Source organism: Equus caballus, chromosome 16 (genome assembly GCF_041296265.1).
Source record: "Equus caballus isolate H_3958 breed thoroughbred chromosome 16, TB-T2T, whole genome shotgun sequence".
In the NCBI taxonomy this organism is placed as follows: domain Eukaryota; kingdom Metazoa; phylum Chordata; class Mammalia; order Perissodactyla; family Equidae; genus Equus; species Equus caballus.
The window spans coordinates 1,097,716-1,165,541 of record NC_091699.1 but is presented as its reverse complement, the minus strand read 5'-3'; positions in this window follow the sequence as shown (position 1 = coordinate 1,165,541).

Sequence of the window (67,826 nt, the reverse complement as noted above, 5' to 3'; positions counted from 1 at the left end):
AAGAGCACTGTGCAGAGCGAGTTGTTTCTTAGCTTCCCAAAGAGCTGGAAGCAAGATGCTGTGGGGCCCAACTCGCCCTTTGGAAAGAAGCCTGCACGTTGTGCCTTTCAGCTCTAGGGCAAAGTAGCACACCCAAAGCAGAAGTCCTACTTCAGCCAGATCAGGGCTGCAAAGAAACTGCGTTTCACGGGCCTTTGGAAGAGATGTTCCCGGTAGGGTGTTAGAGCACTGTGCAGAGCGAGTTGTTTCTTAGCTTCCCAAAGAGCTGGAAGCAAGATGCTGTGGGGCCCAACTCGCCCTTTGGAAAGAAGCCTGCACGTTGTGCCTTTCAGCTCTAGGGCAAAGTAGCACACCCAGAGCAGAAGTCCTACTTCAGCCAGATCAGGCCTGCAAAGAAACTGCGTTTCACAGGCCTTTGGAAGAGATGTTCCCGGTAGGCTGTAAGAGCACTGTGCAGAGCGAGTTGTTTCTTAGCTTCCCAAAGAGCTGGAAGCAAGATGCTGTGGGGCCCAACTCGCCCTTTGGAAAGAAGCCTGCACGTTGTGCCTTTCAGCTCTAGGGCAAAGTAGCACACCCAGAGCAGAAGTCCTACTTCAGCCAGATCAGGCCTGCAAAGAAACTGCGTTTCACAGGCCTTTGGAAGAGATGTTCCCACTAGGCTGTAAGAGCACTGTGCAGAGCGAGTTGTTTCTTAGCTTTCCAAAGAGCTGGAAGCAAGATGCTGTGGGGCCCAACTCGCCCTTTGGAAAGAAGCCTGCACGTTGTGCCTTTCAGCTCTAGGGCAAAGTAGCACACCCAGAGCAGAAGTCCTACTTCAGCCAGATCAGGCCTGCAAAGAAACTGCGTTTCACAGGCCTTTGGAAGAGATGTTCCCGGTAGGCTGTAAGAGCACTGTGCAGAGCGAGTTGTTTCTTAGCTTCCCAAAGAGCTGGAAGCAAGATGCTGTGGGGCCCAACTCGCCCTTTGGAAAGAAGCCTGCACGTTGTGCCTTTCAGCTCTAGGGCAAAGTAGCACACCCAGAGCAGAAGTCCTACTTCAGCCAGATCAGGCCTGCAAAGAAACTTCGTTTCACAGGCCTTTGGAAGAGATGTTCCCGGTAGGCTGTAAGAGCACTGTGCAGAGCGATTTGTTTCTTAGCTTCCCAAAGAGCTGGAAGCAAGATGCTGTGGGGCCCAACTCGCCCTTTGGAAAGAAGCCTGCACGTTGTGCCTTTCAGCTCTAGGGCAAAGTAGCACACCCAGAGCAGAAGTCCTACTTCAGCCAGATCAGGCCTGCAAAGAAACTGCGTTTCACAGGCCTTTGGAAGAGCTGTTCCCCGTAGGCTGTAAGAGCACTGTGCAGAGCGAGTTGTTTCTTAGCTTCCCAAAGAGCTGGAAGCAAGATGCTGTGGGGCCCAACTCGCCCTTTGGAAAGAAGCCTGCACGTTGTGCCTTTCAGCTCTAGGGCAAAGTAGCACACCCAGAGCAGAAGTCCTACTTCAGCCAGATCAGGCCTGCAAAGAAACTGCGTTTCACAGGCCTTTGGAAGACATGTTCCCGGTAGGCTGTAAGAGCACTGTGCAGAGCGAGTTGTTTCTTAGCTTCCCAAAGAGCTGGAAGCAAGATGCTGTGGGGCCCAACTCGCCCTTTGCAAAGAAGCCTGCACGTTGTGCCTTTCAGCTCTAGGGCAAAGTAGCACACCCAGAGCAGAAGTCCTACTTCAGCCAGATCAGGGCTGCAAAGAAACTGCGTTTCACGGGCCTTTGGAAGAGATGTTCCCGGTAGGCTGTTAGAGCACTGTGCAGAGCGAGTTGTTTCTTAGCTTCCCAAAGAGCTGGAAGCAAGATGCTGTGGGGCCCAACTCGCCCTTTGGAAAGAAGTCTGCACGTTGTGCCTTTCAGCTCTAGGGCAAAGTAGCACACCCAGAGCAGAAGTCCTACTTCAGCCAGATCAGGGCTGCAAAGAAACTGCGTTTCACGGGCCTTTGGAAGAGATGTTCCCGGTAGGCTGTTAGAGCACTGTGCAGAGCGAGTTGTTTCTTAGCTTCCCAAAGAGCTGGAAGCAAGATGCTGTGGGGCCCAACTCGCCCTTTGGAAAGAAGCCTGCACGTTGTGCCTTTCAGCTCTAGTTCAAAGTAGCACACCCAGAGCAGAAGTCCTACTTCAGCCAGATCAGGCCTGCAAAGAAACTGCGTTTCACAGGCCTTTGGAAGAGATGTTCCCGGTAGGCTGTAAGAGCACTGTGCAGAGCGAGTTGTTTCTTAGCTTCCCAAAGAGCTGGAAGCAAGATGCTGTGGGGCCCAACTCGCCCTTTGGAAAGAAGCCTGCACGTTGTGCCTTTCAGCTCTAGGGCAAAGTAGCACACCCAGAGCAGAAGTCCTACTTCAGCCAGATCAGGCCTGCAAAGAAACTGCGTTTCACAGGCCTTTGGAAGAGCTGTTCCCCGTAGGCTGTAAGAGCACTGTGCAGAGCGAGTTGTTTCTTAGCTTCCCAAAGAGCTGGAAGCAAGATGCTGTGGGGCCCAACTCGCCCTTTGGAAAGAAGCCTGCACGTTGTGCCTTTCAGCTCTAGGGCAAAGTAGCACACCCAGAGCAGAAGTCCTACTTCAGCCAGATCAGGCCTGCAAAGAAACTGCGTTTCACAGGCCTTTGGAAGACATGTTCCCGGTAGGCTGTAAGAGCACTGTGCAGAGCGAGTTGTTTCTTAGCTTCCCAAAGAGCTGGAAGCAAGATGCTGTGGGGCCCAACTCGCCCTTTGCAAAGAAGCCTGCACGTTGTGCCTTTCAGCTCTAGGGCAAAGTAGCACACCCAGAGCAGAAGTCCTACTTCAGCCAGATCAGGCCTGCAAAGAAACTGCGTTTCACAGGCCTTTGGAAGAGCTGTTCCCCGTAGGCTGTAAGAGCACTGTGCAGAGCGAGTTGCTTCTTAGCTTCCCAAAGAGCTGGAAGCAAGATGCTGTGGGGCCCAACTCGCCCTTTGGAAAGAAGGCTGCACGTTGCGCCTTTCAGCTCTAGGGCAAAGTAGCACACCCAGAGCAGAAGTACTACTTCAGCCAGATCAGGCCTGCAAAGAAACTGCGTTTCACAGGCCTTTGGAAGACATGTTCCCGGTAGGCTGTAAGAGCACTGTGCAGAGCGAGTTGTTTCTTAGCTTCCCAAAGAGCTGGAAGCAAGATGCTGTGGGGCCCAACTCGCCCTTTGGAAAGAAGCCTGCACGTTGTGCCTTTCAGCTCTAGGGCAAAGTAGCACACCCAGAGCAGAAGTCCTACTTCAGCCAGATCAGGGCTGCAAAGAAACTGCGTTTCACGGGCCTTTGGAAGAGATGTTCCCGGTAGGGTGTTAGAGCACTGTGCAGAGCGAGTTGTTTCTTAGCTTCCCAAAGAGCTGGAAGCAAGATGCTGTGGGGCCCAACTCGCCCTTTGGAAAGAAGCCTGCACGTTGTGCCTTTCAGCTCTAGGGCAAAGTAGCACACCCAGAGCAGAAGTCCTACTTCAGCCAGATCAGGCCTGCAAAGAAACTGCGTTTCACAGGCCTTTGGAAGAGATGTTCCCGGTAGGCTGTAAGAGCACTGTGCAGAGCGAGTTGTTTCTTAGCTTCCCAAAGAGCTGGAAGCAAGATGCTGTGGGGCCCAACTCGCCCTTTGGAAAGAAGCCTGCACGTTGTGCCTTTCAGCTCTAGGGCAAAGTAGCACACCCAGAGCAGATGTCCTACTTCAGCCAGATCAGGCCTGCAAAGAAACTGCGTTTCACAGGCCTTTGGAAGAGATGTTCCCACTAGGCTGTAAGAGCACTGTGCAGAGCGAGTTGTTTCTTAGCTTTCCAAAGAGCTGGAAGCAAGATGCTGTGGGGCCCAACTCGCCCTTTGGAAAGAAGCCTGCACGTTGTGCCTTTCAGCTCTAGGGCAAAGTAGCACACCCAGAGCAGAAGTCCTACTTCAGCCAGATCAGGCCTGCAAAGAAACTTCGTTTCACAGGCCTTTGGAAGAGATGTTCCCGGTAGGCTGTAAGAGCACTGTGCAGAGCGATTTGTTTCTTAGCTTCCCAAAGAGCTGGAAGCAAGATGCTGTGGGGCCCAACTCGCCCTTTGGAAAGAAGCCTGCACGTTGTGCCTTTCAGCTCTAGGGCAAAGTAGCACACCCAGAGCAGAAGTCCTACTTCAGCCAGATCAGGCCTGCAAAGAAACTGCGTTTCACAGGCCTTTGGAAGAGCTGTTCCCCGTAGGCTGTAAGAGCACTGTGCAGAGCGAGTTGTTTCTTAGCTTCCCAAAGAGCTGGAAGCAAGATGCTGTGGGGCCCAACTCGCCCTTTGGAAAGAAGCCTGCACGTTGTGCCTTTCAGCTCTAGGGCAAAGTAGCACACCCAGAGCAGAAGTCCTACTTCAGCCAGATCAGGCCTGCAAAGAAACTGCGTTTCACAGGCCTTTGGAAGACATGTTCCCGGTAGGCTGTAAGAGCACTGTGCAGAGCGAGTTGTTTCTTAGCTTCCCAAAGAGCTGGAAGCAAGATGCTGTGGGGCCCAACTCGCCCTTTGCAAAGAAGCCTGCACGTTGTGCCTTTCAGCTCTAGGGCAAAGTAGCACACCCAGAGCAGAAGTCCTACTTCAGCCAGATCAGGCCTGCAAAGAAACTGCGTTTCACAGGCCTTTGGAAGAGCTGTTCCCGGTAGGCTGTAAGAGCACTGTGCAGAGCGAGTTGTTTCTTAGCTTCCCAAAGAGCTGGAAGCAAGATGCTGTGGGGCCCAACTCGCCCTTTGGAAAGAAGCCTGCACGTTGCGCCTTTCAGCTCTAGGGCAAAGTAGCACACCCAGAGCAGAAGTACTACTTCAGCCAGATCAGGCCTGCAAAGAAACTGCGTTTCACAGGCCTTTGGAAGACATGTTCCCGGTAGGCTGTAAGAGCACTGTGCAGAGCGAGTTGTTTCTTAGCTTCCCAAAGAGCTGGAAGCAAGATGCTGTGGGGCCCAACTCGCCCTTTGGAAAGAAGCCTGCACGTTGTGCCTTTCAGCTCTAGGGCAAAGTAGCACACCCAGAGCAGAAGTCCGACTTCAGCCAGATCAGGCCTGCAAAGAAACTGCGTTTCACAGGCCTTTGGAAGAGATGTTCCCGGTAGGCTGTAAGAGCACTGTGCAGAGCGAGTTGTTTCTTAGCTTCCCAAAGAGCTGGAAGCAAGATGCTGTGGGGCCCAACTCGCCCTTTGGAAAGAAGCCTGCACGTTGTGCCTTTCAGCTCTAGGGCAAAGTAGCACACCCAGAGCAGAAGTCCTACTTCAGCCAGATCAGGCCTGCAAAGAAACTGCGTTTCACGGGCCTTTGGAAGAGATGTTCCCGGTAGGCTGTAAGAGCACTGTGCAGAGCGAGTTGTTTCTTAGCTTCCCAAAGAGCTGGAAGCAAGATGCTGTGGGGCCCAACTCGCCCTTTGCAAAGAAGCCTGCACGTTGTGCCTTTCAGCTCTAGGGCAAAGTAGCACACCCAGAGCAGAAGTCCTACTTCAGCCAGATCAGGCCTGCAAAGAAACTGCGTTTCACGGGCCTTTGAAAGAGATGTTCCCACTAGGCTGTAAGAGCACTGTGCAGAGCGAGTTGTTTCTTAGCTTCCCAAAGAGCTGGAAGCAAGATGCTGTGGGGCCCAACTCGCCCTTTGGAAAGAAGCCTGCACGTTGTGCCTTTCAGCTCTAGGGCAAAGTAGCACACCCAGAGCAGAAGTCCTACTTCAGCCAGATCAGGCCTGCAAAGAAACTGCGTTTCACAGGCCTTTGGAAGAGATGTTCCCGGTAGGCTGTAAGAGCACTGTGCAGAGCGAGTTGTTTCTTAGCTTCCCAAAGAGCTGGAAGCAAGATGCTGTGGGGCCCAACTCGCCCTTTGGAAAGAAGCCTGCACGTTGTGCCTTTCAGCTCTAGGGCAAAGTAGCACACCCAGAGCAGAAGTCCTACTTCAGCCAGATCAGGCCTGCAAAGAAACTGCGTTTCACAGGCCTTTGGAAGAGAGGTTCCCGGTAGGCTGTAAGAGCACTGTGCAGAGCGAGTTGTTTCTTAGCTTCCCAAAGAGCTGGAAGCAAGATGCTGTGGGGCCCAACTCGCCCTTTGGAAAGAAGCCTGCACGTTGTGCCTTTCAGCTCTAGGGCAAAGTAGCACACCCAGAGCAGAAGTCCTACTTCAGCCAGATCAGGCCTGCAAAGAAACTGCGTTTCACAGGCCTTTGGAAGACATGTTCCCGGTAGGCTGTAAGAGCACTGTGCAGAGCGAGTTGTTTCTTAGCTTCCCAAAGAGCTGGAAGCAAGATGCTGTGGGGCCCAACTCGCCCTTTGCAAAGAAGCCTGCACGTTGTGCCTTTCAGCTCTAGGGCAAAGTAGCACACCCAGAGCAGAAGTCCTACTTCAGCCAGATCAGGCCTGCAAAGAAACTGCATTTCACAGGCCTTTGGAAGAGATGTTCCCACTAGGCTGTAAGAGCACTGTGCAGAGCGAGTTGTTTCTTAGCTTCCCAAAGAGCTGGAAGCAAGATGCTGTGGGGCCCAACTCGCCCTTTGGAAAGAAGCCTGCACGTTGTGCCTTTCAGCTCTAGGGCAAAGTAGCACACCCAGAGCAGAATTCCTACTTCAGCCAGATCAGGCCTGCAAAGAAACTTCGTTTCACAGGCCTTTGGAAGAGATGTTCCCGGTAGGCTGTAAGAGCACTGTGCAGAGCGAGTTGTTTCTTAGCTTCCCAAAGAGCTGGAAGCAAGATGCTGTGGGGCCCAACTCGCCCTTTGGAAAGAAGCCTGCACGTTGTGCCTTTCAGCTCTAGGGCAAAGTAGCACACCCAGAGCAGAAGTCCTACTTCAGCCAGATCAGGCCTGCAAAGAAACTGCGTTTCACAGGCCTTTGGAACAGATGTTCCCACTAGGCTGTAAGAGCACTGTGCAGAGCGAGTTGTTTCTTAGCTTCCCAAAGAGCTGGAAGCAAGATGCTGTGGGGCCCAACTCGCCCTTTGGAAAGAAGCCTGCACGTTGTGCCTTTCAGCTCTAGGGCAAAGTAGCACACCCAGAGCAGAAGTCCTACTTCAGCCAGATCAGGCCTGCAAAGAAACTGCGTTTCACGGGCCTTTGGAAGAGATGTTCCCACTAGGCTGTAAGAGCACTGTGCAGAGCGAGTTGTTTCTTAGCTTCCCAAAGAGCTGGAAGCAAGATGCTGTGGGGCCCAACTCGCCCTTTGGAAAGAAGCCTGCACGTTGTGCCTTTCAGCTCTAGGGCAAAGTAGCACACCCAGAGCAGAAGTCCTACTTCAGCCAGATCAGGCCTGCAAAGAAACTGCGTTTCACAGGCCTTTGGAAGAGATGTTCCCGGTAGGCTGTAAGAGCACTGTGCAGAGCGAGTTGTTTCTTAGCTTCCCAAAGAGCTGGAAGCAAGATGCTGTGGGGCCCAACTCGCCCTTTGGAAAGAAGCCTGCACGTTGTGCCTTTCAGCTCTAGCGCAAAGTAGCACACCCAGAGCAAAGTCCTACTTCAGCCAGATCAGGCCTGCAAAGAAACTGCGTTTCACAGGCCTTTGGAAGACATGTTCCCGGTAGGCTGTAAGAGCACTGTGCAGAGCGAGTTGTTTCTTAGCTTCCCAAAGAGCTGGAAGCAAGATGCTGTGGGGCCCAACTCGCCCTTTGGAAAGAAGCCTGCACGTTGTGCCTTTCAGCTCTAGGGCAAAGTAGCACACCCAGTGCAGAAGTCCTACTTCAGCCAGATCAGGCCTGCAAAGAAACTGCGTTTCACGGGCCTTTGGAAGAGATGTTCCCGGTAGGCTGTAAGAGCACTGTGCAGAGCGAGTTGTTTCTTAGCTTCCCAACGAGCTGGAAGCAAGATGCTGTGGGGCCCAACTCGCCCTTTGGAAAGAAGCCTGCACGTTGTGCCTTTCAGCTCTAGGGCAAAGTAGCACACCCAGAGCAGAAGTCCTACTTCAGCCAGATCAGGCCTGCAAAGAAACTGCGTTTCACAGGCCTTTGGAAGAGATGTTCCCGGTAGGCTGTAAGAGCACTGTGCAGAGCGAGTTGTTTCTTAGCTTCCCAAAGAGCTGGAAGCAAGATGCTGTGGGGCCCAGCTCGCCCTTTGGAAAGAAGCCTGCACGTTGTGCCTTTCAGCTCTAGGGCAAAGTAGCACACCCAGAGCAGAAGTCCTACTTCAGCCAGATCAGGCCTGCAAAGAAACTGCGTTTCACAGGCCTTTGGAAGAGATGTTCCCGGTAGGCTGTAAGAGCACTGTGCAGAGCGAGTTGTTTCTTAGCTTCCCAAAGAGCTGGAAGCAAGATGCTGTGGGGCCCAACTCGCCCTTTGGAAAGAAGCCTGCACGTTGTGCCTTTCAGCTCTAGGGCAAAGTAGCACACCCAGAGCAGAAGTCCTACTTCAGCCAGATCAGGCCTGCAAAGAAACTGCGTTTCACAGGCCTTTGGAAGAGATGTTCCCGGTAGGCTGTAAGAGCACTGTGCAGAGCGAGTTGTTTCTTAGCTTCCCAAAGAGCTGGAAGCAAGATGCTGTGGGGCCCAACTGGCCCTTTGGAAAGAAGCCTGCACGTTGTGCCTTTCAGCTCTAGGGCAAAGTAGCACACCCAGAGCAGAAGTCCTACTTCAGCCAGATCAGGCCTGCAAAGAAACTGCGTTTCACAGGCCTTTGGAAGAGATGTTCCCGGTAGGCTGTAAGAGCACTGTGCAGAGCGAGTTGTTTCTTAGCTTCCCAAAGAGCTGGAAGCAAGATGCTGTGAGGCCCAACTCGCCCTTTGGAAAGAAGCCTGCACGTTGTGCCTTTCAGCTCTAGGGCAAAGTAGCACACCCAGAGCAGAAGTCCTACTTCAGCCAGATCAGGCCTGCAAAGAAACTGCGTTTCACGGGCCTTTGGAAGAGATGTTCCCGGTAGGCTGTAAGAGCACTGTGCAGAGCGAGTTGTTTCTTAGCTTCCCAAAGAGCTGGAAGCAAGATGCTGTGGGGCCCAACTCGCCCTTTGGAAAGAAGCCTGCACGTTGTGCCTTTCAGCTCTAGGGCAAAGTAGCACACCCAGAGCAGAAGTCCTACTTCAGCCAGATCAGGCCTGCAAAGAAACTGCGTTTCACGGGCCTTTGGAAGAGATGTTCCCCGTAGGCTGTAAGAGCACTGTGCAGAGCGAGTTGTTTCTTAGCTTCCCAAAGAGCTGGAAGCAAGATGCTGTGGGGCCCAACTCGCCCTTTGGAAAGAAGCCTGCACGTTGTGCCTTTCAGCTCTAGGGCAAAGTAGCACAACCAGAGCAGAAGTCCTACTTCAGCCAGATCAGGCCTGCAAAGAAACTGCGTTTCACAGGCCTTTGTAAGAGATGTTCCCGGTAGGCTGTAAGAGCACTTTGCAGAGCGAGTTGTTTCTTAGCTTCCCAAAGAGCTGGAAGCAAGATGCTGTGGGGCCCAACTCGCCCTTTGGAAAGAAGCCTGCACGTTGTGCCTTTCAGCTCTAGGGCAAAGTAGCACACCCAGAGCAGAAGTCCTACTTCAGCCAGATCAGGCCTGCAAAGAAACTGCGTTTCACAGGCCTTTGGAAGAGATGTTCCCGGTAGGCTGTAAGAGCACTGTGCAGAGCGAGTTGTTTCTTAGCTTCCCAAAGAGCTGGAAGCAAGATGCTGTGGGGCCCAACTCGCCCTTTGGAAAGAAGCCTGCACGTTGTGCCTTTCAGCTCTAGGGCAAAGTAGCACACCCAGAGCAGAAGTCCTACTTCAGCCAGATCAGGCCTGCAAAGAAACTGCGTTTCACAGGCCTTTGGAAGAGATGTTCCCGGTAGGCTGTAAGAGCACTGTGCAGAGCGAGTTGTTTCTTAGCTTCCCAAAGAGCTGGAAGCAAGATGCTGTGGGGCCCAACTCGCCCTTTGGAAAGAAGCCTGCACGTTGTGCCTTTCAGCTCTAGGGCAAAGTAGCACACCCAGAGCAGAAGTCCTACTTCAGCCAGATCAGGCCTGCAAAGAAACTGCGTTTCACAGGCCTTTGGAAGAGATGTTCCCGGTAGGCTGTAAGAGCACTGTGCAGAGCGAGTTGTTTCTTAGCTTCCCAAAGAGCTGGAAGCAAGATGCTGTGGGGCCCAACTCGCCCTTTGGAAAGAAGCCTGCACGTTGTGCCTTTCAGCTCTAGGGCAAAGTAGCACACCCAGAGCAGAAGTCCTACTTCAGCCAGATCAGGCCTGCAAAGAAACTGCGTTTCACAGGCCTTTGGAAGAGATGTTCCCGGTAGGCTGTAAGAGCACTGTGCAGAGCGAGTTGTTTCTTAGCTTCCCAAAGAGCTGGAAGCAAGATGCTGTGGGGCCCAACTCGCCCTTTGGAAAGAAGCCTGCACGTTGTGCCTTTCAGCTCTAGGGCAAAGTAGCACACCCAGAGCAGAAGTCCTACTTCAGCCAGATCAGGCCTGCAAAGAAACTGCGTTTCACAGGCCTTTGGAAGAGATGTTCCCGGTAGGCTGTAAGAGCACTGTGCAGAGCGAGTTGTTTCTTAGCTTCCCAAAGAGCTGGAAGCAAGATGCTGTGGGGCCCAACTCGCCCTTTGGAAAGAAGCCTGCACGTTGTGCCTTTCAGCTCTAGGGCAAAGTAGCACACCCAGAGCAGAAGTCCTACTTCAGCCAGATCAGGCCTGCAAAGAAACTGCGTTTCACAGGCCTTTGGAAGAGATGTTCCCGGTAGGCTGTAAGAGCACTGTGCAGAGCGAGTTGTTTCTTAGCTTCCCAAAGAGCTGGAAGCAAGATGCTGTGGGGCCCAACTCGCCCTTTGGAAAGAAGCCTGCACGTTGTGCCTTTCAGCTCTAGGGCAAAGTAGCACACCCAGAGCAGAAGTCCGACTTCAGCCAGATCAGGCCTGCAAAGAAACTGCGTTTCACAGGCCTTTGGAAGAGATGTTCCCGGTAGGCTGTAAGAGCACTGTGCAGAGCGAGTTGTTTCTTAGCTTCCCAAAGAGCTGGAAGCAAGATGCTGTGGGGCCCAACTCGCCCTTTGGAAAGAAGCCTGCACGTTGTGCCTTTCAGCTCTAGGGCAAAGTAGCACACCCAGAGCAGAAGTCCTACTTCAGCCAGATCAGGCCTGCAAAGAAACTGCGTTTCACAGGCCTTTGGAAGAGATGTTCCCCGTAGGCTGTAAGAGCACTGTGCAGAGCGAGTTGTTTCTTAGCTTCCCAAAGAGCTGGAAGCAAGATGCTGTGGGGCCCAACTCGCCCTTTGGAAAGAAGCCTGCACGTTGTGCCTTTCAGCTCTAGGGCAAAGTAGCACACCCAGAGCAGAAGTCCTACTTCAGCCAGATCAGGCCTGCAAAGAAACTGCGTTTCACAGGCCTTTGGAAGAGATGTTCCCGGTAGGCTGTAAGAGCACTGTGCAGAGCGAGTTGTTTCTTAGCTTCCCAAAGAGCTGGAAGCAAGATGCTGTGGGGCCCAACTCGCCCTTTGGAAAGAAGCCTGCACGTTGTGCCTTTCAGCTCTAGGGCAAAGTAGCACACCCAGAGCAGAAGTCCTACTTCAGCCAGATCAGGCCTGCAAAGAAACTGTGTTTCACGGGCCTTTGGAAGAGATGTTCCCGGTAGGCTGTAAGAGCACTGTGCAGAGCGAGTTGTTTCTTAGCTTCCCAAAGAGCTGGAAGCAAGATGCTGTGGGGCCCAACTCGCCCTTTGGAAAGAAGCCTGCACGTTGTGCCTTTCAGCTCTAGGGCAAAGTAGCACACCCAGAGCAGAAGTCCTACTTCAGCCAGATCAGGCCTGCAAAGAAACTGCGTTTCACAGGCCTTTGGAAGAGATGTTCCCACTAGGCTGTAAGAGCACTGTGCAGAGCGAGTTGTTTCTTAGCTTCCCAAAGAGCTGGAAGCAAGATGCTGTGGGGCCCAACTCGCCCTTTGGAAAGAAGCCTGCACGTTGTGCCTTTCAGCTCTAGGGCAAAGTAGCACACCCAGAGCAGAAGTCCTACTTCAGCCAGATCAGGCCTGCAAAGAAACTGCGTTTCACAGGCCTTTGGAAGAGATGTTCCCGGTAGGCTGTAAGAGCACTGTGCAGAGCGAGTTGTTTCTTAGCTTCCCAAAGAGCTGGAAGCAAGATGCTGTGGGGCCCAACTCGCCCTTTGGAAAGAAGCCTGCACGTTGTGCCTTTCAGCTCTAGGGCAAAGTAGCACACCCAGAGCAGAAGTCCTACTTCAGCCAGATCAGGCCTGCAAAGAAACTGCGTTTCACAGGCCTTTGGAAGAGATGTTCCCGGTAGGCTGTAAGAGCACTGTGCAGAGCGAGTTGTTTCTTAGCTTCCCAAAGAGCTGGAAGCAAGATGCTGTGGGGCCCAACTCGCCCTTTGGAAAGAAGCCTGCACGTTGTGCCTTTCAGCTCTAGGGCAAAGTAGCACACCCAGAGCAGAAGTCCTACTTCAGCCAGATCAGGCCTGCAAAGAAACTGCGTTTCACAGGCCTTTGGAAGAGATGTTCCCGGTAGGCTGTAAGAGCACTGTGCAGAGCGAGTTGTTTCTTAGCTTCCCAAAGAGCTGGAAGCAAGATGCTGTGGGGCCCAACTCGCCCTTTGGAAAGAAGCCTGCACGTTGTGCCTTTCAGCTCTAGGGCAAAGTAGCACACCCAGAGCAGAAGTCCTACTTCAGCCAGATCAGGCCTGCAAAGAAACTGCGTTTCGCAGGCCTTTGGAAGACATGTTCCCGGTAGGCTGTAAGAGCACTGTGCAGAGCGAGTTGTTTCTTAGCTTCCCAAAGAGCTGGAAGCAAGATGCTGTGGGGCCCAACTCGCCCTTTGGAAAGAAGCCTGCACGTTGTGCCTTTCAGCTCTAGGGCAAAGTAGCACACCCAGAGCAGAAGTCCTACTTCAGCCAGATCAGGCCTGCAAAGAAACTGCGTTTCGCAGGCCTTTGGAAGAGATGTTCCCGGTAGGCTGTAAGAGCACTGTGCAGAGCGAGTTGTTTCTTAGCTTCCCAAAGAGCTGGAAGCAAGATGCTGTGGGGCCCAACTCGCCCTTTGGAAAGAAGCCTGCACGTTGTGCCTTTCAGCTCTAGGGCAAAGTAGCACACCCAGAGCAGAAGTCCTACTTCAGCCAGATCAGGCCTGCAAAGAAACTGCGTTTCACAGGCCTTTGGAAGACATGTTCCCGGTAGGCTGTAAGAGCACTGTGCAGAGCGAGTTGTTTCTTAGCTTCCCAAAGAGCTGGAAGCAAGATGCTGTGGGGCCCAACTCGCCCTTTGGAAAGAAGCCTGCACGTTGTGCCTTTCAGCTCTAGGGCAAAGTAGCACACCCAGAGCAGAAGTCCTACTTCAGCCAGATCAGGCCTGCAAAGAAACTGCGTTTCGCAGGCCTTTGGAAGAGATGTTCCCGGTAGGCTGTAAGAGCACTGTGCAGAGCGAGTTGTTTCTTAGCTTCCCAAAGAGCTGGAAGCAAGATGCTGTGGGGCCCAACTCGCCCTTTGGAAAGAAGCCTGCACGTTGTGCCTTTCAGCTCTAGGGCAAAGTAGCACACCCAGAGCAGAAGTCCTACTTCAGCCAGATCAGGCCTGCAAAGAAACTGCGTTTCACAGGCCTTTGGAAGAGATGTTCCCGGTAGGCTGTAAGAGCACTGTGCAGAGCGAGTTGTTTCTTAGCTTCCCAAAGAGCTGGAAGCAAGATGCTGTGGGGCCCAACTCGCCCTTTGGAAAGAAGCCTGCACGTTGTGCCTTTCAGCTCTAGGGCAAAGTAGCACACCCAGAGCAGAAGTCCTACTTCAGCCAGATCAGGCCTGCAAAGAAACTGCGTTTCGCGGGCCTTTGGAAGAGATGTTCCCGGTAGGCTGTAAGAGCACTGTGCAGAGCGAGTTGTTTCTTAGCTTCCCAAAGAGCTGGAAGCAAGATGCTGTGGGGCCCAACTCGCCCTTTGGAAAGAAGCCTGCACGTTGTGCCTTTCAGCTCTAGGGCAAAGTAGCACACCCAGAGCAGATGTCCTACTTCAGCCAGATCAGGCCTGCAAAGAAACTGCGTTTCGCAGGCCTTTGGAAGAGATGTTCCCGGTAGGCTGTAAGAGCACTGTGCAGAGCGAGTTGTTTCTTAGCTTCCCAAAGAGCTGGAAGCAAGATGCTGTGGGGCCCAACTCGCCCTTTGGAAAGAAGCCTGCACGTTGTGCCTTTCAGCTCTAGGGCAAAGTAGCACACGCAGAGCAGAAGTCCTACTTCAGCCAGATCAGGCCTGCAAAGAAACTGCGTTTCACAGGCCTTTGGAAGAGATGTTCCCGGTAGGCTGTAAGAGCACTGTGCAGAGCGAGTTGTTTCTTAGCTTCCCAAAGAGCTGGAAGCAAGATGCTGTGGGGCCCAACTCGCCCTTTGGAAAGAAGCCTGCACGTTGTGCCTTTCAGCTCTAGGGCAAAGTAGCACACCCAGAGCAGAAGTCCTACTTCAGCCAGATCAGGCCTGCAAAGAAACTGCGTTTCACAGGCCTTTGGAAGAGATGTTCCCGGTAGGCTGTAAGAGCACTGTGCAGAGCGAGTTGTTTCTTAGCTTCCCAAAGAGCTGGAAGCAAGATGCTGTGGGGCACAACTCGCCCTTTGGAAAGAAGACTGCACGTTGTGCCTTTCAGCTCTAGGGCAAAGTAGCACACCCAGAGCAGAAGTCCTACTTCAGCCAGATCAGGCCTGCAATGAAACTGCGTTTCGCGGGCCTTTGTAAGGGATGTTCCCACTAGGCTGTAAGAGCACTGTGCAGAGCGAGTTGTTTCTTAGCTTCCCAAAGAGCTGGAAGCAAGATGCTGTGGGGCCCAACTCGCCCTTTGGAAAGAAGCCTGCACGTTGTGCCTTTCAGCTCTAGGGCAAAGTAGCACACCCAGAGCAGAAGTCCTACTTCAGCCAGATCAGGCCTGCAAAGAAACTGCGTTTCACAGGCCTTTGGAAGAGATGTTCCCGGTAGGCTGTAAGAGCACTGTGCAGAGCGAGTTGTTTCTTAGCTTCCCAAAGAGCTGGAAGCAAGATGCTGTGGGGCCCAACTCGCCCTTTGGAAAGAAGCCTGCACGTTGTGCCTTTCAGCTCTAGGGCAAAGTAGCACACCCAGAGCAGAAGTCCTACTTCAGCCAGATCAGGCCTGCAAAGAAACTGCGTTTCACAGGCCTTTGGAAGAGATGTTCCCGGTAGGCTGTAAGAGCACTGTGCAGAGCGAGTTGTTTCTTAGCTTCCCAAAGAGCTGGAAGCAAGATGCTGTGGGGCCCAACTCGCCCTTTGGAAAGAAGCCTGCACGTTGTGCCTTTCAGCTCTAGGGCAAAGTAGCACACCCAGAGCAGAAGTCCTACTTCAGCCAGATCAGGCCTGCAAAGAAACTGCGTTTCACAGGCCTTTGGAAGAGATGTTCCCGGTAGGCTGTAAGAGCACTGTGCAGAGCGAGTTGTTTCTTAGCTTCCCAAAGAGCTGGAAGCAAGATGCTGTGGGGCCCAACTCGCCCTTTGGAAAGAAGCCTGCACGTTGTGCCTTTCAGCTCTAGGGCAAAGTAGCACACCCAGAGCAGAAGTCCTACTTCAGCCAGATCAGGCCTGCAAAGAAACTGCGTTTCGCAGGCCTTTGGAAGACATGTTCCCGGTAGGCTGTAAGAGCACTGTGCAGAGCGAGTTGTTTCTTAGCTTCCCAAAGAGCTGGAAGCAAGATGCTGTGGGGCCCAACTCGCCCTTTGGAAAGAAGCCTGCACGTTGTGCCTTTCAGCTCTAGGGCAAAGTAGCACACCCAGAGCAGAAGTCCTACTTCAGCCAGATCAGGCCTGCAAAGAAACTGCGTTTCACAGGCCTTTGGAAGAGATGTTCCCGGTAGGCTGTAAGAGCACTGTGCAGAGCGAGTTGTTTCTTAGCTTCCCAAAGAGCTGGAAGCAAGATGCTGTGGGGCCCAACTCGCCCTTTGGAAAGAAGCCTGCACGTTGTGCCTTTCAGCTCTAGGGCAAAGTAGCACACCCAGAGCAGAAGTCCTACTTCAGCCAGATCAGGCCTGCAAAGAAACTGCGTTTCACAGGCCTTTGGAAGACATGTTCCCGGTAGGCTGTAAGAGCACTGTGCAGAGCGAGTTGTTTCTTAGCTTCCCAAAGAGCTGGAAGCAAGATGCTGTGGGGCCCAACTCGCCCTTTGGAAAGAAGCCTGCACGTTGTGCCTTTCAGCTCTAGGGCAAAGTAGCACACCCAGAGCAGAAGTCCTACTTCAGCCAGATCAGGCCTGCAAAGAAACTGCGTTTCGCAGGCCTTTGGAAGAGATGTTCCCGGTAGGCTGTAAGAGCACTGTGCAGAGCGAGTTGTTTCTTAGCTTCCCAAAGAGCTGGAAGCAAGATGCTGTGGGGCCCAACTCGCCCTTTGGAAAGAAGCCTGCACGTTGTGCCTTTCAGCTCTAGGGCAAAGTAGCACACCCAGAGCAGAAGTCCTACTTCAGCCAGATCAGGCCTGCAAAGAAACTGCGTTTCGCGGGCCTTTGGAAGAGATGTTCCCGGTAGGCTGTAAGAGCACTGTGCAGAGCGAGTTGTTTCTTAGCTTCCCAAAGAGCTGGAAGCAAGATGCTGTGGGGCCCAACTCGCCCTTTGGAAAGAAGCCTGCACGTTGTGCCTTTCAGCTCTAGGGCAAAGTAGCACACCCAGAGCAGATGTCCTACTTCAGCCAGATCAGGCCTGCAAAGAAACTGCGTTTCGCAGGCCTTTGGAAGAGATGTTCCCGGTAGGCTGTAAGAGCACTGTGCAGAGCGAGTTGTTTCTTAGCTTCCCAAAGAGCTGGAAGCAAGATGCTGTGGGGCCCAACTCGCCCTTTGGAAAGAAGCCTGCACGTTGTGCCTTTCAGCTCTAGGGCAAAGTAGCACACCCAGAGCAGAAGTCCTACTTCAGCCAGATCAGGCCTGCAAAGAAACTGCGTTTCGCAGGCCTTTGGAAGACATGTTCCCGGTAGGCTGTAAGAGCACTGTGCAGAGCGAGTTGTTTCTTAGCTTCCCAAAGAGCTGGAAGCAAGATGCTGTGGGGCCCAACTCGCCCTTTGGAAAGAAGCCTGCACGTTGTGCCTTTCAGCTCTAGGGCAAAGTAGCACACCCAGAGCAGAAGTCCTACTTCAGCCAGATCAGGCCTGCAAAGAAACTGCGTTTCACAGGCCTTTGGAAGAGATGTTCCCGGTAGGCTGTAAGAGCACTGTGCAGAGCGAGTTGTTTCTTAGCTTCCCAAAGAGCTGGAAGCAAGATGCTGTGGGGCCCAACTCGCCCTTTGGAAAGAAGCCTGCACGTTGTGCCTTTCAGCTCTAGGGCAAAGTAGCACACCCAGAGCAGAAGTCCTACTTCAGCCAGATCAGGCCTGCAAAGAAACTGCGTTTCACAGGCCTTTGGAAGAGATGTTCCCGGTAGGCTGTAAGAGCACTGTGCAGAGCGAGTTGTTTCTTAGCTTCCCAAAGAGCTGGAAGCAAGATGCTGTGGGGCCCAACTCGCCCTTTGGAAAGAAGACTGCACGTTGTGCCTTTCAGCTCTAGGGCAAAGTAGCACACCCAGAGCAGAAGTCCTACTTCAGCCAGATCAGGCCTGCAAAGAAACTGCGTTTCACAGGCCTTTGGAAGAGATGTTCCCGGTAGGCTGTAAGAGCACTGTGCAGAGCGAGTTGTTTCTTAGGTTCCCAAAGAGCTGGATGCAAGATGCTGTGGGGCCCAACTCGCCCTTTGGAAAGAAGCCTGCACGTTGTGCCTTTCAGCTCTAGGGCAAAGTAGCACACCCAGAGCAGAAGTCCTACTTCAGCCAGATCAGGCCTGCAAAGAAACTGCGTTTCGCAGGCCTTTGGAAGACATGTTCCCGGTAGGCTGTAAGAGCACTGTGCAGAGCGAGTTGTTTCTTAGCTTCCCAAAGAGCTGGAAGCAAGATGCTGTGGGGCCCAACTCGCCCTTTGGAAAGAAGCCTGCACGTTGTGCCTTTCAGCTCTAGGGCAAAGTAGCACACCCAGAGCAGAAGTCCTACTTCAGCCAGATCAGGCCTGCAAAGAAACTGCGTTTCGCGGGCCTTTGGAAGAGATGTTCCCGGTAGGCTGTAAGAGCACTTTGCAGAGCGAGTTGTTTCTTAGCTTCCCAAAGAGCTGGAAGCAAGATGCTGTGGGGCCCAACTCGCCCTTTGGAAAGAAGCCTGCACGTTGTGCCTTTCAGCTCTAGGGCAAAGTAGCACACCCAGAGCAGAAGTCCTACTTCAGCCAGATCAGGCCTGCAAAGAAACTGCGTTTCGCGGGCCTTTGGAAGAGATGTTCCCGGTAGGCTGTAAGAGCACTGTGCAGAGCGAGTTGTTTCTTAGCTTCCCAAAGAGCTGGAAGCAAGATGCTGTGGGGCCCAACTCGCCCTTTGGAAAGAAGCCTGCACGTTGTGCCTTTCAGCTCTAGGGCAAAGTAGCACACGCAGAGCAGAAGTCCTACTTCAGCCAGATCAGGCCTGCAAAGAAACTGCGTTTCACAGGCCTTTGGAAGAGATGTTCCCGGTAGGCTGTAAGAGCACTGTGCAGAGCGAGTTGTTTCTTAGCTTCCCAAAGAGCTGGAAGCAAGATGCTGTGGGGCCCAACTCGCCCTTTGGAAAGAAGCCTGCACGTTGTGCCTTTCAGCTCTAGGGCAAAGTAGCACACCCAGAGCAGAAGTCCTACTTCAGCCAGATCAGGCCTGCAAAGAAACTGCGTTTCACAGGCCTTTGGAAGAGATGTTCCCGGTAGGCTGTAAGAGCACTGTGCAGAGCGAGTTGTTTCTTAGCTTCCCAAAGAGCTGGAAGCAAGATGCTGTGGGGCACAACTCGCCCTTTGGAAAGAAGACTGCACGTTGTGCCTTTCAGCTCTAGGGCAAAGTAGCACACCCAGAGCAGAAGTCCTACTTCAGCCAGATCAGGCCTGCAATGAAACTGCGTTTCGCGGGCCTTTGTAAGGGATGTTCCCACTAGGCTGTAAGAGCACTGTGCAGAGCGAGTTGTTTCTTAGCTTCCCAAAGAGCTGGAAGCAAGATGCTGTGGGGCCCAACTCGCCCTTTGGAAAGAAGCCTGCACGTTGTGCCTTTCAGCTCTAGGGCAAAGTAGCACACCCAGAGCAGAAGTCCTACTTCAGCCAGATCAGGCCTGCAAAGAAACTGCGTTTCACAGGCCTTTGGAAGAGATGTTCCCGGTAGGCTGTAAGAGCACTGTGCAGAGCGAGTTGTTTCTTAGCTTCCCAAAGAGCTGGAAGCAAGATGCTGTGGGGCCCAACTCGCCCTTTGGAAAGAAGCCTGCACGTTGTGCCTTTCAGCTCTAGGGCAAAGTAGCACACCCAGAGCAGAAGTCCTACTTCAGCCAGATCAGGCCTGCAAAGAAACTGCGTTTCACAGGCCTTTGGAAGAGATGTTCCCGGTAGGCTGTAAGAGCACTGTGCAGAGCGAGTTGTTTCTTAGCTTCCCAAAGAGCTGGAAGCAAGATGCTGTGGGGCCCAACTCGCCCTTTGGAAAGAAGCCTGCACGTTGTGCCTTTCAGCTCTAGGGCAAAGTAGCACACCCAGAGCAGAAGTCCTACTTCAGCCAGATCAGGCCTGCAAAGAAACTGCGTTTCACAGGCCTTTGGAAGAGATGTTCCCGGTAGGCTGTAAGAGCACTGTGCAGAGCGAGTTGTTTCTTAGCTTCCCAAAGAGCTGGAAGCAAGATGCTGTGGGGCCCAACTCGCCCTTTGGAAAGAAGCCTGCACGTTGTGCCTTTCAGCTCTAGGGCAAAGTAGCACACCCAGAGCAGAAGTCCTACTTCAGCCAGATCAGACCTGCAAAGAAACTGCGTTTCGCAGGCCTTTGGAAGACATGTTCCCGGTAGGCTGTAAGAGCACTGTGCAGAGCGAGTTGTTTCTTAGCTTCCCAAAGAGCTGGAAGCAAGATGCTGTGGGGCCCAACTCGCCCTTTGGAAAGAAGCCTGCACGTTGTGCCTTTCAGCTCTAGGGCAAAGTAGCACACCCAGAGCAGAAGTCCTACTTCAGCCAGATCAGGCCTGCAAAGAAACTGCGTTTCACAGGCCTTTGGAAGAGATGTTCCCGGTAGGCTGTAAGAGCACTGTGCAGAGCGAGTTGTTTCTTAGCTTCCCAAAGAGCTGGAAGCAAGATGCTGTGGGGCCCAACTCGCCCTTTGGAAAGAAGCCTGCACGTTGTGCCTTTCAGCTCTAGGGCAAAGTAGCACACCCAGAGCAGAAGTCCTACTTCAGCCAGATCAGGCCTGCAAAGAAACTGCGTTTCACAGGCCTTTGGAAGACATGTTCCCGGTAGGCTGTAAGAGCACTGTGCAGAGCGAGTTGTTTCTTAGCTTCCCAAAGAGCTGGAAGCAAGATGCTGTGGGGCCCAACTCGCCCTTTGGAAAGAAGCCTGCACGTTGTGCCTTTCAGCTCTAGGGCAAAGTAGCACACCCAGAGCAGAAGTCCTACTTCAGCCAGATCAGGCCTGCAAAGAAACTGCGTTTCGCAGGCCTTTGGAAGAGATGTTCCCGGTAGGCTGTAAGAGCACTGTGCAGAGCGAGTTGTTTCTTAGCTTCCCAAAGAGCTGGAAGCAAGATGCTGTGGGGCCCAACTCGCCCTTTGGAAAGAAGCCTGCACGTTGTGCCTTTCAGCTCTAGGGCAAAGTAGCACACCCAGAGCAGAAGTCCTACTTCAGCCAGATCAGGCCTGCAAAGAAACTGCGTTTCGCGGGCCTTTGGAAGAGATGTTCCCGGTAGGCTGTAAGAGCACTGTGCAGAGCGAGTTGTTTCTTAGCTTCCCAAAGAGCTGGAAGCAAGATGCTGTGGGGCCCAACTCGCCCTTTGGAAAGAAGCCTGCACGTTGTGCCTTTCAGCTCTAGGGCAAAGTAGCACACCCAGAGCAGATGTCCTACTTCAGCCAGATCAGGCCTGCAAAGAAACTGCGTTTCGCAGGCCTTTGGAAGAGATGTTCCCGGTAGGCTGTAAGAGCACTGTGCAGAGCGAGTTGTTTCTTAGCTTCCCAAAGAGCTGGAAGCAAGATGCTGTGGGGCCCAACTCGCCCTTTGGAAAGAAGCCTGCACGTTGTGCCTTTCAGCTCTAGGGCAAAGTAGCACACCCAGAGCAGAAGTCCTACTTCAGCCAGATCAGGCCTGCAAAGAAACTGCGTTTCGCAGGCCTTTGGAAGACATGTTCCCGGTAGGCTGTAAGAGCACTGTGCAGAGCGAGTTGTTTCTTAGCTTCCCAAAGAGCTGGAAGCAAGATGCTGTGGGGCCCAACTCGCCCTTTGGAAAGAAGCCTGCACGTTGTGCCTTTCAGCTCTAGGGCAAAGTAGCACACCCAGAGCAGAAGTCCTACTTCAGCCAGATCAGGCCTGCAAAGAAACTGCGTTTCACAGGCCTTTGGAAGAGATGTTCCCGGTAGGCTGTAAGAGCACTGTGCAGAGCGAGTTGTTTCTTAGCTTCCCAAAGAGCTGGAAGCAAGATGCTGTGGGGCCCAACTCGCCCTTTGGAAAGAAGCCTGCACGTTGTGCCTTTCAGCTCTAGGGCAAAGTAGCACACCCAGAGCAGAAGTCCTACTTCAGCCAGATCAGGCCTGCAAAGAAACTGCGTTTCACAGGCCTTTGGAAGAGATGTTCCCGGTAGGCTGTAAGAGCACTGTGCAGAGCGAGTTGTTTCTTAGCTTCCCAAAGAGCTGGAAGCAAGATGCTGTGGGGCCCAACTCGCCCTTTGGAAAGAAGACTGCACGTTGTGCCTTTCAGCTCTAGGGCAAAGTAGCACACCCAGAGCAGAAGTCCTACTTCAGCCAGATCAGGCCTGCAAAGAAACTGCGTTTCACAGGCCTTTGGAAGAGATGTTCCCGGTAGGCTGTAAGAGCACTGTGCAGAGCGAGTTGTTTCTTAGGTTCCCAAAGAGCTGGATGCAAGATGCTGTGGGGCCCAACTCGCCCTTTGGAAAGAAGCCTGCACGTTGTGCCTTTCAGCTCTAGGGCAAAGTAGCACACCCAGAGCAGAAGTCCTACTTCAGCCAGATCAGGCCTGCAAAGAAACTGCGTTTCGCAGGCCTTTGGAAGACATGTTCCCGGTAGGCTGTAAGAGCACTGTGCAGAGCGAGTTGTTTCTTAGCTTCCCAAAGAGCTGGAAGCAAGATGCTGTGGGGCCCAACTCGCCCTTTGGAAAGAAGCCTGCACGTTGTGCCTTTCAGCTCTAGGGCAAAGTAGCACACCCAGAGCAGAAGTCCTACTTCAGCCAGATCAGGCCTGCAAAGAAACTGCGTTTCGCGGGCCTTTGGAAGAGATGTTCCCGGTAGGCTGTAAGAGCACTTTGCAGAGCGAGTTGTTTCTTAGCTTCCCAAAGAGCTGGAAGCAAGATGCTGTGGGGCCCAACTCGCCCTTTGGAAAGAAGCCTGCACGTTGTGCCTTTCAGCTCTAGGGCAAAGTAGCACACCCAGAGCAGAAGTCCTACTTCAGCCAGATCAGGCCTGCAAAGAAACTGCGTTTCGCGGGCCTTTGGAAGAGATGTTCCCGGTAGGCTGTAAGAGCACTGTGCAGAGCTAGTTGTTTCTTAGCTTCCCAAAGAGCTGGAAGCAAGATGCTGTGGGGCCCAACTCGCCCTTTGGAAAGAAGCCTGCACGTTGTGCCTTTCAGCTCTAGGGCAAAGTAGCACACCCAGAGCAGAAGTCCTACTTCAGCCAGATCAGGCCTGCAAAGAAACTGCGTTTCACAGGCCTTTGGAAGAGATGTTCCCCGTAGGCTGTAAGAGCACTGTGCAGAGCGAGTTGTTTCTTAGCTTCCCAAAGAGCTGGAAGCAAGATGCTGTGGGGCCCAACTCGCCCTTTGGAAAGAAGCCTGCACGTTGTGCCTTTCAGCTCTAGGGCAAAGTAGCACACCCAGAGCAGAAGTCCTACTTCAGCCAGATCAGGCCTGCAAAGAAACTGCATTTCACAGGCCTTTGGAAGAGATGTTCCCGGTAGGCTGTAAGAGCACTGTGCAGAGCGAGTTGTTTCTTAGCTTCCCAAAGAGCTGGAAGCAAGATGCTGTGGGTCCCAACTCGCCCTTTGGAAAGAAGCCTGCACGTTGTGCCTTTCAGCTCTAGGGCAAAGTAGCACACCCAGAGCAGAAGTCCTACTTCAGCCAGATCAGGCCTGCAAAGAAACTGCGTTTCACAGGCCTTTGGAAGAGATGTTCCCGGTAGGCTGTAAGAGCACTGTGCAGAGCGAGTTGTTTCTTAGCTTCCCAAAGAGCTGGAAGCAAGATGCTGTGGGGCCCAACTCGCCCTTTGGAAAGAAGCCTGCACGTTGTGCCTTTCAGCTCTAGGGCAAAGTAGCACACCCAGAGCAGAAGTCCTACTTCAGCCAGATCAGGCCTGCAAAGAAACTGCGTTTCACAGGCCTTTGGAAGACATGTTCCCGGTAGGCTGTAAGAGCACTGTGCAGAGCGAGTTGTTTCTTAGCTTCCCAAAGAGCTGGAAGCAAGATGCTGTGGGGCCCAACTCGCCCTTTGGAAAGAAGCCTGCACGTTGTGCCTTTCAGCTCTAGGGCAAAGTAGCACACCCAGAGCAGAAGTCCTACTTCAGCCAGATCAGGCCTGCAAAGAAACTGCGTTTCACAGGCCTTTGGAAGAGACGTTCCCGGTAGGCTGTAAGAGCACTGTGCAGAGCGAGTTGTTTCTTAGCTTCCCAAAGAGCTGGAAGCAAGATGCTGTGGGGCCCAACTCGCCCTTTGGAAAGAAGCCTGCACGTTGTGCCTTTCAGCTCTAGGGCAAAGTAGCACACGCAGAGCAGAAGTCCTACTTCAGCCAGATCAGGCCTGCAAAGAAACTGCGTTTCTCAGGCCTTTGGAAGAGATGTTCCCGGTAGGCTGTAAGAGCACTGTGCAGAGCGAGTTGTTTCTTAGCTTCCCAAAGAGCTGGAAGCAAGATGCTGTGGGGCCCAACTCGCCCTTTGGAAAGAAGCCTGCACGTTGTGCCTTTCAGCTCTAGGGCAAAGTAGCACACCCAGAGCAGAAGTCCTACTTCAGCCAGATCAGGCCTGCAAAGAAACTGCGTTTCACAGGCCTTTGGAAGAGATGCTCCCGGTAGGCTGTAAGAGCTCTGTGCAGAGCGAGTTGTTTCTTAGCTTCCCAAAGAGCTGGAAGCAAGATGCTGTGGGGCCCAACTCGCCCTTTGGAAAGAAGCCTGCACGTTGTGCCTTTCAGCTCTAGGGCAAAGTAGCACACCCAGAGCAGAAGTCCTACTTCAGCCAGATCAGGCGTGCAAGGAAACTGCGTTTCACAGGCCTTTGGAAGAGATGTTCCCGGTAGGCTGTAAGAGCACTGTGCAGAGCGAGTTGTTTCTTAGCTTCCCAAAGAGCTGGAAGCAAGATGCTGTGGGGCCCAACTCGCCCTTTGGAAAGAAGCCTGCACGTTGTGCCTTTCAGCTCTAGGGCAAATTAGCACACCCAGAGCAGAAGTCCTACTTCAGCCAGATCAGGCCTGCAAAGAAACTGCGTTTCACGGGCCTTTGGAAGAGATGTTCCCGGTAGGCTGTAAGAGCACTGTGCAGAGCGAGTTGTTTCTTAGCTTCCCAAAGAGCTGGAAGCAAGATGCTGTGGGGCCCAACTCGCCCTTTGGAAAGAAGCCTGCACGTTGTGCCTTTCAGCTCTAGGGCAAAGTAGCACACCCAGAGCAGAAGTCCTACTTCAGCCAGATCAGGCCTGCAAAGAAACTGCGTTTCGCAGGCCTTTGGAAGAGATGTTCCCGGTAGGCTGTAAGAGCACTGTGCAGAGCGAGTTGTTTCTTAGCTTCCCAAAGAGCTGGAAGCAAGATGCTGTGGGGCCCAACTCGCCCTTTGGAAAGAAGCCTGCACGTTGTGCCTTTCAGCTCTAGGGCAAAGTAGCACACCCAGAGCAGAAGTCCTACTTCAGCCAGATCAGGCCTGCAAAGAAACTGCGTTTCGCAGGCCTTTGGAAGAGATGTTCCCGGTAGGCTGTAAGAGCACTGTGCAGAGCGAGTTGTTTCTTAGCTTCCCAAAGAGCTGGAAGCAAGATGCTGTGGGGCCCAACTCGCCCTTTGGAAAGAAGCCTGCACGTTGTGCCTTTCAGCTCTAGGGCAAAGTAGCACACCCAGAGCAGAAGTCCTACTTCAGCCAGATCAGGCCTGCAAAGAAACTGCGTTTCACAGGCCTTTGGATGAGATGTTCCCGGTAGGCTGTAAGAGCACTGTGCAGAGCGAGTTGTTTCTTAGCTTCCCAAAGAGCTGGAAGCAAGATGCTGTGAGGCCCAACTCGCCCTTTGGAAAGAAGCCTGCACGTTGTGCCTTTCAGCTCTAGGGCAAAGTAGCACACCCAGAGCAGAAGTCCTACTTCAGCCATATCAGGCCTGCAAAGAAACTGCGTTTACAGGCCTTTGGAAGAGATGTTCCCACTAGGCTGTAAGAGCACTGTGCAGAGCGAGTTGTTTCTTAGCTTCCCAAAGAGCTGGAAGCAAGATGCTGTGGGGCCCAACTCGCCCTTTGGAAAGAAGCCTGCACGTTGTGCCTTTCAGCTCTAGGGCAAAGTAGCACACCCAGAGCAGAAGTCCTACTTCAGCCAGATCAGGCCTGCAAAGAAACTGCGTTTCACAGGCCTTTGGAAGAGATGTTCCCACTAGACTGTAAGAGCAGTGTGCAGAGCGAGTTGTTTCTTAGCTTCCCAAAGAGCTGGAAGCAAGATGCTGTGGGGCCCAACTCGCCCTTTGGAAAGAAGCCTGCACGTTGTGCCTTTCAGCTCTAGGGCAAAGTAGCACACCCAGAGCAGAAGTCCGACTTCAGCCAGATCAGGCCTGCAAAGAAACTGCGTTTCACAGGCCTTTGGAAGAGATGTTCCCGGTAGGCTGTAAGAGCACTGTGCAGAGCGAGTTGTTTCTTAGCTTCCCAAAGAGCTGGAAGCAATATGCTGTGCGGCCCAACTCGGCCTTTGGAAAGAAGCCTGCACATTGTGCCTTTCAGCTCTAGGGCAAAGTAGCACACCCAGAGCAGAAGTCCTACTTCAGCCAGATCAGGCCTGCAAAGAAACTGCGTTTCACAGGCCTTTGGAAGAGATGTTCCCCGTAGGCTGTAAGAGAACTGTGCAGAGCGAGTTGTTTCTTAGCTTCCCAAAGAGCTGGAAGCAAGATGCTGTGGCGCCCAACTCACCCTTTGGAAAGAAGCCTGCACGTTGTGCCTTTCAGCTCTAGGGCAAAGTAGCACACCCAGAGCAGAAGTCCTACTTCAGCCAGATCAGGCCTGCAAAGAAACTGCGTTTCACAGGCCTTTGGAAGAGACGTTCCCGGTAGGCTGTAAGAGCACTGTGCAGAGCGAGTTGTTTCTTAGCTTCCCAAAGAGCTGGAAGCAAGATGCTGTGGGGCCCAACTCGCCCTTTGGAAAGAAGCCTGCACGTTGTGCCTTTCAGCTCTAGGGCAAAGTAGCACACCCAGAGCAGAAGTCCTACTTCAGCCAGATCAGGCCTGCAAAGAAACTGCGTTTACAGGCCTTTGGAAGACATGTTCCCGGTAGGCTGTAAGAGCACTGTGCAGAGCGAGTTGTTTCTTAGCTTCCCAAAGAGCTGGAAGCCAGATGCTGTGGGGCCCAACTCGCCCTTTGGAAAGAAGCCTGCACGTTGTGCCTTTCAGCTCTAGGGCAAAGTAGCACAATCAGAGCAGAAGTCCTACTTCAGCCAGATCAGGCCTGCAAAGAAACTGCGTTTCACAGGCCTTTGGAAGAGATGTTCCCGGTAGGCTGTAAGAGCACTGTGCAGAGCGAGTTGTTTCTTAGCTTCCCAAAGAGCTGCAAGCAAGATGCTGTGGGGCCCAACTCGCCCTTTGGAAAGAAGCCTGCACGTTGTGCCTTTCAGCTCTAGGGCAAAGTAGCACACCCAGAGCAGAAGTCCTACTTCAGCCAGATCAGGCCTGCAAAGAAACTGCGTTTCACAGGCCTTTGGAAGTGATGTTCCCGGTAGGCTGTAAGAGCACTGTGCAGAGCGAGTTGTTTCTTAGCTTCCCAAAGAGCTGGAAGCAAGATGCTGTGGGGCCCAACTCACCCTTTGGAAAGAAGCCTGCACGTTGTGCCTTTCAGCTCTAGGGCAAAGTAGCACACCCAGAGCAGAAGTCCTACTTCAGCCAGATCAGGCCTGCAAAGAAACTGCGTTTCACAGGCCTTTGGAAGAGACGTTCCCGGTAGGCTGTAAGAGCACTGTGCAGAGCGAGTTGTTTCTTAGCTTCCCAAAGAGCTGGAAGCAAGATGCTGTGGGGCCCAACTCGCCCTTTGGAAAGAAGCCTGCACGTTGTGCCTTTCAGCTCTAGGGCAAAGTAGCACACCCAGAGCAGAAGTCCTACTTCAGCCAGATCAGGCCTGCAAAGAAACTGCGTTTCACAGGCCTTTGGAAGACATGTTCCCGGTAGGCTGTAAGAGCACTGTGCAGAGCGAGTTGTTTCTTAGCTTCCCAAAGAGCTGGAAGCCAGATGCTGTGGGGCCCAACTCGCCCTTTGGAAAGAAGCCTGCACGTTGTGCCTTTCAGCTCTAGGGCAAAGTAGCACAATCAGAGCAGAAGTCCTACTTCAGCCAGATCAGGCCTGCAAAGAAACTGCGTTTCACAGGCCTTTGGAAGAGATGTTCCCGGTAGGCTGTAAGAGCACTGTGCAGAGCGAGTTGTTTCTTAGCTTCCCAAAGAGCTGGAAGCAAGATGCTGTGGGGCCCAACTCGCCCTTTGGAAAGAAGCCTGCACGTTGTGCCTTTCAGCTCTAGGGCAAAGTAGCACTCCCAGAGCAGAAGTCGTACCTTAGCCAGATCAGGCCTGCAAAGAAACTGCGTTTCACAGGCCTTTGGAAGAGATGTTCCCCGTAGGCTGTAAGAGCACTGTGCAGAGCGAGTTGTTTCTTAGCTTCCCAAAGAGCTGGAAGCAAGATGCTGTGGGGCCCAACTCGCCCTTTGGAAAGAAGCCTGCACGTTGTGCCTTTCAGCTCTAGGGCAAAGTAGCACACCCAGAGCAGAAGTCCTACTTCAGCCAGATCAGGCCTGCAAAGAAACTGCGTTTCACAGGCCTTTGGAAGAGATGTTCCCGGTAGGCTGTAAGAGCACTGTGCAGAGCGAGTTGTTTCTTAGCTTCCCAAAGAGCTGGAAGCAAGATGCTGTGGGGCCCAACTCGCCCTTTGGAAAGAAGCCTGCACGTTGTGCCTTTCAGCTCTAGGGCAAAGTAGCACACCCAGAGCAGAAGTCCTACTTCAGCCAGATCAGGCCTGCAAAGAAACTGCGTTTCACAGGCCTTTGGAAGAGATGTTCCCGGTAGGCTGTAAGAGCACTGTGCAGAGCGAGTTGTTTCTTAGCTTCCCAAAGAGCTGGAAGCAAGATGCTGTGGGGCCCAACTCGCCCTTTGGAAAGAAGCCTGCACGTTGTGCCTTTCAGCTCTAGGGCAAAGTAGCACACGCAGAGCAGAAGTCCTACTTCAGCCAGATCAGGCCTGCAAAGAAACTGCGTTTCACAGGCCTTTGGAAGAGATGTTCCCGGTAGGCTGTAAGAGCACTGTGCAGAGCGAGTTGTTTCTTAGCTTCCCAAAGAGCTGCAAGCAAGATGCTGTGGGGCCCAACTCGCCCTTTGGAAAGAAGCCTGCACGTTGTGCCTTTCAGCTCTAGGGCAAAGTAGCACACCCAGAGCAGAAGTCCTACTTCAGCCAGATCAGGCCTGCAAAGAAACTGCGTTTCACAGGCCTTTGGAAGAGATGTTCCCGGTAGGCTGTAAGAGCACTGTGCAGAGCGAGTTGTTTCTTAGCTTCCCAAAGAGCTGGAAGCAAGATGCTGTGGGGCCCAACTCGCCCTTTGGAAAGAAGCCTGCACGTTGTGCCTTTCAGCTCTAGGGCAAAGTAGCACACCCAGAGCAGAAGTCCTACTTCAGCCAGATCAGGCCTGCAAAGAAACTGCGTTTCACAGGCCTTTGGAAGAGATGTTCCCACAAGGCTGTAAGAGCACTGTGCAGAGCGAGTTGTTTCTTAGCTTCCCAAAGAGCTGGAAGCAAGATGCTGTGGGGCCCAACTCGCCCTTTGGAAAGAAGCCTGCACGTTGTGCCTTTCAGCTCTAGGGCAAAGTAGCACACCCAGAGCAGAAGTCCTACTTCAGCCAGATCAGGCCTGCAAAGAAACTGCGTTTCACAGGCCTTTGGAAGAGATGTTCCCACTAGTCTGTAAGAGCACTGTGCAGAGCGAGTTGTTTCTTAGCTTCCCAAAGAGCTGGAAGCAAGATGCTGTGGGGCCCAACTCGCCCTTTGGAAAGAAGCCTGCACGTTGTGCCTTTCAGCTCTAGGGCAAAGTAGCACACCCAGAGCAGAAGTCCTACTTCAGCCAGATCAGGCCTGCAAAGAAACTGCGTTTCACAGGCCTTTGGAAGAGATGTTCCCACTAGGCTGTAAGAGCACTGTGCAGAGCGAGTTGTTTCTTAGCTTCCCAAAGAGCTGGAAGCAAGATGCTGTGGGGCCCAACTCGCCCTTTGGAAAGAAGCCTGCACGTTGTGCCTTTCAGCTCCAGGGCAAAGTAGCACACCCAGAGCAGAAGTCCTACTTCAGCCAGATCAGGCCTGCAAAGAAACTGCGTTTCACAGGCCTTTGGAAGAGATGTTCCCGGTAGGCTGTAAGAGCACTGTGCAGAGCGAGTTGTTTCTTAGCTTCCCAAAGAGCTGGAAGCAAGATGCTGTGGGGCCCAACTCGCCCTTTGGAAAGAAGCCTGCACGTTGTGCCTTTCAGCTCTAGGGCAAAGTAGCACACCCAGAGCAGAAGTCGTACCTTAGCCAGATCAGGCCTGCAAAGAAACTGCGTTTCACAGGCCTTTGGAAGAGATGTTCCCCGTAGGCTGTAAGAGCACTGTGCAGAGCGAGTTGTTTCTTAGCTTCCCAAAGAGCTGGAACAAGATGCTGAGGGGCCCAACTCGCCCTTTGGAAAGAAGCCTGCACGTTGTGCCTTTCAGCTCTAGGGCAAAGTAGCACACCCAGAGCAGAAGTCCTACTTCAGCCAGATCAGGTCTGTAAAGAAACTGCGTTTCACAGGCCTTTGGAAGACATGTTCCCGGTAGGCTGTAAGAGCACTGTGCAGAGCGAGTTGTTTCTTAGCTTCCCAAAGAGCTGGAAGCAAGATGCTGTGGGGCCCAACTCGCCCTTTGGAAATAAGCCTGCACGTTGTGCCTTTCAGCTCTAGGGCAAAGTAGCACACCCAGAGCAGAAGTCCTACTTCAGCCAGATCAGGCCTGCAAAGAAACTGCGTTTCACAGGCCTTTGGAAGAGATGTTCCCACTAGGCTGTAAGAGCACTGTGCAGAGCGAGTTGTTTCTTAGCTTCCCAAAGAGCTGGAAGCAAGATGCTGTGGGGCCCAACTCGCCCTTTGGAAAGAAGCCTGCACGTTGTGCCTTTCAGCTCTAGGGCAAAGTAGCACACGCAGAGCAGAAGTCCTAATTCAGCCAGATCAGGCCTGCAAAGAAACTGCGTTTCACAGGCCTTTGGAAGAGATGTTCACGGTAGGCTGTAAGAGCACTGTGCAGAGCGAATTGTTTCTTAGCTTCCCAAAGAGCTGGAAGCAAGATGCTGTGGGGCCCAACTCGCCCTTTGGAAAGAAGCCTGCACGTTGTGCCTTTCAGCTCTAGGGCAAAGTAGCACACCCAGAGCAGAAGTCTTACTTCAGCCAGATCAGGCCTGCAAAGAAACTGCGTTTCACAGGCCTTTGGAAGAGATGTTCCCGGTAGGCTGTAAGAGCACTGTGCAGAGCGAGTTGTTTCTTAGCTTCCCAAAGAGCTGGAAGCAAGATGCTGTGGGGCCCAACTCGCCCTTTGGAAAGAAGCCTGCACGTTGTGCCTTGCAGCTCTAGGGAAAAGTAGCACACCCAGAGCAGAAGTCCTACTTCAGCCAGATCAGGCCTGCAAAGAAACTGCGTTTCACAGGCCTTTGGAAGAGATGTTCCCGGTAGGCTGTAAGAGCACTGTGCAGAGCGAGTTGTTTCTTAGCTTCCCAAAGAGCTGGAAGCAAGATGCTGTGGGTCCCAACTCGACCTTTGGAAAGAAGCCTGCACGTTTTGCCTTTCAGCTCTAGGGCAAAGTAGCACACCCAGAGCAGAAGTCCTACTTCAGCCAGATCAGGCCTGCAAAGAAACTGCATTTCACAGGCCTTTGGAAGAGATGTTCCCACTAGGCTGTAAGAGCACTGTGCAGAGCGAGTTGTTTCTTAGCTTCCCAAAGAGCTGGAAGCAAGATGCTGTGGGGCCCAACTCGCCCTTTGGAAAGAAGCCTGCACGTTGTGCCTTTCAGCTCCAGGGCAAAGTAGCACACCCAGAGCAGAAGTCCTACTTCAGCCAGATCAGGCCTGCAAAGAAACTGCGTTTCACTGGCCTTTGGAAGAGATGTTCCCGTTAGGCCTTAAGAGCACTGTGCAGAGCGAGTTTTTTCTTAGCTTCCCAAAGAGCTGGAAGCAAGATGCTGTGGGGCCCAACTCGCCCTTTGGAAAGAAGCCTGCACGTTGTGCCTTTCAGCTCTAGGGCAAAGTAGCACACCCAGAGCAGAAGTCCTACTTCAGCCAGATCAGGCCTGCAAAGAAACTGCGTTTCACAGGCCTTTGGAAGAGATGTTCCCGGTAGGCTGTAAGAGCACTGTGCAGAGCGAGTTGTTTCTTAGCTTCCCAAAGAGCTGGAAGCAAGATGCTGTGGGGCCCAACTCGCCCTTTGGAAAGAAGCCTGCACGTTGTGCCTTTCAGCTCTAGGGCAAAGAAGCACACCCAGAGCAGAAGTCCTACTTCAGCCAGATCAGGCCTGCAAAGAAACTGTGTTTCACAGGCCTTTGGAAGAGATGTTCCCGGTAGGCTGTAAGAGCACTGTGCAGAGCGAGTTGTTTCTTAGCTTCCCAAAGAGCTGGAAGCAAGATGCTGTGGGGCCCAACTCGCCCTTTGGAAAGAAGCCTGCACGTTGTGCCTTTCAGCTCTAGGGCAAAGTAGCACACCCAGAGCAGAAGTCCTACTTCAGCCAGATCAGGCCTGTAAAGAAACTGCGTTTCACAGGCCTTTGGAAGACATGTTCCCGGTAGGCTGTAAGAGCACTGTGCAGAGCGAGTTGTTTCTTAGCTTCCCAAAGAGCTGGAAGCAAGATGCTGTGGGGACCAACTCGCCCTTTGGAAAGAAGCCTGCACGTTGTGCCTTTCAGCTCTAGGGCAAAGTAGCACACCCAGAGCAGAAGTCGTACCTTAGCCAGATCAGGCCTGCAAAGAAACTGCGTTTCACTGGCCTTTGGAAGACATGTTCCCCGTAGGCTGTAAGAGCACTGTGCAGAGCGAGTTGTTTCTTAGCTTCCCAAAGAGCTGGAAGCAAGATGCTGTGGGGCCCAACTCGCCCTTTGGAAAGAAGCCTGCACGTTGTGCCTTTCAGCTCTAGGGCAAAGTAGCACACCCAGAGCAGAAGTCCTACTTCAGCCAGATCAGGCCTGCAAAGAAACTGCGTTTCACAGGCCTTTGGAAGAGATGTTCCCACTAGGCTGTAAGAGCACTGTGCAGAGCGAGTTGTTTCTTAGCTTCCCAAAGAGCTGGAAGCAAGATGCTGTGGGGCCCAACTCGCCCTTTGGAAAGAAGCCTGCACGTTGTGCCTTTCAGCTCTAGGGCAAAGTAGCACACGCAGAGCAGAAGTCCTAATTCAGCCAGATCAGGCCTGCAAAGAAACTGCGTTTCACAGGCCTTTGGAAGAGATGTTCCCGGTAGGCTGTAAGAGCACTGTGCAGAGCGAGTTGTTTCTTAGCTTCCCAAAGAGCTGGAAGCAAGATGCTGTGGGGCCCAACTCGCCCTTTGGAAAGAAGCCTGCACGTTGTGCCTTGCAGCTCTAGGGAAAAGTACCACACCCAGAGCAGAAGTCCTACTTCAGCCAGATCAGGCCTGCAAAGAAACTGCGTTTCACAGGCCTTTGGAAGAGATGTTCCCGGTAGGCTGTAAGAGCACTGTGCAGAGCGAGTTGTTTCTTAGCTTCCCAAAGAGCTGGAAGCAAGATGCTGTGGGTCCCAACTCGACCTTTGGAAAGAAGCCTGCACGTTTTGCCTTTCAGCTCTAGGGCAAAGTAGCACACCCAGAGCAGAAGTCCTACTTCAGCCAGATCAGGCCTGCAAAGAAACTGCGTTTCACAGGCCTTTGGAAGAGATGTTCCCACTAGGCTGTAAGAGCACTGTGCAGAGCGAGTTGTTTCTTAGCTTCCCAAAGAGCTGGAAGCAAGATGCTGTGGGGCCCAACTCGCCCTTTGGAAAGAAGCCTGCACGTTGTGCCTTTCAGCTCCAGGGCAAAGTAGCACACCCAGAGCAGAAGTCCTACTTCAGCCAGATCAGGCTTGCAAAGAAACTGCGTTTCACTGGCCTTTGGAAGAGATGTTCCCGTTAGGCCTTAAGAGCACTGTGCAGAGCGAGTTTTTTCTTAGCTTCCCAAAGAGCTGGAAGCAAGATGCTGTGGGGCCCAACTCGCCCTTTGGAAAGAAGCCTGCACGTTGTGCCTTTCAGCTCTAGGGCAAAGTAGCACACCCAGAGCAGAAGTCCTACTTCAGCCAGATCAGGCCTGCAAAGAAACTGCGTTTCACAGGCCTTTGGAAGAGATGTTCCCGGTAGGCTGTAAGAGCACTGTGCAGAGCGAGTTGTTTCTTAGCTTCCCAAAGAGCTGGAAGCAAGATGCTGTGGGGCCCAACTCGCCCTTTGGAAAGAAGCCTGCACGTTGTGCCTTTCAGCTCTAGGGCAAAGTAGCACACCCAGAGCAGAAGTCCTACTTCAGCCAGATCAGGCCTGCAAAGAAACTGTGTTTCACAGGCCTTTGGAAGAGATGTTCCCGGTAGGCTGTAAGAGCACTGTGCAGAGCGAGTTGTTTCTTAGCTTCCCAAAGAGCTGGAAGCAAGATGCTGTGGGGCCCAACTCGCCCTTTGGAAAGAAGCCTGCACGTTGTGCCTTTCAGCTCTAGGGCAAAGTAGCACACCCAGAGCAGAAGTCCTACTTCAGCCAGATCAGGCCTGCAAAGAAACTGCGTTTCACAGGCCTTTGGAAGAGATGTTCCCACAAGGCTGTAAGAGCACTGTGCAGAGCGAGTTGTTTCTTAGCTTCCCAAAGAGCTGGAAGCAAGATGCTGTGGGGCCCAACTCGCCCTTTGGAAAGAAGCCTGCACGTTGTGCCTTTCAGCTCTAGGGCAAAGTAGCACACGCAGAGCAGAAGTCCTAATTCAGCCACATCAGGCCTGCAAAGAAACTGCGTTTCACAGGCCTTTGGAAGAGATGTTCACGGTAGGCTGTAAGAGCACTGTGCAGAGCGAGTTGTTTCTTAGCTTCCCAAAGAGCTGGAAGCAAGATGCTGTGGGGCCCAACTCGCCCTTTGGAAAGAAGCCTGCACGTTGTGCCTTTCAGCTCTAGGGCAAAGTAGCACACCCAGAGCAGAAGTCCTACTTCAGCCAGATCAGGCCTGCAAAGAAACTGCGTTTCACAGGCCTTTGGAAGAGATGTTCCCGGTAGGCTGTAAGAGCACTGTGCAGAGCGAGTTGTTTCTTAGCTTCCCAAAGAGCTGGAAGCAAGATGCTGTGGGGCCCAACTCACCCTTTGGAAAGAAGCCTGCACGTTGTGCCTTTCAGCTCTAGGGCAAAGTAGCACACCAAGAGCAGAAGTCCTACTTCAGCCAGATCAGGCCTGCAAAGAAACTGCGTTTCACAGGCCTTTGGAAGAGATGTTCCCACTAGGCTGTAAGAGCACTGTGCAGAGCGAGTTGTTTCTTAGCTTCCCAAAGAGCTGGAAGCAAGATGCTGTGGGGCCCAACTCGCCCTTTGGAAAGAAGCCTGCACGTTGTGCCTTTCAGCTCTAGGGCAAAGTAGCACACCCAGAGCAGAAGTCCTACTTCAGCCAGATCAGGCCTGCAAAGAAATTGCGTTTCACAGGCCTTTGGAAGAGATGTTCCCACTAGGCTGTAAGAGCACTGTGCAGAGCGAGTTGTTTCTTAGCTTCCCAAAGAGCTGGAAGCAAGATGCTGTGGGGCCCAACTCGCCCTTTGGAAAGAAGCCTGCACGTTGTGCCTTTCAGCTCTAGGGCAAAGTAGCACACCCAGAGCAGAAGTCCTACTTCATCCAGATCAGGCCTGCAAAGAAACTGCGTTTCACAGGCCTTTGGAAGAGATGTTCCCGGTAGGCTGTAAGAGCACTGTGCAGAGCGAGTTGTTTCTTAGCTTCCCAAAGAGCTGCAAGCAAGATGCTGTGGGGCCCAACTCGCCCTTTGGAAAGAAGCCTGCACGTTGTGCCTTTCAGCTCTAGGGCAAAGTAGCACACCCAGAGAAGAAGTCCTACTTCAGCCAGATCAGGCCTGCAAAGAAACTGCGTTTCACAGGCCTTTGGCAGAGATGTTCCCGGTAGGGTATAAGAGCACTGTGCAGAGCGAGTTGTTTCTTAGCTTCCCAAAGAGGTGGAAGCAAGATGCTGTGGGGCCCAACTCGCCCTTTGGAAAGAAGCCTGCACGTTGTGCCTTTCAGCTCTAGGGCAAAGTAGCACACCCAGAACAGAAGTCCTACTTCAGCCAGATCAGGCCTGCAAAGAAACTGCGTTTCACAGGCCTTTGGAAGAGATGTTCCCACTAGGCTGTAAGAGCACTGTGCAGAGCGAGTTGTTTCTTAGCTTCCCAAAGAGCTGGAAGCAAGATGCTGTGGGGCCCAACTCGCCCTTTGGAAAGAAGCCTGCACGTTGTGCCTTTCAGCTCTAGGGCAAAGTAGCACACCCAGAGCAGAAGTCCTACTTCAGCCAGATCAGGCCTGCAAAGAAACTGCGTTTCACAGGCCTTTGGAAGAGATGTTCCCGGTAGGCTGTAAGAGCACTGTGCAGAGCGAGTTGTTTCTTAGCTTCCCAAAGAGCTGGAAGCAAGATGCTGTGGGGCCCAACTCGCCCTTTGGAAAGAAGCCTGCACTTTGTGCCTTTCAGCTCTAGGGCAAAGTAGCACACCCAGAGCAGAAGTCCTACTTCAGCCAGATCAGGCCTGCAAAGAAACTGCGTTTCACAGGCCTTTGGAAGAGATGTTCCCACTAGGCTGTAAGAGCACTGTGCAGAGCGAGTTGTTTCTTAGCTTCCCAAAGAGCTGGAAGCAAGATGCTGTGGGGCCCAACTCGCCCTTTGGAAAGAAGCCTGCACGTTGTGCCTTTCAGCTCTAGGGCAAAGTAGCACACCCAGAGCAGATGTCCTACTTCACCCAGATCAGGCCTGCAAAGAAACTGCGTTTCACAGGCCTTTGGAAGAGATGTTCCCGGTAGGCTGTAAGAGCACTGTGCAGAGCGAGTTGTTTCTTAGCTTCCCAAAGAGCTGGAAGCAAGATGCTGTGGGGCCCAGCTCGCCCTTTGGAAAGAAGCCTGCACGTTGTGCCTTTCAGCTCTAGGGCAAAGTAGCACACCCAGAGCAGAAGTCCTACTTCAGCCAGATCAGGCCTGTAAAGAAACTGCGTTTCACAGGCCTTTGGAAGAGATGTTCCCGGTAGGCTGTAAGAGCACTGTGCAGAGCGAGTTGTTTCTTAGCTTCCCAAAGAGCTGGAAGCAAGATGCTGTGGGGCCCAACTCGGCCTTTGGAAAGAAGCCTGCACGTTGTGCCTTTCAGCTCTAGGGCAAAGTAGCACACCCAGAGCAGAAGTCCTACTTCAGCCAGATCAGGCCTGCAAAGAAACTGCATTTCACAGGCCTTTGGAAGAGATGTTCCCGGTAGGCTGTAAGAGCACTGTGCAGAGCGAGTTGTTTCTTAGCTTCCCAAAGAGCTGGAAGCAAGATGCTGTGGGGCCCAACTCGCCCTTTGGAAAGAAGCCTGCACGTTGTGCCTTTCAGCTCTAGGGCAAAGTAGCACACCCAGAGCAGAAGTCCTACTTCAGCCATATCAGGCCTGCAAAGAAACTGCGTTTCACAGGCCTTTGGAAGAGATGTTCCCGGTAGGCTGTAAGAGCACTGTGCAGAGCGAGTTGTTTCTTAGCTTCCCAAAGAGCTGGAAGCAAGATGCTGTGGGTCCCAACTCGACCTTTGGAAAGAAGCCTGCACGTTTTGCCTTTCAGCTCTAGGGCAAAGTAGCACACCCAGAGCAGAAGTCCTACTTCAGCCAGATCAGGCCTGCAAAGAAACTGCGTTTCACAGGCCTTTGGAAGAGATGTTCCCACTAGGCTGTAAGAGCACTGTGCAGAGCGAGTTGTTTCTTAGCTTCCCAAAGAGCTGGAAGCAAGATGCTGTGGGGCCCAACTCGCCCTTTGGAAAGAAGCCTGCATGTTGTGCCTTTCAGCTCCAGGGCAAAGTAGCACACCCAGAGCAGAAGTCCTACTTCAGCCAGATCAGGCCTGCAAAGAAACTGCGTTTCACTGGCCTTTGGAAGAGATGTTCCCGTTAGGCCTTAAGAGCACTGTGCAGAGCGAGTTTTTTCTTAGCTTCCCAAAGAGCTGGAAGCAAGATGCTGTGGGGCCCAACTCGCCCTTTGGAAAGAAGCCTGCACGTTGTGCCTTTCAGCTCTAGGGCAAAGTAGCACACCCAGAGCAGAAGTCCTACTTCAGCCAGATCAGGCCTGCAAAGAAACTGCGTTTCACAGGCCTTTGGAAGAGATGTTCCCGGTAGGCTGTAAGAGCACTGTGCAGAGCGAGTTGTTTCTTAGCTTCCCAAAGAGCTGGAAGCAAGATGCTGTGGGGCCCAACTCGCCCTTTGGAAAGAAGCCTGCACGTTGTGCCTTTCAGCTCTAGGGCAAAGTAGCACACCCAGAGCAGAAGTCCTACTTCAGCCAGATCAGGCCTGCAAAGAAACTGTGTTTCACAGGCCTTTGGAAGAGATGTTCCCGGTAGGCTGTAAGAGCACTGTGCAGAGCGAGTTGTTTCTTAGCTTCCCAAAGAGCTGGAAGCAAGATGCTGTGGGGCCCAACTCGCCCTTTGGAAAGAAGCCTGCACGTTGTGCCTTTCAGCTCTAGGGCAAAGTAGCACACCCAGAGCAGAAGTCCTACTTCAGCCAGATCAGGCCTGTAAAGAAACTGCGTTTCACAGGCCTTTGGAAGACATGTTCCCGGTAGGCTGTAAGAGCACTGTGCAGAGCGAGTTGTTTCTTAGCTTCCCAAAGAGCTGGAAGCAAGATGCTGTGGGGCCCAACTCGCCCTTTGGAAAGAAGCCTGCACGTTGTGCCTTTCAGCTCTAGGGCAAAGTAGCACACCCAGAGCAGAAGTCGTACCTTAGCCAGATCAGGCCTGCAAAGAAACTGCGTTTCACTGGCCTTTGGAAGACATGTTCCCCGTAGGCTGTAAGAGCACTGTGCAGAGCGAGTTGTTTCTTAGCTTCCCAAAGAGCTGGAAGCAAGATGCTGTGGGGCCCAACTCGCCCTTTGGAAAGAAGCCTGCACGTTGTGCCTTTCAGCTCTAGGGCAAAGTAGCACACCCAGAGCAGAAGTCCTACTTCAGCCAGATCAGGTCTGTAAAGAAACTGCGTTTCACAGGCCTTTGGAAGACATGTTCCCGGTAGGCTGTAAGAGCACTGTGCAGAGCGAGTTGTTTCTTAGCTTCCCAAAGAGCTGGAAGCAAGATGCTGTGGGGCCCAACTCGCCCTTTGGAAAGAAGCCTGCACGTTGTGCCTTTCAGCTCTAGGGCAAAGTAGCACACCCAGAGCAGAAGTCCTACTTCAGCCAGATCAGGCCTGCAAAGAAACTGCGTTTCACAGGCCTTTGGAAGAGATGTTCCCACTAGGCTGTAAGAGCACTGTGCAGAGCGAGTTGTTTCTTAGCTTCCCAAAGAGCTGGAAGCAAGATGCTGTGGGGCCCAACTCGCCCTTTGGAAAGAAGCCTGCACGTTGTGCCTTTCAGCTCTAGGGCAAAGTAGCACACGCAGAGCAGAAGTCCTAATTCAGCCAGATCAGGCCTGCAAAGAAACTGCGTTTCACAGGCCTTTGGAAGAGATGTTCACGGTAGGCTGTAAGAGCACTGTGCAGAGCGAGTTGTTTCTTAGCTTCCCAAAGAGCTGGAAGCAAGATGCTGTGGGGCCCAACTCGCCCTTTGGAAAGAAGCCTGCACGTTGTGCCTTTCAGCTCTAGGGCAAAGTAGCACACCCAGAGCAGAAGTCCTACTTCAGCCAGATCAGGCCTGCAAAGAAACTGCGTTTCACAGGCCTTTGGAAGAGATGTTCCCGGTAGGCTGTAAGAGCACTGTGCAGAGCGAGTTGTTTCTTAGCTTCCCAAAGAGCTGGAAGCAAGATGCTGTGGGGCCCAACTCACCCTTTGGAAAGAAGCCTGCACGTTGTGCCTTTCAGCTCTAGGGCAAAGTAGCACACCAAGAGCAGAAGTCCTACTTCAGCCAGATCAGGCCTGCAAAGAAACTGCGTTTCACAGGCCTTTGGAAGAGATGTTCCCACTAGGCTGTAAGAGCACTGTGCAGAGCGAGTTGTTTCTTAGCTTCCCAAAGAGCTGGAAGCAAGATGCTGTGGGGCCCAACTCGCCCTTTGGAAAGAAGCCTGCACGTTGTGCCTTTCAGCTCTAGGGCAAAGTAGCACACCCAGAGCAGAAGTCCTACTTCAGCCAGATCAGGCCTGCAAAGAAACTGCGTTTCACAGGCCTTTGGAAGAGATGTTCCCACTAGGCTGTAAGAGCACTGTGCAGAGCGAGTTGTTTCTTCGCTTCCCAAAGAGCTGGAAGCAAGATGCTGTGGGGCCCAACTCGCCCTTTGGAAAGAAGCCTGCACGTTGTGCCTTTCAGCTCTAGGGCAAAGTAGCACACCCAGAGCAGAAGTCCTACTTCATCCAGATCAGGCCTGCAAAGAAACTGCGTTTCACAGGCCTTTGGAAGAGATGTTCCCGGTAGGCTGTAAGAGCACTGTGCAGAGCGAGTTGTTTCTTAGCTTCCCAAAGAGCTGCAAGCAAGATGCTGTGGGGCCCAACTCGCCCTTTGGAAAGAAGCCTGCACGTTGTGCCTTTCAGCTCTAGGGCAAAGTAGCACACCCAGAGAAGAAGTCCTACTTCAGCCAGATCAGGCCTGCAAAGAAACTGCGTTTCACAGGCCTTTGGCAGAGATGTTCCCGGTAGGGTATAAGAGCACTGTGCAGAGCGAGTTGTTTCTTAGCTTCCCAAAGAGGTGGAAGCAAGATGCTGTGGGGCCCAACTCGCCCTTTGGAAAGAAGCCTGCACGTTGTGCCTTTCAGCTCTAGGGCAAAGTAGCACACCCAGAACAGAAGTCCTACTTCAGCCAGATCAGGCCTGCAAAGAAACTGCGTTTCACAGGCCTTTGGAAGAGATGTTCCCACTAGGCTGTAAGAGCACTGTGCAGAGCGAGTTGTTTCTTAGCTTCCCAAAGAGCTGGAAGCAAGATGCTGTGGGGCCCAACTCGCCCTTTGGAAAGAAGCCTGCACGTTGTGCCTTTCAGCTCTAGGGCAAAGTAGCACACCCAGAGCAGAAGTCCTACTTCAGCCAGATCAGGCCTGCAAAGAAACTGCGTTTCACAGGCCTTTGGAAGAGATGTTCCCGGTAGGCTGTAAGAGCACTGTGCAGAGCGAGTTGTTTCTTAGCTTCCCAAAGAGCTGGAAGCAAGATGCTGTGGGGCCCAACTCGCCCTTTGGAAAGAAGCCTGCACTTTGTGCCTTTCAGCTCTAGGGCAAAGTAGCACACCCAGAGCAGAAGTCCTACTTCAGCCAGATCAGGCCTGCAAAGAAACTGCGTTTCACAGGCCTTTGGAAGAGATGTTCCCACTAGGCTGTAAGAGCACTGTGCAGAGCGAGTTGTTTCTTAGCTTCCCAAAGAGCTGGAAGCAAGATGCTGTGGGGCCCAACTCGCCCTTTGGAAAGAAGCCTGCACGTTGTGCCTTTCAGCTGTAGGGCAAAGTAGCACACCCAGAGCAGATGTCCTACTTCACCCAGATCAGGCCTGCAAAGAAACTGCGTTTCACAGGCCTTTGGAAGAGATGTTCCCGGTAGGCTGTAAGAGCACTGTGCAGAGCGAGTTGTTTCTTAGCTTCCCAAAGAGCTGGAAGCAAGATGCTGTGGGGCCCAGCTCGCCCTTTGGAAAGAAGCCTGCACATTGTGCCTTTCAGCTCTAGGGCAAAGTAGCACACCCAGAGCAGAAGTCCTACTTCAGCCAGATCAGGCCTGTAAAGAAACTGCGTTTCACAGGCCTTTGGAAGAGATGTTCCCGGTAGGCTGTAAGAGCACTGTGCAGAGCGAGTTGTTTCTTAGCTTCCCAAAGAGCTGGAAGCAAGATGCTGTGGGGCCCAACTCGGCCTTTGGAAAGAAGCCTGCACGTTGTGCCTTTCAGCTCTAGGGCAAAGTAGCACACCCAGAGCAGAAGTCCTACTTCAGCCAGATCAGGCCTGCAAAGAAACTGCATTTCACAGGCCTTTGGAAGAGATGTTCCCGGTAGGCTGTAAGAGCACTGTGCAGAGCGAGTTGTTTCTTAGCTTCCCAAAGAGCTGGAAGCAAGATGCTGTGGGGCCCAACTCGCCCTTTGGAAAGAAGCCTGCACGTTGTGCCTTTCAGCTCTAGGGCAAAGTAGCACACCCAGAGCAGAAGTCCTACTTCAGCCATATCAGGCCTGCAAAGAAACTGCGTTTAAAGGCCTTTGGAAGAGATGTTCCCACTAGGCTGTAAGAGCACTGTGCAGAGCGAGTTGTTTCTTAGCTTCCCAAAGAGGTGGAAGCAAGATGCTGTGGGGCCCAACTCGCCCTTTGGAAAGAAGCCTGCACGTTGTGCCTTTCAGCTCTAGGGCAAAGTAGCAACCCAGAGCAGAAGTCCTACTTCAGCCAGATCAGGCCTGCAAAGAAACTGCGTTTCACAGGCCTTTGGAAGAGATGTTCCCACTAGTCTGTAAGAGCACTGTGCAGAGCGAGTTGTTTCTTAGCTTCCCAAAGAGCTGGAAGCAAGATGCTGTGGGGCCCAACTCGCCCTTTGGAAAGAAGCCTGCACGTTGTGCCTTTCAGCTCTAGGGCAAAGTAGCACACCCAGAGCAGAAGTCCTACTTCATCCAGATCAGGCCTGCAAAGAAACTGCGTTTCACAGGGCTTTGTAAGAGATGTTCCCACTAGGCTGTAAGAGCACTGTGCAGAGCGAGTTGTTTCTTAGCTTCCCAAAGAGCTGGAAGCAAGATGCTGTGGGGCCCAACTCGCCCTTTGGAAAGAAGCCTGCACGTTGTGCCTTTCAGCTCTAGGGCAAAGTAGCACACCCAGAGCAGAAGTCCTACTTCAGCCAGATCAGGCCTGCAAAGAAACTGCGTTTCACAGGCCTTTGGAAGAGATGTTCCCACTAGGCTGTAAGAGCACTGTGCAGAGCGAGTTGTTTCTTAGCTTCCCAAAGAGCTAGAAGCAAGATGCTGTGGGGCCCAACTCGCCCTTTGGAAAGAAGCCTGCACGTTGTGCCTTTCAGCTCTAGGGCAAAGTAGCACACCCAGAGCAGAAGTCCTACTTCAGCCAGATCGGGCCTGCAAAGAAACTGCGTTTCACAGGCCTTTGGAAGAGATGTTCCCACTAGGCTGTAAGAGCACTGTGCAGAGCGAGTTGTTTCTTAGCTTCCCAAAGAGCTGGAAGCAAGATGCTGTGGGGCCCAACTCGCCCTTTGGAAAGAAGCCTGCACGTTGTGCCTTTCAGCTCTAGGGCAAAGTAGCACACCCAGAGCAGAAGTCCTACTTCAGCCAGATCGGGCCTGCAAAGAAACTGCGTTTCACAGGCCTTTGGAAGAGATGTTCCCACTAGGCTGTAAGAGCACTGTGCAGAGCGAGTTGTTTCTTAGCTTCCCAAAGAGCTGGAAGCAAGATGCTGTGGGGCCCAACTCGCCCTTTGGAAAGAAGCCTGCACGTTGTGCCTTTCAGCTCTAGGGCAAAGTAGCAACCCAGAGCAGAAGTCCTACTTCAGCCAGATCAGGCCTGCAAAGAAACTGCCTTTCACAGGCCTTTGGAAGAGATGTTCCCACTAGTCTGTAAGAGCACTGTGCAGAGCGAGTTGTTTCTTAGCTTCCCAAAGAGCTGGAAGCAAGATGCTGTGGGGCCCAACTCGCCCTTTGGAAAGAAGCCTGCACGTTGTGCCTTTCAGCTCTAGGGCAAAGTAGCACACCCAGAGCAGAAGTCCTACTTCAGCCAGATCAGGTCTGTAAAGAAACTGCGTTTCACAGGCCTTTGGAAGACATGTTCCCGGTAGGCTGTAAGAGCACTGTGCAGAGCGAGTTGTTTCTTAGCTTCCCAAAGAGCTGGAAGCAAGATGCTGTGGGGCCCAACTCGCCCTTTGGAAAGAAGCCTGCACGTTGTGCCTTTCAGCTCTAGGGCAAAGTAGCACACCCAGAGCAGAAGTCCTACTTCAGCCAGATCAGGCCTGCAAAGAAACTGCGTTTCACAGGCCTTTGGAAGAGATGTTCCCACTAGGCTGTAAGAGCACTGTGCAGAGCGAGTTGTTTCTTAGCTTCCCAAAGAGCTGGAAGCAAGATGCTGTGGGGCCCAACTCGCCCTTTGGAAAGAAGCCTGCACGTTGTGCCTTTCAGCTCTAGGGCAAAGTAGCACACCCAGAGCAGAAGTCCTACTTCAGCCAGATCAGGCCTGCAAAGAAACTGCGTTTCACAGGCCTTTGGAAGAGATGTTCCCACTAGGCTGTAAGAGCACTGTGCAGAGCGAGTTGTTTCTTAGCTTCCCAAAGAGCTGGAAGCAAGATGCTGTGGGGCCCAACTCGCCCTTTGGAAAGAAGCCTGCACGTTGTGCCTTTCAGCTCTAGGGCAAAGTAGCACACCCAGAGCAGAAGTCCTACTTCAGCCAGATCGGGCCTGCAAAGAAACTGCGTTTCACAGGCCTTTGGAAGAGATGTTCCCACTAGGCTGTAAGAGCACTGTGCAGAGCGAGTTGTTTCTTAGCTTCCCAAAGAGCTGGAAGCAAGATGCTGTGGGGCCCAACTCGCCCTTTGGAAAGAAGCCTGCACGTTGTGCCTTTCAGCTCTAGGGCAAAGTAGCACACCCAGAGCAGAAGTCCTACTTCAGCCAGATCAGGCCTGCAAAGAAACTGCGTTTCACAGGCCTTTGGAAGAGATGTTCCCGGTAGGCTGTAAGAGCACTGTGCAGAGCGAGTTGTTTCTTAGCTTCCCAAAGAGCTGGAAGCAAGATGCTGTGGGGCCCAACTCGCCCTTTGGAAAGAAGCCTGAACGTTGTGCCTTTCAGCTCTAGGGCAAAGTAGCACACCCAGAGCAGAAGTCGTACCTTAGCCAGATCAGGCCTGCAAAGAAACTGCGTTTCACAGGCCTTTGGAAGAGATGTTCCCCGTAGGCTGTAAGAGCACTGTGCAGAGCGAGTTGTTTCTTAGCTTCCCAAAGAGCTGGAAGCAAGATGCTGTGGGGCCCAACTCGCCCTTTGGAAAGAAGCCTGCACGTTGTGCCTTTCAGCTCTAGGGCAAAGTAGCACACCCAGAGCAGAAGTCCTACTTCAGCCAGATCAGGTCTGTAAAGAAACTGCGTTTCACAGGCCTTTGGAAGACATGTTCCCGGTAGGCTGTAAGAGCACTGTGCAGAGCGAGTTGTTTCTTAGCTTCCCAAAGAGGTGGAAGCAAGATGCTGTGGGGCCCAACTCGCCCTTTGGAAAGAAGCCTGCACGTTGTGCCTTTCAGCTCTAGGGCAAAGTAGCACACCCAGAGCAGAAGTCCTACTTCAGCCAGATCAGGCCTGCAAAGAAACTGCGTTTCACAGGCCTTTGGAAGAGATGTTCCCGGTAGGCTGTAAGAGCACTGTGCAGAGCGAGTTGTTTCTTAGCTTCCCAAAGAGCTGGAAGCAAGATGCTGTGGGGCCCAACTCGCCCTTTGGAAAGAAGCCTGAACGTTGTGCCTTTCAGCTCTAGGGCAAAGTAGCACACCCAGAGCAGAAGTCGTACCTTAGCCAGATCAGGCCTGCAAAGAAACTGCGTTTCACAGGCCTTTGGAAGAGATGTTCCCCGTAGGCTGTAAGAGCACTGTGCAGAGCGAGTTGTTTCTTAGCTTCCCAAAGAGCTGGAAGCAAGATGCTGTGGGGCCCAACTCGCCCTTTGGAAAGAAGCCTGCACGTTGTGCCTTTCAGCTCTAGGGCAAAGTAGCACACCCAGAGCAGAAGTCCTACTTCAGCCAGATCAGGTCTGTAAAGAAACTGCGTTTCACAGGCCTTTGGAAGACATGTTCCCGGTAGGCTGTAAGAGCACTGTGCAGAGCGAGTTGTTTCTTAGCTTCCCAAAGAGGTGGAAGCAAGATGCTGTGGGGCCCAACTCGCCCTTTGGAAATAAGCCTGCACGTTGTGCCTTTCAGCTCTAGGGCAAAGTAGCACACCCAGAGCAGAAGTCCTACTTCAGCCAGATCAGGCCTGCAAAGAAACTGCGTTTCACAGGCCTTTGGAAGAGATGTTCCCACTAGGCTGTAAGAGCACTGTGCAGAGCGAGTTGTTTCTTAGCTTCCCAAAGAGCTGCAAGCAAGATGCTGTGGGGCCCAACTCGCCCTTTGGAAAGAAGCCTGCACGTTGTGCCTTTCAGCTCTAGGGCAAAGTAGCACACGCAGAGCAGATGTCCTAATTCAGCCAGATCAGGCCTGCAAAGAAACTGCGTTTCACAGGCCTTTGGAAGACATGTTCCCCGTAGGCTGTAAGAGCACTGTGCAGAGCGAGTTGTTTCTTAGCTTCCCAAAGAGCTGGAAGCAAGATGCTGTGGGGCCCAACTCGCCCTTTGGAAAGAAGCCTGCACGTTGTGCCTTTCAGCTCTAGGGCAAAGTAGCACACCCAGAGCAGAAGTCCTACTTCAGCCAGATCAGGTCTGTAAAGAAACTGCGTTTCACAGGCCTTTGGAAGACATGTTCCCGGTAGGCTGTAAGAGCACTGTGCAGAGCGAGTTGTTTCTTAGCTTCCCAAAGAGCTGGAAGCAAGATGCTGTGGGGCCCAACTCGCCCTTTGGAAATAAGCCTGCACGTTGTGCCTTTCAGCTCTAGGGCAAAGTAGCACACCCAGAGCAGAAGTCCTACTTCAGCCAGATCAGGCCTGCAAAGAAACTGCGTTTCACAGGCCTTTGGAAGAGATGTTCCCGGTAGGCTGTAAGAGCACTGTGCAGAGCGAGTTGTTTCTTAGCTTCCCAAAGAGCTGGAAGCAAGATGCTGTGGGGCCCAACTCGCCCTTTGGAAAGAAGCCTGCACGTTGTGCCTTTCAGCTCTAGGGCAAAGTAGCACACGCAGAGCAGAAGTCCTAATTCAGCCAGATCAGGCCTGCAAAGAAACTGCGTTTCACAGGCCTTTGGAAGAGATGTTCACGGTAGGCTGTAAGAGCACTGTGCAGAGCGAGTTGTTTCTTAGCTTCCCAAAGAGCTGGAAGCAAGATGCTGTGGGGCCCAACTCGCCCTTTGGAAAGAAGCCTGTACGTTGTGCCTTTCAGCTCTAGGGCAAAGTAGCACACCCAGAGCAGAAGTCCTACTTCAGCCAGATCAGGCCTGCAAAGAAACTGCGTTTCACAGGCCTTTGGAAGAGATGTTCCCGGTAGGCTGTAAGAGCACTTTGCAGAGCGAGTTGTTTCTTAGCTTCCCAAAGAGCTGGAAGCAAGATGCTGTGGGGCCCAACTCGCCCTTTGGAAAGAAGCCTGCACGTTGTGCCTTTCAGCTCTAGGGCAAAGTAGCACACCCAGAGCAGAAGTCCTACTTCAGCCAGATCAGGCCTGCAAAGAAACTGCGTTTCACAGGCCTTTGGAAGAGATGTTCCCGGTAGGCTGTAAGAGCACTGTGCAGAGCGAGTTGTTTCTTAGCTTCCCAAAGAGCTGGAAGCAAGATGCTGTGGGGCCCAACTCGCCCTTTGGAAAGAAGCCTGCACGTTGTGCCTTTCAGCTCTAGGGCAAAGTAGCACACGCAGAGCAGAAGTCCTACTTCAGCCAGATCAGGCCTGCAAAGAAACTGCGTTTCACAGGCCTTTGGAAGAGATGTTCCCGGTAGGCTGTAAGAGCACTGTGCAGAGCGAGTTGTTTCTTAGCTTCCCAAAGAGCTGCAAGCAAGATGCTGTGGGGCCCAACTCGCCCTTTGGAAAGAAGCCTGCACGTTGTGCCTTTCAGCTCTAGGGCAAAGTAGCACACCCAGAGCAGAAGTCCTACTTCAGCCAGATCAGGCCTGCAAAGAAACTGCGTTTCACAGGCCTTTGGAAGAGATGTTCCCGGTAGGCTGTAAGAGCACTGTGCAGAGCGAGTTGTTTCTTAGCTTCCCAAAGAGCTGGAAGCAAGATGCTGTGGGGCCCAACTCGCCCTTTGGAAAGAAGCCTGCACGTTGTGCCTTTCAGCTCTAGGGCAAAGGAGCACACCCAGAGCAGAAGTCCTACTTCAGCCAGATCAGGCCTGCAAAGAAACTGCGTTTCACAGGCCTTTGGAAGAGATGTTCCCACAAGGCTGTAAGAGCACTGTGCAGAGCGAGTTGTTTCTTAGCTTCCCAAAGAGCTGGAAGCAAGATGCTGTGGGGCCCAACTCGCCCTTTGGAAAGAAGCCTGCACGTTGTGCCTTTCAGCTCTAGGGCAAAGTAGCACACCCAGAGCAGAAGTCCTACTTCAGCCAGATCAGGCCTGCAAAGAAACTGCGTTTCACAGGCCTTTGGAAGAGATGTTCCCACTAGTCTGTAAGAGCACTGTGCAGAGCGAGTTGTTTCTTAGCTTCCCAAAGAGCTGGAAGCAAGATGCTGTGGGGCCCAACTCGCCCTTTGGAAAGAAGCCTGCACGTTGTGCCTTTCAGCTCTAGGGCAAAGTAGCACACCCAGAGCAGAAGTCCTACTTCAGCCAGATCAGGCCTGCAAAGAAACTGCGTTTCACAGGCCTTTGGAAGAGATGTTCCCCGTAGGCTGTAAGAGCACTGTGCAGAGCGAGTTGTTTCTTAGCTTCCCAAAGAGCTGGAAGCAAGATGCTGTGGGGCCCAACTCGCCCTTTGGAAAGAAGCCTGCACGTTGTGCCTTTCAGCTCTAGGGCAAATTAGCACACCCAGAGAAGAAGTCCTACTTCAGCCAGATCAGGCCTGCAAAGAAACTGCGTTTCACAGGCCTTTGGAAGAGATGTTCCCGGTAGGCTGTAAGAGCACTGTGCAGAGCGAGTTGTTTCTTAGCTTCCCAAAGAGCTGGAAGCAAGATGCTGTGGGGCCCAACTCGCCCTTTGGAAAGAAGCCTGCACGTTGTGCCTTTCAGCTCTAGGGCAAAGTAGCACTCCCAGAGCAGAAGTCGTACCTTAGCCAGATCAGGCCTGCAAAGAAACTGCGTTTCACAGGCCTTTGGAAGAGATGTTCCCCGTAGGCTGTAAGAGCACTGTGCAGAGCGAGTTGTTTCTTAGCTTCCCAAAGAGCTGGAAGCAAGATGCTGTGGGGCCCAACTCGCCCTTTGGAAAGAAGCCTGCACGTTGTGCCTTTCAGCTCTAGGGCAAAGTAGCACACCCAGAGCAGAAGTCCTACTTCAGCCAGATCAGGCCTGCAAAGAAACTGCGTTTCACAGGCCTTTGGAAGAGATGTTCCCGGTAGGCTGTAAGAGCACTGTGCAGAGCGAGTTGTTTCTTAGCTTCCCAAAGAGCTGGAAGCAAGATGCTGTGGGGCCCAACTCGCCCTTTGGAAAGAAGCCTGCACGTTGTGCCTTTCAGCTCTAGGGCAAAGTAGCACACCCAGAGCAGAAGTCCTACTTCAGCCAGATCAGGCCTGCAAAGAAACTGCGTTTCACAGGCCTTTGGAAGAGATGTTCCCGGTAGGCTGTAAGAGCACTGTGCAGAGCGAGTTGTTTCTTAGCTTCCCAAAGAGCTGGAAGCAAGATGCTGTGGGGCCCAACTCGCCCTTTGGAAAGAAGCCTGCACGTTGTGCCTTTCAGCTCTAGGGCAAAGTAGCACACGCAGAGCAGAAGTCCGACTTCAGCCAGATCAGGCCTGCAAAGAAACTGCGTTTCACAGGCCTTTGGAAGAGATGTTCCCGGTAGGCTGTAAGAGCACTGTGCAGAGCGAGTTGTTTCTTAGCTTCCCAAAGAGCTGCAAGCAAGATGCTGTGGGGCCCAACTCGCCCTTTGGAAAGAAGCCTGCACGTTGTGCCTTTCAGCTCTAGGGCAAAGTAGCACACCCAGAGCAGAAGTCCTACTTCAGCCAGATCAGGCCTGCAAAGAAACTGCGTTTCACAGGCCTTTGGAAGAGATGTTCCCACAAGGCTGTAAGAGCACTGTGCAGAGCGAGTTGTTTCTTAGCTTCCCAAAGAGCTGGAAGCAAGATGCTGTGGGGCCCAACTCGCCCTTTGGAAAGAAGCCTGCACGTTGTGCCTTTCAGCTCTAGGGCAAAGTAGCACACCCAGAGCAGAAGTCCTACTTCAGCCAGATCAGGCCTGCAAAGAAACTGCGTTTCACAGGCCTTTGGAAGAGATGTTCCCACTAGGCTGTAAGAGCACTGTGCAGAGCGAGTTGTTTCTTAGCTTCCCAAAGAGCTGGAAGCAAGATGCTGTGGGGCCCAACTCGCCCTTTGGAAAGAAGCCTGCACGTTGTGCCTTTCAGCTCTAGGGCAAAGTAGCACACCCAGAGCAGAAGTCCTACTTCAGCCAGATCAGGCCTGCAAAGAAACTGCGTTTCACAGGCCTTTGGAAGAGATGTTCCCACTAGTCTGTAAGAGCACTGTGCAGAGCGAGTTGTTTCTTAGCTTCCCAAAGAGCTGGAAGCAAGATGCTGTGGGGCCCAACTCGCCCTTTGGAAAGAAGCCTGCACGTTGTGCCTTTCAGCTCTAGGGCAAAGTAGCACACCCAGAGCAGAAGTCCTACTTCAGCCAGATCAGGCCTGCAAAGAAACTGCGTTTCACAGGCCTTTGGAAGAGATGTTCCCGGTAGGCTGTAAGAGCACTGTGCAGAGCGAGTTGTTTCTTAGCTTCCCAAAGAGCTGGAAGCAAGATGCTGTGGGGCCCAACTCGCCCTTTGGAAAGAAGCCTGCACGTTGTGCCTTTCAGCTCTAGGGCAAAGTAGCACACCCAGAGCAGAAGTCGTACCTTAGCCAGATCAGGCCTGCAAAGAAACTGCGTTTCACAGGCCTTTGGAAGAGATGTTCCCGGTAGGCTGTAAGAGCACTGTGCAGAGCGAGTTGTTTCTTAGCTTCCCAAAGAGCTGGAAGCAAGATGCTGAGGGGCCCAACTCGCCCTTTGGAAAGAAGCCTGCACGTTGTGCCTTTCAGCTCTAGGGCAAAGTAGCACACCCAGAGCAGAAGTCCTACTTCCGCCAGATCAGGTCTGTAAAGAAACTGCGTTTCACAGGCCTTTGGAAGACATGTTCCCAGTAGGCTGTAAGAGCACTGTGCAGAGCGAGTTGTTTCTTAGCTTCCCAAAGAGCTGGAAGCAAGATGCTGTGGGGCCCAACTCGCCCTTTGGAAATAAGCCTGCACGTTGTGCCTTTCAGCTCTAGGGCAAAGTAGCACACCCAGAGCAGAAGTCCTACTTCAGCCAGATCAGGCCTGCAAAGAAACTGCGTTTCACAGGCCTTTGGAAGAGATGTTCCCACTAGGCTGTAAGAGCACTGTGCAGAGCGAGTTGTTTCTTAGCTTCCCAAAGAGCTGGAAGCAAGATGCTGTGGGGCCCAACTCGCCCTTTGGAAAGAAGCCTGCACGTTGTGCCTTTCAGCTCTAGGGCAAAGTAGCACACGCAGAGCAGAAGTCCTACTTCAGCCAGATCAGGCCTGCAAAGAAACTGCGTTTCACAGGCCTTTGGAAGAGATGTTCCCAGTAGGCTGTAAGAGCACTGTGCAGAGCGAGTTGTTTCTTAGCTTCCCAAAGAGCTGGAAGCCAGATGCTGTGGGGCCCAACTCGCCCTTTGGAAAGAAGCCTGCACGTTGTGCCTTTCAGCTCTAGGGCAAAGTAGCACACCCAGAGCAGAAGTCCTACTTCAGCCAGATCAGGCCTGCAAAGAAACTGCGTTTCACAGGCCTTTGGAAGAGATGTTCCCGGTAGGCTGTAAGAGCACTGTGCAGAGCGAGTTGTTTCTTAGCTTCCCAAAGAGCTGGAAGCAAGATGCTGTGGGGCCCAACTCGCCCTTTGGAAAGAAGCCTGCACGTTGTGCCTTTCAGCTCTAGGGCAAAGGAGCACACCCAGAGCAGAAGTCCTACTTCAGCCAGATCAGGCCTGCAAAGAAACTGCGTTTCACAGGCCTTTGGAAGAGATGTTCCCACAAGGCTGTAAGAGCACTGTGCAGAGCGAGTTGTTTCTTAGCTTCCCAAAGAGCTGGAAGCAAGATGCTGTGGGGCCCAACTCGCCCTTTGGAAAGAAGCCTGCACGTTGTGCCTTTCAGCTCTAGGGCAAAGTAGCACACCCAGAGCAGAAGTCCTACTTCAGCCAGATCAGGCCTGCAAAGAAACTGCGTTTCACAGTCCTTTGGAAGAGATGTTCCCACTAGTCTGTAAGAGCACTGTGCAGAGCGAGTTGTTTCTTAGCTTCCCAAAGAGCTGGAAGCAAGATGCTGTGGGGCCCAACTCGCCCTTTGGAAAGAAGCCTGCACGTTGTGCCTTTCAGCTCTAGGGCAAAGTAGCACACCCAGAGCAGAAGTCCTACTTCAGCCAGATCAGGCCTGCAAAGAAACTGCGTTTCACAGGCCTTTGGAAGAGATGTTCCCACTAGGCTGTAAGAGCACTGTGCAGAGCGAGTTGTTTCTTAGCTTCCCAAAGAGCTGGAAGCAAGATGCTGTGGGGCCCAACTCGCCCTTTGGAAAGAAGCCTGCACGTTGTGCCTTTCAGCTCTAGGGCAAAGTAGCACACCCAGAGAAGAAGTCCTACTTCAGCCAGATCAGGCCTGCAAAGAAACTGCGTTTCACAGGCCTTTGGAAGAGATGTTCCCGGTAGGCTGTAAGAGCACTGTGCAGAGCGAGTTGTTTCTTAGCTTCCCAAAGAGCTGGAAGCAAGATGCTGTGGGGCCCAACTCGCCCTTTGGAAAGAAGCCTGCACGTTGTGCCTTTCAGCTCTAGGGCAAAGTAGCACTCCCAGAGCAGAAGTCGTACCTTAGCCAGATCAGGCCTGCAAAGAAACTGCGTTTCACAGGCCTTTGGAAGAGATGTTCCCCGTAGGCTGTAAGAGCACTGTGCAGAGCGAGTTGTTTCTTAGCTTCCCAAAGAGCTGGAAGCAAGATGCTGTGGGGCCCAACTCGCCCTTTGGAAAGAAGCCTGCACGTTGTGCCTTTCAGCTCTAGGGCAAAGTAGCACACCCAGAGCAGAAGTCGTACCTTAGCCAGATCAGGCCTGCAAAGAAACTGCGTTTCACTGGCCTTTGGAAGACATGTTCCCCGTAGGCTGTAAGAGCACTGTGCAGAGCGAGTTGTTTCTTAGCTTCCCAAAGAGCTGGAAGCAAGATGCTGTGGGGCCCAACTCGCCCTTTGGAAAGAAGCCTGCACGTTGTGCCTTTCAGCTCTAGGGCAAAGTAGCACACCCAGAGCAGAAGTCCTACTTCAGCCAGATCAGGCCTGCAAAGAAACTGCGTTTCACAGGCCTTTGGAAGAGATGTTCCCGGTAGGCTGTAAGAGCACTGTGCAGAGCGAGTTGTTTCTTAGCTTCCCAAAGAGCTGGAAGCAAGATGCTGTGGGGCCCAACTCGCCCTTTGGAAAGAAGCCTGCACGTTGTGCCTTTCAGCTCTAGGGCAAAGTAGCACACCAAGAGCAGAAGTCCTACTTCAGCCAGATCAGGCCTGCAAAGAAACTGCGTTTCACAGGCCTTTGGAAGAGATGTTCCCACTAGGCTGTAAGAGCACTGTGCAGAGCGAGTTGTTTCTTAGCTTCCCAAAGAGCTATAAGCAAGATGCTGTGGGGCCCAACTCGCCCTTTGGAAAGAAGCCTGCACGTTGTGCCTTTCAGCTCTAGGGCAAAGTAGCACACCCAGAGCAGAAGTCCTACTTCAGCCAGATCAGGCCTGCAAAGAAACTGCGTTTCACAGGCCTTTGGAAGAGATGTTCCCACTAGGCTGTAAGAGCACTGTGCAGAGCGAGTTGTTTCTTAGCTTCCCAAAGAGCTGGAAGCAAGATGCTGTGGGGCCCAACTCGCCCTTTGGAAAGAAGCCTGCACGTTGTGCCTTTCAGCTCTAGGGCAAAGTAGCACACCCAGAGCAGAAGTCCTACTTCATCCAGATCAGGCCTGCAAAGAAACTGCGTTTCACAGGCCTTTGGAAGAGATGTTCCCGGTAGGCTGTAAGAGCACTGTGCAGAGCGAGTTGTTTCTTAGCTTCCCAAAGAGCTGGAAGCAAGATGCTGTGGGGCCCAACTCGCCCTTTGGAAAGAAGCCTGCACGTTGTGCCTTTCAGCTCTAGGGCAAAGTAGCACACCCAGAGAAGAAGTCCTACTTCAGCCAGATCAGGCCTGCAAAGAAACTGCGTTTCACAGGCCTTTGGCAGAGATGTTCCCGGTAGGGTATAAGAGCACTGTGCAGAGCGAGTTGTTTCTTAGCTTCCCAAAGAGGTGGAAGCAAGATGCTGTGGGGCCCAACTCGCCCTTTGGAAAGAAGCCTGCACGTTGTGCCTTTCAGCTCTAGGGCAAAGTAGCACACCCAGAACAGAAGTCCTACTTCAGCCAGATCAGGCCTGCAAAGAAACTGCGTTTCACAGGCCTTTGGAAGAGATGTTCCCACTAGGCTGTAAGAGCACTGTGCAGAGCGAGTTGTTTCTTAGCTTCCCAAAGAGCTGGAAGCAAGATGCTGTGGGGCCCAACTCGCCCTTTGGAAAGAAGCCTGCACGTTGTGCCTTTCAGCTCTAGGGCAAAGTAGCACACCCAGAGCAGAAGTCCTACTTCAGCCAGATCAGGCCTGCAAAGAAACTGCGTTTCACAGGCCTTTGGAAGAGATGGTCCCGGTAGGCTGTAAGAGCACTGTGCAGAGCGAGTTGTTTCTTAGCTTCCCAAAGAGCTGGAAGCAAGATGCTGTGGGGCCCAACTCGCCCTTTGGAAAGAAGCCTGCACTTTGTGCCTTTCAGCTCTAGGGCAAAGTAGCACACCCAGAGCAGAAGTCCTACTTCAGCCAGATCAGGCCTGCAAAGAAACTGCGTTTCACAGGCCTTTGGAAGAGATGTTCCCACTAGGCTGTAAGAGCACTGTGCAGAGCGAGTTGTTTCTTAGCTTCCCAAAGAGCTGGAAGCAAGATGCTGTGGGGCCCAACTCGCCCTTTGGAAAGAAGCCTGCACGTTGTGCCTTTCAGCTGTAGGGCAAAGTAGCACACCCAGAGCAGAAGTCCTACTTCACCCAGATCAGGCCTGCAAAGAAACTGCGTTTCACAGGCCTTTGGAAGAGATGTTCCCGGTAGGCTGTAAGAGCACTGTGCAGAGCGAGTTGTTTCTTAGCTTCCCAAAGAGCTGGAAGCAAGATGCTGTGGGGCCCAGCTCGCCCTTTGGAAAGAAGCCGGCACGTTGTGCCTTTCAGCTCTAGGGCAAAGTAGCACACCCAGAGCAGAAGTCCTACTTCAGCCAGATCAGGCCTGTAAAGAAACTGCGTTTCACAGGCCTTTGGAAGAGATGTTCCCGGTAGGCTGTAAGAGCACTGTGCAGAGCGAGTTGTTTCTTAGCTTCCCAAAGAGCTGGATGCAAGATGCTGTGGGGCCCAACTCGGCCTTTGGAATGAAGCCTGCACGTTGTGCCTTTCAGCTCTAGGGCAAAGTAGCACACCCAGAGCAGAAGTCCTACTTCAGCCAGATCAGGCCTGCAAAGAAACTGCATTTCACAGGCCTTTGGAAGAGATGTTCCCGGTAGGCTGTAAGAGCACTGTGCAGAGCGAGTTGTTTCTTAGCTTCCCAAAGAGCTGGAAGCAAGATGCTGTGGGGCCCAACTCGCCCTTTGGAAAGAAGCCTGCACGTTGTGCCTTTCAGCTCTAGGGCAAAGTAGCACACCCAGAGCAGAAGTCCTACTTCAGCCATATCAGGCCTGCAAAGAAACTGCGTTTAAAGGCCTTTGGAAGAGATGTTCCCACTAGGCTGTAAGAGCACTGTGCAGAGCGAGTTGTTTCTTAGCTTCCCAAAGAGGTGGAAGCAAGATGCTGTGGGGCCCAACTCGCCCTTTGGAAAGAAGCCTGCACGTTGTGCCTTTCAGCTCTAGGGCAAAGTAGCAACCCAGAGCAGAAGTCCTACTTCAGCCAGATCAGGCCTGCAAAGAAACTGCGTTTCACAGGCCTTTGGAAGAGATGTTCCCGGTAGGCTGTAAGAGCACTGTGCAGAGCGAGTTGTTTCTTAGCTTCCCAAAGAGCTGGAAGCAAGATGCTGTGGGGCCCAACTCGCCCTTTGGAAAGAAGCCTGCACGTTGTGCCTTTCAGCTCTAGGGCAAAGTAGCACACGCAGAGCAGAAGTCCTACTTCAGCCAGATCAGGCCTGCAAAGAAACTGCGTTTCACAGGCCTTTGGAAGAGATGTTCCCGGTAGGCTGTAAGAGCACTGTGCAGAGCGAGTTGTTTCTTAGCTTCCCAAAGAGCTGCAAGCAAGATGCTGTGGGGCCCAACTCGCCCTTTGGAAAGAAGCCTGCACGTTGTGCCTTTCAGCTCTAGGGCAAAGTAGCACACCCAGAGCAGAAGTCCTACTTCAGCCAGATCAGGCCTGCAAAGAAACTGCGTTTCACAGGCCTTTGGAAGAGATGTTCCCGGTAGGCTGTAAGAGCACTGTGCAGAGCGAGTTGTTTCTTAGCTTCCCAAAGAGCTGGAAGCAAGATGCTGTGGGGCCCAACTCGCCCTTTGGAAAGAAGCCTGCACGTTGTGCCTTTCAGCTCTAGGGCAAAGGAGCACACCCAGAGCAGAAGTCCTACTTCAGCCAGATCAGGCCTGCAAAGAAACTGCGTTTCACAGGCCTTTGGAAGAGATGTTCCCACAAGGCTGTAAGAGCACTGTGCAGAGCGAGTTGTTTCTTAGCTTCCCAAAGAGCTGGAAGCAAGATGCTGTGGGGCCCAACTCGCCCTTTGGAAAGAAGCCTGCACGTTGTGCCTTTCAGCTCTAGGGCAAAGTAGCACACCCAGAGCAGAAGTCCTACTTCAGCCAGATCAGGCCTGCAAAGAAACTGCGTTTCACAGGCCTTTGGAAGAGATGTTCCCACTAGTCTGTAAGAGCACTGTGCAGAGCGAGTTGTTTCTTAGCTTCCCAAAGAGCTGGAAGCAAGATGCTGTGGGGCCCAACTCGCCCTTTGGAAAGAAGCCTGCACGTTGTGCCTTTCAGCTCTAGGGCAAAGTAGCACACCCAGAGCAGAAGTCCTACTTCAGCCAGATCAGGCCTGCAAAGAAACTGCGTTTCACAGGCCTTTGGAAGAGATGTTCCCCGTAGGCTGTAAGAGCACTGTGCAGAGCGAGTTGTTTCTTAGCTTCCCAAAGAGCTGGAAGCAAGATGCTGTGGGGCCCAACTCGCCCTTTGGAAAGAAGCCTGCACGTTGTGCCTTTCAGCTCTAGGGCAAATTAGCACACCCAGAGAAGAAGTCCTACTTCAGCCAGATCAGGCCTGCAAAGAAACTGCGTTTCACAGGCCTTTGGAAGAGATGTTCCCGGTAGGCTGTAAGAGCACTGTGCAGAGCGAGTTGTTTCTTAGCTTCCCAAAGAGCTGGAAGCAAGATGCTGTGGGGCCCAACTCGCCCTTTGGAAAGAAGCCTGCACGTTGTGCCTTTCAGCTCTAGGGCAAAGTAGCACTCCCAGAGCAGAAGTCGTACCTTAGCCAGATCAGGCCTGCAAAGAAACTGCGTTTCACAGGCCTTTGGAAGAGATGTTCCCCGTAGGCTGTAAGAGCACTGTGCAGAGCGAGTTGTTTCTTAGCTTCCCAAAGAGCTGGAAGCAAGATGCTGTGGGGCCCAACTCGCCCTTTGGAAAGAAGCCTGCACGTTGTGCCTTTCAGCTCTAGGGCAAAGTAGCACACCCAGAGCAGAAGTCCTACTTCAGCCAGATCAGGCCTGCAAAGAAACTGCGTTTCACAGGCCTTTGGAAGAGATGTTCCCGGTAGGCTGTAAGAGCACTGTGCAGAGCGAGTTGTTTCTTAGCTTCCCAAAGAGCTGGAAGCAAGATGCTGTGGGGCCCAACTCGCCCTTTGGAAAGAAGCCTGCACGTTGTGCCTTTCAGCTCTAGGGCAAAGTAGCACACCCAGAGCAGAAGTCCTACTTCAGCCAGATCAGGCCTGCAAAGAAACTGCGTTTCACAGGCCTTTGGAAGAGATGTTCCCGGTAGGCTGTAAGAGCACTGTGCAGAGCGAGTTGTTTCTTAGCTTCCCAAAGAGCTGGAAGCAAGATGCTGTGGGGCCCAACTCGCCCTTTGGAAAGAAGCCTGCACGTTGTGCCTTTCAGCTCTAGGGCAAAGTAGCACACGCAGAGCAGAAGTCCGACTTCAGCCAGATCAGGCCTGCAAAGAAACTGCGTTTCACAGGCCTTTGGAAGAGATGTTCCCGGTAGGCTGTAAGAGCACTGTGCAGAGCGAGTTGTTTCTTAGCTTCCCAAAGAGCTGCAAGCAAGATGCTGTGGGGCCCAACTCGCCCTTTGGAAAGAAGCCTGCACGTTGTGCCTTTCAGCTCTAGGGCAAAGTAGCACACCCAGAGCAGAAGTCCTACTTCAGCCAGATCAGGCCTGCAAAGAAACTGCGTTTCACAGGCCTTTGGAAGAGATGTTCCCACAAGGCTGTAAGAGCACTGTGCAGAGCGAGTTGTTTCTTAGCTTCCCAAAGAGCTGGAAGCAAGATGCTGTGGGGCCCAACTCGCCCTTTGGAAAGAAGCCTGCACGTTGTGCCTTTCAGCTCTAGGGCAAAGTAGCACACCCAGAGCAGAAGTCCTACTTCAGCCAGATCAGGCCTGCAAAGAAACTGCGTTTCACAGGCCTTTGGAAGAGATGTTCCCACTAGGCTGTAAGAGCACTGTGCAGAGCGAGTTGTTTCTTAGCTTCCCAAAGAGCTGGAAGCAAGATGCTGTGGGGCCCAACTCGCCCTTTGGAAAGAAGCCTGCACGTTGTGCCTTTCAGCTCTAGGGCAAAGTAGCACACCCAGAGCAGAAGTCCTACTTCAGCCAGATCAGGCCTGCAAAGAAACTGCGTTTCACAGGCCTTTGGAAGAGATGTTCCCACTAGTCTGTAAGAGCACTGTGCAGAGCGAGTTGTTTCTTAGCTTCCCAAAGAGCTGGAAGCAAGATGCTGTGGGGCCCAACTCGCCCTTTGGAAAGAAGCCTGCACGTTGTGCCTTTCAGCTCTAGGGCAAAGTAGCACACCCAGAGCAGAAGTCCTACTTCAGCCAGATCAGGCCTGCAAAGAAACTGCGTTTCACAGGCCTTTGGAAGAGATGTTCCCGGTAGGCTGTAAGAGCACTGTGCAGAGCGAGTTGTTTCTTAGCTTCCCAAAGAGCTGGAAGCAAGATGCTGTGGGGCCCAACTCGCCCTTTGGAAAGAAGCCTGCACGTTGTGCCTTTCAGCTCTAGGGCAAAGTAGCACACCCAGAGCAGAAGTCGTACCTTAGCCAGATCAGGCCTGCAAAGAAACTGCGTTTCACAGGCCTTTGGAAGAGATGTTCCCGGTAGGCTGTAAGAGCACTGTGCAGAGCGAGTTGTTTCTTAGCTTCCCAAAGAGCTGGAAGCAAGATGCTGAGGGGCCCAACTCGCCCTTTGGAAAGAAGCCTGCACGTTGTGCCTTTCAGCTCTAGGGCAAAGTAGCACACCCAGAGCAGAAGTCCTACTTCCGCCAGATCAGGTCTGTAAAGAAACTGCGTTTCACAGGCCTTTGGAAGACATGTTCCCAGTAGGCTGTAAGAGCACTGTGCAGAGCGAGTTGTTTCTTAGCTTCCCAAAGAGCTGGAAGCAAGATGCTGTGGGGCCCAACTCGCCCTTTGGAAATAAGCCTGCACGTTGTGCCTTTCAGCTCTAGGGCAAAGTAGCACACCCAGAGCAGAAGTCCTACTTCAGCCAGATCAGGCCTGCAAAGAAACTGCGTTTCACAGGCCTTTGGAAGAGATGTTCCCACTAGGCTGTAAGAGCACTGTGCAGAGCGAGTTGTTTCTTAGCTTCCCAAAGAGCTGGAAGCAAGATGCTGTGGGGCCCAACTCGCCCTTTGGAAAGAAGCCTGCACGTTGTGCCTTTCAGCTCTAGGGCAAAGTAGCACACGCAGAGCAGAAGTCCTACTTCAGCCAGATCAGGCCTGCAAAGAAACTGCGTTTCACAGGCCTTTGGAAGAGATGTTCCCAGTAGGCTGTAAGAGCACTGTGCAGAGCGAGTTGTTTCTTAGCTTCCCAAAGAGCTGCAAGCAAGATGCTGTGGGGCCCAACTCGCCCTTTGGAAAGAAGCCTGCACGTTGTGCCTTTCAGCTCTAGGGCAAAGTAGCACACCCAGAGCAGAAGTCCTACTTCAGCCAGATCAGGCCTGCAAAGAAACTGCGTTTCACAGGCCTTTGGAAGAGATGTTCCCGGTAGGCTGTAAGAGCACTGTGCAGAGCGAGTTGTTTCTTAGCTTCCCAAAGAGCTGGAAGCAAGATGCTGTGGGGCCCAACTCGCCCTTTGGAAAGAAGCCTGCACGTTGTGCCTTTCAGCTCTAGGGCAAAGGAGCACACCCAGAGCAGAAGTCCTACTTCAGCCAGATCAGGCCTGCAAAGAAACTGCGTTTCACAGGCCTTTGGAAGAGATGTTCCCACAAGGCTGTAAGAGCACTGTGCAGAGCGAGTTGTTTCTTAGCTTCCCAAAGAGCTGGAAGCAAGATGCTGTGGGGCCCAACTCGCCCTTTGGAAAGAAGCCTGCACGTTGTGCCTTTCAGCTCTAGGGCAAAGTAGCACACCCAGAGCAGAAGTCCTACTTCAGCCAGATCAGGCCTGCAAAGAAACTGCGTTTCACAGTCCTTTGGAAGAGATGTTCCCACTAGTCTGTAAGAGCACTGTGCAGAGCGAGTTGTTTCTTAGCTTCCCAAAGAGCTGGAAGCAAGATGCTGTGGGGCCCAACTCGCCCTTTGGAAAGAAGCCTGCACGTTGTGCCTTTCAGCTCTAGGGCAAAGTAGCACACCCAGAGCAGAAGTCCTACTTCAGCCAGATCAGGCCTGCAAAGAAACTGCGTTTCACAGGCCTTTGGAAGAGATGTTCCCACTAGGCTGTAAGAGCACTGTGCAGAGCGAGTTGTTTCTTAGCTTCCCAAAGAGCTGGAAGCAAGATGCTGTGGGGCCCAACTCGCCCTTTGGAAAGAAGCCTGCACGTTGTGCCTTTCAGCTCTAGGGCAAAGTAGCACACCCAGAGAAGAAGTCCTACTTCAGCCAGATCAGGCCTGCAAAGAAACTGCGTTTCACAGGCCTTTGGAAGAGATGTTCCCGGTAGGCTGTAAGAGCACTGTGCAGAGCGAGTTGTTTCTTAGCTTCCCAAAGAGCTGGAAGCAAGATGCTGTGGGGCCCAACTCGCCCTTTGGAAAGAAGCCTGCACGTTGTGCCTTTCAGCTCTAGGGCAAAGTAGCACTCCCAGAGCAGAAGTCGTACCTTAGCCAGATCAGGCCTGCAAAGAAACTGCGTTTCACAGGCCTTTGGAAGAGATGTTCCCCGTAGGCTGTAAGAGCACTGTGCAGAGCGAGTTGTTTCTTAGCTTCCCAAAGAGCTGGAAGCAAGATGCTGTGGGGCCCAACTCGCCCTTTGGAAAGAAGCCTGCACGTTGTGCCTTTCAGCTCTAGGGCAAAGTAGCACACCCAGAGCAGAAGTCGTACCTTAGCCAGATCAGGCCTGCAAAGAAACTGCGTTTCACTGGCCTTTGGAAGACATGTTCCCCGTAGGCTGTAAGAGCACTGTGCAGAGCGAGTTGTTTCTTAGCTTCCCAAAGAGCTATAAGCAAGATGCTGTGGGGCCCAACTCGCCCTTTGGAAAGAAGCCTGCACGTTGTGCCTTTCAGCTCTAGGGCAAAGTAGCACACCCAGAGCAGAAGTCCTACTTCAGCCAGATCAGGCCTGCAAAGAAACTGCGTTTCACAGGCCTTTGGAAGAGATGTTCCCACTAGGCTGTAAGAGCACTGTGCAGAGCGAGTTGTTTCTTAGCTTCCCAAAGAGCTGGAAGCAAGATGCTGTGGGGCCCAACTCGCCCTTTGGAAAGAAGCCTGCACGTTGTGCCTTTCAGCTCTAGGGCAAAGTAGCACACCCAGAGCAGAAGTCCTACTTCATCCAGATCAGGCCTGCAAAGAAACTGCGTTTCACAGGCCTTTGGAAGAGATGTTCCCGGTAGGCTGTAAGAGCACTGTGCAGAGCGAGTTGTTTCTTAGCTTCCCAAAGAGCTGGAAGCAAGATGCTGTGGGGCCCAACTCGCCCTTTGGAAAGAAGCCTGCACGTTGTGCCTTTCAGCTCTAGGGCAAAGTAGCACACCCAGAGAAGAAGTCCTACTTCAGCCAGATCAGGCCTGCAAAGAAACTGCGTTTCACAGGCCTTTGGCAGAGATGTTCCCGGTAGGGTATAAGAGCACTATGCAGAGCGAGTTGTTTCTTAGCTTCCCAAAGAGGTGGAAGCAAGATGCTGTGGGGCCCAACTCGCCCTTTGGAAAGAAGCCTGCACGTTGTGCCTTTCAGCTCTAGGGCAAAGTAGCACACCCAGAACAGAAGTCCTACTTCAGCCAGATCAGGCCTGCAAAGAAACTGCGTTTCACAGGCCTTTGGAAGAGATGTTCCCACTAGGCTGTAAGAGCACTGTGCAGAGCGAGTTGTTTCTTAGCTTCCCAAAGAGCTGGAAGCAAGATGCTGTGGGGCCCAACTCGCCCTTTGGAAAGAAGCCTGCACGTTGTGCCTTTCAGCTCTAGGGCAAAGTAGCACACCCAGAGCAGAAGTCCTACTTCAGCCAGATCAGGCCTGCAAAGAAACTGCGTTTCACAGGCCTTTGGAAGAGATGGTCCCGGTAGGCTGTAAGAGCACTGTGCAGAGCGAGTTGTTTCTTAGCTTCCCAAAGAGCTGGAAGCAAGATGCTGTGGGGCCCAACTCGCCCTTTGGAAAGAAGCCTGCACTTTGTGCCTTTCAGCTCTAGGGCAAAGTAGCACACCCAGAGCAGAAGTCCTACTTCAGCCAGATCAGGCCTGCAAAGAAACTGCGTTTCACAGGCCTTTGGAAGAGATGTTCCCACTAGGCTGTAAGAGCACTGTGCAGAGCGAGTTGTTTCTTAGCTTCCCAAAGAGCTGGAAGCAAGATGCTGTGGGGCCCAACTCGCCCTTTGGAAAGAAGCCTGCACGTTGTGCCTTTCAGCTGTAGGGCAAAGTAGCACACCCAGAGCAGAAGTCCTACTTCACCCAGATCAGGCCTGCAAAGAAACTGCGTTTCACAGGCCTTTGGAAGAGATGTTCCCGGTAGGCTGTAAGAGCACTGTGCAGAGCGAGTTGTTTCTTAGCTTCCCAAAGAGCTGGAAGCAAGATGCTGTGGGGCCCAGCTCGCCCTTTGGAAAGAAGCCTGCACGTTGTGCCTTTCAGCTCTAGGGCAAAGTAGCACACCCAGAGCAGAAGTCCTACTTCAGCCAGATCAGGCCTGTAAAGAAACTGCGTTTCACAGGCCTTTGGAAGAGATGTTCCCGGTAGGCTGTAAGAGCACTGTGCAGAGCGAGTTGTTTCTTAGCTTCCCAAAGAGCTGGATGCAAGATGCTGTGGGGCCCAACTCGGCCTTTGGAATGAAGCCTGCACGTTGTGCCTTTCAGCTCTAGGGCAAAGTAGCACACCCAGAGCAGAAGTCCTACTTCAGCCAGATCAGGCCTGCAAAGAAACTGCATTTCACAGGCCTTTGGAAGAGATGTTCCCGGTAGGCTGTAAGAGCACTGTGCAGAGCGAGTTGTTTCTTAGCTTCCCAAAGAGCTGGAAGCAAGATGCTGTGGGGCCCAACTCGCCCTTTGGAAAGAAGCCTGCACGTTGTGCCTTTCAGCTCTAGGGCAAAGTAGCACACCCAGAGCAGAAGTCCTACTTCAGCCATATCAGGCCTGCAAAGAAACTGCGTTTAAAGGCCTTTGGAAGAGATGTTCTCACTAGGCTGTAAGAGCACTGTGCAGAGCGAGTTGTTTCTTAGCTTCCCAAAGAGGTGGAAGCAAGATGCTGTGGGGCCCAACTCGCCCTTTGGAAAGAAGCCTGCACGTTGTGCCTTTCAGCTCTAGGGCAAAGTAGCAACCCAGAGCAGAAGTCCTACTTCAGCCAGATCAGGCCTGCAAAGAAACTGCGTTTCACAGGCCTTTGGAAGAGATGTTCCCACTAGTCTGTAAGAGCACTGTGCAGAGCGAGTTGTTTCTTAGCTTCCCAAAGAGCTGGAAGCAAGATGCTGTGGGGCCCAACTCGCCCTTTGGAAAGAAGCCTGCACGTTGTGCCTTTCAGCTCTAGGGCAAAGTAGCACACCCAGAGCAGAAGTCCTACTTCAGCCAGATCAGGCCTGCAAAGAAACTGCGTTTCACAGGCCTTTGGAAGAGATGTTCCCACTAGGCTGTAAGAGCACTGTGCAGAGCGAGTTGTTTCTTAGCTTCCCAAAGAGCTGGAAGCAAGATGATGTGGGGCCCAACTCGCCCTTTGGAAAGAAGCCTGCACGTTGTGCCTTTCAGCTCTAGGGCAAAGTAGCACACCCAGAGCAGAAGTCCTACTTCATCCAGATCAGGCCTGCAAAGAAACTGCGTTTCACAGGGCTTTGTAAGAGATGTTCCCACTAGGCTGTAAGAGCACTGTGCAGAGCGAGTTGTTTCTTAGCTTCCCAAAGAGCTGGAAGCAAGATGCTGTGGGGCCCAACTCGCCCTTTGGAAAGAAGCCTGCACGTTGTGCCTTTCAGCTCTAGGGCAAAGTAGCACACCCAGAGCAGAAGTCCTACTTCAGCCAGATCAGGCCTGCAAAGAAACTGCGTTTCACAGGCCTTTGGAAGAGATGTTCCCACTAGGCTGTAAGAGCACTGTGCAGAGCGAGTTGTTTCTTAGCTTCCCAAAGAGCTAGAAGCAAGATGCTGTGGGGCCCAACTCGCCCTTTGGAAAGAAGCCTGCACGTTGTGCCTTTCAGCTCTAGGGCAAAGTAGCACACCCAGAGCAGAAGTCCTACTTCAGCCAGATCGGGCCTGCAAAGAAACTGCGTTTCACAGGCCTTTGGAAGAGATGTTCCCACTAGGCTGTAAGAGCACTGTGCAGAGCGAGTTGTTTCTTAGCTTCCCAAAGAGCTGCAAGCAAGATGCTGTGGGGCCCAACTCGCCCTTTGGAAAGAAGCCTGCACGTTGTGCCTTTCAGCTCTAGGGCAAAGTAGCACACCCAGAGCAGAAGTCCTACTTCAGCCAGATCAGGCCTGCAAAGAAACTGCGTTTCACAGGCCTTTGGAAGAGATGTTCCCACTAGGCTGTAAGAGCACTGTGCAGAGCGAGTTGTTTCTTAGCTTCCCAAAGAGCTGGAAGCAAGATGCTGTGGGGCCCAACTCGCCCTTTGGAAAGAAGCCTGCACGTTGTGCCTTTCAGCTCTAGGGCAAAGTAGCAACCCAGAGCAGAAGTCCTACTTCAGCCAGATCAGGCCTGCAAAGAAACTGCCTTTCACAGGCCTTTGGAAGAGATGTTCCCACTAGTCTGTAAGAGCACTGTGCAGAGCGAGTTGTTTCTTAGCTTCCCAAAGAGCTGGAAGCAAGATGCTGTGGGGCCCAACTCGCCCTTTGGAAAGAAGCCTGCACGTTGTGCCTTTCAGCTCTAGGGCAAAGTAGCACACCCAGAACAGAAGTCCTACTTCAGCCAGATCAGGCCTGCAAAGAAACTGCGTTTCACAGGCCTTTGGAAGAGATGTTCCCACTAGGCTGTAAGAGCACTGTGCAGAGCGAGTTGTTTCTTAGCTTCCCAAAGAGCTGGAAGCAAGATGCTGTGGGGCCCAACTCGCCCTTTGGAAAGAAGCCTGCACGTTGTGCCTTTCAGCTCTAGGGCAAAGTAGCACACCCAGAGCAGAAGTCCTACTTCAGCCAGATCAGGCCTGCAAAGAAACTGCGTTTCACAGGCCTTTGGAAGAGATGGTCCCGGTAGGCTGTAAGAGCACTGTGCAGAGCGAGTTGTTTCTTAGCTTCCCAAAGAGCTGGAAGCAAGATGCTGTGGGGCCCAACTCGCCCTTTGGAAAGAAGCCTGCACTTTGTGCCTTTCAGCTCTAGGGCAAAGTAGCACACCCAGAGCAGAAGTCCTACTTCAGCCAGATCAGGCCTGCAAAGAAACTGCGTTTCACAGGCCTTTGGAAGAGATGTTCCCACTAGGCTGTAAGAGCACTGTGCAGAGCGAGTTGTTTCTTAGCTTCCCAAAGAGCTGGAAGCAAGATGCTGTGGGGCCCAACTCGCCCTTTGGAAAGAAGCCTGCACGTTGTGCCTTTCAGCTGTAGGGCAAAGTAGCACACCCAGAGCAGAAGTCCTACTTCACCCAGATCAGGCCTGCAAAGAAACTGCGTTTCACAGGCCTTTGGAAGAGATGTTCCCGGTAGGCTGTAAGAGCACTGTGCAGAGCGAGTTGTTTCTTAGCTTCCCAAAGAGCTGGAAGCAAGATGCTGTGGGGCCCAGCTCGCCCTTTGGAAAGAAGCCTGCACGTTGTGCCTTTCAGCTCTAGGGCAAAGTAGCACACCCAGAGCAGAAGTCCTACTTCAGCCAGATCAGGCCTGTAAAGAAACTGCGTTTCACAGGCCTTTGGAAGAGATGTTCCCGGTAGGCTGTAAGAGCACTGTGCAGAGCGAGTTGTTTCTTAGCTTCCCAAAGAGCTGGATGCAAGATGCTGTGGGGCCCAACTCGGCCTTTGGAATGAAGCCTGCACGTTGTGCCTTTCAGCTCTAGGGCAAAGTAGCACACCCAGAGCAGAAGTCCTACTTCAGCCAGATCAGGCCTGCAAAGAAACTGCATTTCACAGGCCTTTGGAAGAGATGTTCCCGGTAGGCTGTAAGAGCACTGTGCAGAGCGAGTTGTTTCTTAGCTTCCCAAAGAGCTGGAAGCAAGATGCTGTGGGGCCCAACTCGCCCTTTGGAAAGAAGCCTGCACGTTGTGCCTTTCAGCTCTAGGGCAAAGTAGCACACCCAGAGCAGAAGTCCTACTTCAGCCATATCAGGCCTGCAAAGAAACTGCGTTTAAAGGCCTTTGGAAGAGATGTTCCCACTAGGCTGTAAGAGCACTGTGCAGAGCGAGTTGTTTCTTAGCTTCCCAAAGAGGTGGAAGCAAGATGCTGTGGGGCCCAACTCGCCCTTTGGAAAGAAGCCTGCACGTTGTGCCTTTCAGCTCTAGGGCAAAGTAGCAACCCAGAGCAGAAGTCCTACTTCAGCCAGATCAGGCCTGCAAAGAAACTGCGTTTCACAGGCCTTTGGAAGAGATGTTCCCGGTAGGCTGTAAGAGCACTGTGCAGAGCGAGTTGTTTCTTAGCTTCCCAAAGAGCTGGAAGCAAGATGCTGTGGGGCCCAACTCGCCCTTTGGAAAGAAGCCTGCACGTTGTGCCTTTCAGCTCTAGGGCAAAGTAGCACACGCAGAGCAGAAGTCCTACTTCAGCCAGATCAGGCCTGCAAAGAAACTGCGTTTCACAGGCCTTTGGAAGAGATGTTCCCGGTAGGCTGTAAGAGCACTGTGCAGAGCGAGTTGTTTCTTAGCTTCCCAAAGAGCTGCAAGCAAGATGCTGTGGGGCCCAACTCGCCCTTTGGAAAGAAGCCTGCACGTTGTGCCTTTCAGCTCTAGGGCAAAGTAGCACACCCAGAGCAGAAGTCCTACTTCAGCCAGATCAGGCCTGCAAAGAAACTGCGTTTCACAGGCCTTTGGAAGAGATGTTCCCGGTAGGCTGTAAGAGCACTGTGCAGAGCGAGTTGTTTCTTAGCTTCCCAAAGAGCTGGAAGCAAGATGCTGTGGGGCCCAACTCGCCCTTTGGAAAGAAGCCTGCACGTTGTGCCTTTCAGCTCTAGGGCAAAGGAGCACACCCAGAGCAGAAGTCCTACTTCAGCCAGATCAGGCCTGCAAAGAAACTGCGTTTCACAGGCCTTTGGAAGAGATGTTCCCACAAGGCTGTAAGAGCACTGTGCAGAGCGAGTTGTTTCTTAGCTTCCCAAAGAGCTGGAAGCAAGATGCTGTGGGGCCCAACTCGCCCTCTGGAAAGAAGCCTGCACGTTGTGCCTTTCAGCTCTAGGGCAAAGTAGCACACCCAGAGCAGAAGTCCTACTTCAGCCAGATCAGGCCTGCAAAGAAACTGCGTTTCACAGGCCTTTGGAAGAGATGTTCCCACTAGTCTGTAAGAGCACTGTGCAGAGCGAGTTGTTTCTTAGCTTCCCAAAGAGCTGGAAGCAAGATGCTGTGGGGCCCAACTCGCCCTTTGGAAAGAAGCCTGCACGTTGTGCCTTTCAGCTCTAGGGCAAAGTAGCACACCCAGAGCAGAAGTCCTACTTCAGCCAGATCAGGCCTGCAAAGAAACTGCGTTTCACAGGCCTTTGGAAGAGATGTTCCCCGTAGGCTGTAAGAGCACTGTGCAGAGCGAGTTGTTTCTTAGCTTCCCAAAGAGCTGGAAGCAAGATGCTGTGGGGCCCAACTCGCCCTTTGGAAAGAAGCCTGCACGTTGTGCCTTTCAGCTCTAGGGCAAATTAGCACACCCAGAGAAGAAGTCCTACTTCAGCCAGATCAGGCCTGCAAAGAAACTGCGTTTCACAGGCCTTTGGAAGAGATGTTCCCGGTAGGCTGTAAGAGCACTGTGCAGAGCGAGTTGTTTCTTAGCTTCCCAAAGAGCTGGAAGCAAGATGCTGTGGGGCCCAACTCGCCCTTTGGAAAGAAGCCTGCACGTTGTGCCTTTCAGCTCTAGGGCAAAGTAGCACTCCCAGAGCAGAAGTCGTACCTTAGCCAGATCAGGCCTGCAAAGAAACTGCGTTTCACAGGCCTTTGGAAGAGATGTTCCCCGTAGGCTGTAAGAGCACTGTGCAGAGCGAGTTGTTTCTTAGCTTCCCAAAGAGCTGGAAGCAAGATGCTGTGGGGCCCAACTCGCCCTTTGGAAAGAAGCCTGCACGTTGTGCCTTTCAGCTCTAGGGCAAAGTAGCACACCCAGAGCAGAAGTCCTACTTCAGCCAGATCAGGCCTGCAAAGAAACTGCGTTTCACAGGCCTTTGGAAGAGATGTTCCCGGTAGGCTGTAAGAGCACTGTGCAGAGCGAGTTGTTTCTTAGCTTCCCAAAGAGCTGGAAGCAAGATGCTGTGGGGCCCAACTCGCCCTTTGGAAAGAAGCCTGCACGTTGTGCCTTTCAGCTCTAGGGCAAAGTAGCACACCCAGAGCAGAAGTCCTACTTCAGCCAGATCAGGCCTGCAAAGAAACTGCGTTTCACAGGCCTTTGGAAGAGATGTTCCCGGT